This window comes from Mytilus californianus, unplaced genomic scaffold (genome assembly GCF_021869535.1).
Source record: "Mytilus californianus isolate M0D057914Y unplaced genomic scaffold, xbMytCali1.0.p SCAF_11, whole genome shotgun sequence".
Classification (NCBI taxonomy): Eukaryota; Metazoa; Mollusca; class Bivalvia; order Mytilida; family Mytilidae; genus Mytilus; species Mytilus californianus.
The window spans coordinates 58,645,699-58,717,787 of record NW_026262593.1 but is presented as its reverse complement, the minus strand read 5'-3'; the positions used below and the strand labels follow the sequence as shown (position 1 = coordinate 58,717,787).

The following is a 72,089-nucleotide window of genomic DNA, read 5'->3' as shown; positions in this document are numbered from 1 at the left end:
CTTCACCGGGTCGTCTCCAGACTAAAACACGATAAGCCATTCCATTCCAATTTCCACTTTGCATTCATAATTATAGATGACTCTTCTCCAATAATCTTTCATAATTTTGTGCCTGTTCAATTTCCATCATGCCAGCCTTTTTTACATTTGCAGCACGAGTTCTAATGATTTTGTTTATAACCCTTTTTATACAACTTTCTATGAACAGTACGCTTAGACAAGGGTTTTTTCCTCAGCTCATTAAAACAGCAGTTATTTCATGAAGTGAAAGTTTTCTATTTGATTTGACAGTGGTGTTAGCAGATTTGCCTTCCCGTTCTCTCCTAGTTATCCAAACTCCCTCGACCTTTAAAACGATGTAAAACTCCATAAATAGTTAGAAGTGGATGTCCTGTTTGCCGTGCAATATCAGGTCCTTTCATACCAGCTTTATGCACTTCTGCAATGGAATTTTTCGCCGACAGGTACAATTCCTTACGTTATGGGACCATTCTCAAAACTATACAAAATACAAACATAGCAGACGATTCCAAACTTCCAGTAACAAATCTGGATAATGACCGACCTCATAATATTCATTTTGTGCAATAAGAGAGATAACTCCAACTTATTTGCCGAGAAAACCGCTTTCGAAATTGTCACTTTTAACCTGCAATAGACATGACGTCGTGAAATTGAAAACGGTCTTTCTCCTTCGATATATGATTGATTTATTTATTTATTTATTTATTTATTATTGATTGATTGATTGATTGAGTGTTTGTTTAGTTTGTTGACTGACTGATTAAACAGATCGGAGCGGGTCTCTAGGAACAAGCGAAATAGCGGATCCTCTATTAAAGACATGGGACTGAAACATGAATGATTGATTAATTGACTGATTGATTGATTGGATGGTTGGTTGGTTGTTGACTAACTGATTAAACACATGAGACCGGTACTCAAGAAACACGCGAAAAGTGGACCCCCTATAAAACACGTTGGACCGAAAAATGATTGATTGATAAATTGATCGATTGATTGATTGGTTGATTGGTTGGCTGGTTGATTAATTGGTTGGTTGACTGATTTAACACATTGGATCAGATATCTAGGAGAAAGCGAAATAAGAAAGAGCTCCTGGATCCCTATTAAACTCATGGAACTGAAACATGCATGCATGGTTGTTTGATTGATTGATTGACTAATTTTGAATGGTATTCTCTTGGCGTGGCATCGGATTTAATGTCGTCATTCTGACTGAACATGGTTGTGTATTTATAAAGAAGACTTTTTTGTTCAATAAACTGAATGTGACTTTTTTCCTTTGTAATACTGCTTATTTCAAGCATTCCTGTCAAGTTTTGTCATAATCAGTTCAATAGTTTGAAAAAAATCTAGTATAATGTAAGACAACTTCTACAGCGATTCGAGCAAAATTTCTTCGAAAAATCCAAACCAAGTCGCATCATGATAGAATATAGTGTGGACCAATAAATGGTCAAATATTTATCTCATTTGCCTACAAACAGTTGAATATGATACAAAAGATGACTTTAGGATGACAAATGCTACTAATAGACCTCTTTGTCTTCCTTATAAGGTCTCTTTTGGTCCATTTATACCTCTCATTTCCTCAAAATTTCTACTTTTTAGGCCAATAAATAAAAATTTTGGGGTAACTTTCACTCATTTATGATAGAAATGTTATAATAAATGATTAATTGAAGTATTCAAGCTGAATGAACTATCCGTATAAAAGTTTACTGTCTCCAAGGAGGTTTCAATAAGTCCTTACGTAAAACTTAAATTTACGCCGCGTTCCAGAGAGGGACATAAAAAGCTTCTCTTTTGGTGAATAATTTGTTGTTACTGCTTTAAAAATAATTTCATTTACTTAAAACTATATATTTATTAAAGTATTTCTTAGGAAATTTTTTTTAGTATAGCAGAATATAAGAAATAAGGTGAAAAAGCTCCCCAAAACTCTAAGTAGGGCTTGTTCTGTCAACTAATATTCATGGTAAAGTCCTATTTCAAGGAAATTTTCTCATAAAATGTGTTTTGGAGACTCAATCAACTCAGAATATTTCATTATTTGTAATATTTCACTTAAATAGCAAGAAATTTTAACACATGAGAGTACTCACAAGGTCAAAGGTGCATGTACAGCTTCCCATATTAGGTGTAATACCACCATTGATTTTCCCCTATTAGTCTTTGTTAAATTTGCACTTTTCAAAAAATTGTGCAGAATTTATCTTTATTTCAAATAAAGAAATACTTGGCATGAGTAAAGTTTTATCCTGTCCAGTACTATAGAAAAAAATTCACATAACATTTCATTGCATATAAGAAAATAACCATCACTGAAAGTTAACCAATCAAATTTTCCCCCTTTTTTAACCTGTGTACAAGCTTTAGTAACCATGTAACCTCAAGTTTCCAAAATATTTTATAGAAACCCCAAATAAAAAAATAATGGTGCTTTGAAATACCCAAGATATATGTTTATGACCCAGAAATGTTTTACTGCAATGACATTTAGGATCAATTACCTACAACTGTCAAATTCAAGGGAATATTTTTTTTCGACCTATTTTCGTATGCAACCGGATGTGACGTACTATGATTTGGTGGTATTACACCTTATACATGCCGCACAGGCAAACGGACGTCCTTGATGCCCTAATGAAAATAATCCTTACATCTTCCCTTTATAAATTAAATTTTCTCTATTTTCTACAGAACCTCGGACTTCAAGTTTTATTTATTAGTTGTGTGTGCATTTTTTTTTCTGTTTTGTAAGGAAATCGGACATTGATCTTTACTTTTTGTTTAATTTAGGTGTTAATTTCTACTTCTATTCCTGGCACGCACTGAAGATGATGTGATTGTGACGTCACCAAGTACATATAGTCTAATTTAATTCTTTGCAGATGGAGATATCGTCAAGACAGGTCACGCGTATAAACATAGTGCTAACGGATTTAATTTTCTTTAATTTAAAGAAGAGCTGATGTTTGATCTTTAATCAAGAGTGTTCGTGCGATCCAAAGTTTACAGTATGGAATTTGACAATACATTTATCGATCATTTTCAGAAAATGTACATTGTTACAGGAGCACAGATTTGTATTTTAATGCATGTTTAGAACCTTTGATTTTATTTTCTCAGTCTAGGCCAGGACGTCAAGCTGACCGCACATGTATTTAACGGAATGTAATTTCTTTTTTCAACAGGCAAACTGACCACGAGTTTTCATTCATTGCATGCCCCGAAAACATGCTGTTGGTATAGTAATTTAACAAAACGTTTATCGATTATTTTCTGAAAATACATGAATTGGAGCAGATATTTGCAGGATTTCTATTTTAGAAGTTTGTACATAAAACGGATTGCATTTTTCCAGTAGAATTTACGGGCCTGAAGGCGATTTTGATTTCAATAGAATTGTGATCCTCGAAAAAAAAATCAGTGAAATGGGGGAAGGGGCGATGACGGTGGTGGAAAGCCCTTGTTTGATTGATTGAGAAAAGATACATGCACATCATAATAGCTGCAAAGTTTGAAGTTATAATTTGTTATTTTTTTTTATTTTACCATAAAATGACGCATATAATTTTGACAAAGTTATCCAGCGACTAATATTTTGGTTAAATTTATTTGTCGATATCTATAATTCTTTCGGAGTAGAATCGGTATGAAGTTAATGTCAAAATTAAGAACATGACTTTGACCTTAGACTTTGACCTCATTTTCTTTTGGGTGGACCCAGGACCTCAAATCAAATGACCCTTGTCTCTATCAGCTAAGGTTTACAAGTTACAAATACATATCAATTTCATCAAAAACATAAGGGGAAATAACTCTCATAAGGAGTCCCTGGATCACTTCGGTCACAATTTTTTTGGCATCCAGAGTATATAATGAGCAATTGGGAAACATAAATTTGTCGGTTTCTTTTACGGTTAGGAAGGAGTAAAGATCACAAGTAAACCCGTGTTTATGGAATAACTCATACAAAGACAAGTGTTCGGTTAAACGGTGTCAGTTTCAAAAGCGTATTGACTGTTAGATATCATATACCAAATATCTTAGTTACATCTTGCGAAACAAAAAAGCCTAGTAAGAATTAAAAGTGTCGGAAGAAAAAAAAAATAATAATCAGAACAAAATCAATAGGGAAAAGTGGAAAGACTTAAAAACAAACAAAGGAAATATGTTTTTTGTGTACGCTGCTGCAGTAACCATGTATGGTTAAAAGTGTGTTCAATATCTGTAAGCAACATAGGAACATGCTTGAACACTCCAGAACAAGATCATGGACTTAAATTGAAATTACCATTCTGTTCTCACTTGTACTAGTATCTGTAAAAGATAAATATCAGAAATCATATGTACGGCCTTGTTTCTTAATTAAGTCTTAAACAGGTGGAGTCATATTATATAAAATCTTGTAAGTCTCGGGGACATTGTATTTATCCTTCTTACATGTAGGCTAGGTATTTTTGCCTTAGGTATAAATATATATTCGTTTTGATTTGATCAATATTTCAGGCAGGAATTCCAGAAAGTAATCTTAATATTTCGCTTGAACCCGAAGCAGCATCTATTTATTCTCAGTATCTTCCTACAAAGAAACTACTTGGAGCTGAACAACAAGGATTTACCATGACTGAGCCTGGAACAAAATATATGGTTGTTGATCTTGGTGGTAATGTTACTTAATGTTACTTGTTATTCAAACCCTTCAAACAAAGTTCGGGGATATATATAAAACAGCCTGTCTGTCCGTCTCTCAGTCTGTCCGGATCAACTTCTTTATCCTTTGTTTTATTCGCTTCAAACTTTGTAGACTTAAAGATTACGAAAAAGCAAACATTACCGGTGAAAGATTTTTTTACTGTTTAGTTAAACGAGAATAATGCCCCTTTCACGTTAGAAATGTTGACCCTTTTCAATACCAACCTTGTCATCGTAACTCGTTCACATAGTTTATCGGATGGGCTTGAAATGTTGTACAAAGTTAGATCCTCAAATGTAGATGTTCATGTGGGTTGAATTTTTCGGTCCATTGAGTTTCTGTAAGTTATGCTCCTTTCAACTTAAAAATGTTGACAGAACCGACCTTGTCATCGCAAATCATCCTATACGGTTCATCGTATCAATATGAGAATCACTACATTGTTAAATCATAATATACAGATGTTCATGTGGATAGGATGTGTCTATCCAGTGATTTTTTTAGTTATGCTCCTTCTTACTTCGAAATGTTGGAAGAACCGAATGTGTCATCGAAACTCCTCCTACATGAATTATCTTATCTAAAAGAAACTTAGAACATTTTCAGATCCTAATATACATATGTGCATGTATGCATGATGTTCTGGGCCGTTGAGGATTTTTTAGCTATTGATTCTGAATAGTTTATCCAGAATTATGCCCCTGTCACCTAAGAAATGTTGACCCTCTTCATAACCAACCTTGTCATTACAAGTCCTCGAACACGAAAGCTATATTTTAAAATCCTATTTCACAGATGTGCATGTTGGTAGAATGCTCCAATCCATTTCAAGAGATATGCCTATATGAGCTTAGAAAGTTTTTGGCCCTGTCCATCCTATACCTTGTCTTCGCAACTTCTTAAAAGTTTTTAGTAAAAATGGTTCATTATATCTATTTGAAACTTACTACATCGTTAGATCCGAATATGCAAATACGAATGTTTGTAGGATGTACTTGCATTTTAGAAAAAAATCAAATAAAACACCCAAAAAAGTCCAAATTTATATTATCAACTTCTTTGAATATCCGCATTTCAGTCACTAACATACTCAGTCAATCCAGGATTCGTGGTATTAGTCCAGCTTCGTGGATAGTGTATATTGTTATTGTTTTTGAATAATATTTATATATTTTACAGTAATCTAATTCAGAATTGGGAATTAATTGTAAAATGTCGGAATAGATCTTGCCATACCTCACATCAAATGAAACTTCAATGAATTTTAAAAAAATTTGATAAGCATCATTATTTTTCATAAGTTTAAAACTTTTTTTCACAGATTTATTACTGACAAAGATTAATCAAACCATTGTCACTTCTATAGTTTATTGATACAGTTTTACTATTATTTTGTCTCATACATTTGACAGGACAAATCCTGAGACATACTCCACCCAAAGGCTCTGATTTTTATTCTAGTTTTAATGTATTTCAAAACAACCAGAAGGCAGATGGATACAATTGAATGCGGTCATAACCTGTACAGCAAGTCAACTTGATGACCAGACATTTTGACTGGTCAAACATAACTTGCAACGGGGATTTGACTGTTATGGTCAGTCCTTGATACGAAGTCAAATTAGTTGTAAAAGCATAGTTGTTCCAAGGACATCTTATATGACATAAGTGAAGGTTAATATTTGGTCCGCCTCTGAAGTTAACTGGGGAGGAATATAAAAATAAGGAGATGTTGTAAAAAGATCTTTTTTCTCCTCTTAAAACAAATTTCCTTAACATGTTTACATTTGTAAATACCGGTTCTTTAACATTAGTACAGAGCATACAATATGGTTACTTGTGTTAGTTAAAAAATTCACAATAATCCGGATATAATTTATGTCTTCACCTGAATGATTTTTTTACTAATTGTTTTGTTCACAAATAGCTTTATTTTACACAATAGGTGGCACGATTTTATTTTCTATCCATGAACTAGGTTGCTCTTTTGTGTACCCTACTTAAGTCACTGTGATTGGATAAAAATGCAGTATCTACTGAGATCACCCCCAGTTTTTGATGGGGTTCGTGTTGCTCAGTCTTTGGTTTTCTATGTTGTTTTGTGTACTGTTGTTTTTCTGTTTGCCCTTTTCTTTTTTATCCATGGTGTTGTCACTTTTTTTTCGACTTATGGGTTTGAATGTCCCTTTGATATCCTTCGCCTCTCTTATACTGAACATATTTTCCCAACCTGATGGAGGAATCAGGTGTAGAAAAATATAGAATAATTTTACATACAGATGAAAATGAATATTTCAGCAGTTTTTTTAAATTGTGTATTCACTGCATGAAAAATAACCTCAAAGCACTAGTGGCCTAATGTTTATAAAGATAGCAGAAAAAGTAAACGGTCATCATTCATATTCACATATGCATATATATTGTGTAACAATTCATTTGATTGTATTGCTCAAATTTAAGGCACCATGATTGGTTAATAAAAATATCTTATCTTATCATATCTTATCCACATTAATTTCTGAATATTATAAAGAAGGTATTTCAGTTACCTGTGTATGCAGGTTCTGGGTCAGTGTTAGAAAGTGGTAAAAATTCTAAAAAGGCTATCATTATCCCTATGGCCTAGTAAATTGAGCCGTGCCTTCTATAGTGACATGGAATATATCTAATCAAATTGATTAACCATGGAATTTTTCTAAAGTTTGTTGTGCAGGATTTCTGTTATATTTTCATTTTATTCTGAGGTCATTGTTTGATTTAAATTCATATATGTTTTACAAAATATATGATCTACATTAAAATCGGCTGCTTATTTTACCAGATCATTCAGCTGAAGGTAATATTCAATTCCTAAGTGTCATGTTAACTACCTTATATCTTGAATATCATTGTTCCATTGAATGGTTAGGTAACAACAGAAAAAAATGAAACTAGTAATATAGAACAACAAGAATAAAACTACAGTTGTAGAAAAATTCAGTCAAAGCTCTATACATAAAAAATAAATAAATAAATATATATATAATAATAATACTTTCTTTTTTTGAAAGAATTATTATTTTTTACCAAAAAGCAAGTTTATCTCTTTATGTAAATCAAATTCACACAACTTTCCTCAATTTTTTATTTCAAATTAGTTAATTAAATAGCTTACATTCCTTAATAGTTAACCAATCGTGTAACAATCCTAAAATCATTCTTGTTTCAATATGATTGCTGATTTCGTGCATGCACATTTGTTATTTTTTGTCGAACATGTAGTATACTTTATGTGTAGTGTAACTGATTAGGGTTAGAAGTAAGTTCATAATACTCCTTATTATATACTTTATATCCAAAAATTATACTCTTCATATTAATAGCATGTCTTTCAATGATTAATTGCTGGATTGTGTGTTGTACTTCTTTCCAAAAAGATTTAATATATGAGCATTTTAGAAAGAGACAGATGGGTGCAGTCCCAACCTGTACAGCAAGTTAACTTGCTACATGTATGATCATACTCCTCTTATTATTTACAGTGTAAGCATATATCTGGTTCTATTATATGCCGTTGTTTTAATAGTTTATTACAGGGAAGTATGTAATGTAACAGTTTTCATCTTAATTATTCATAGCTATTATTATCTAGAAATGTAAAGATAAATTTCAATCTATTATATGCAAAGTTAGTGTTTCGTAGTGTTAACTTTGATTTCCATGTCAAAAAGTCAATGAGTGTATGTATTCCTCTTGATTGTAGTAAAAAGATTTAAATCTTATGGTTATTTAGGGATTGTATAGGTTTTTTTATTTATGATATTGTGATTTTCATTTTTATTTATTTTAACTTGGGTACGTTTAAATTGTGAGTTTTTGAGGATATTAGTCCACTGTTTTGTAATAGCTTTCTCTCATTTTCATAGTTCAGCAATCCAGTTTTCCCTATTTTTAAGATTTACTCAGTTTGATGTGTAAAATGATCTTGTGTACATGTATAATAGATAGATAACATTTGTATTGCAGCAGAATATTAAGGATATTACAAACATTATGTACCTGCTGAAAATATTTTTAAAAAAAATATTTAAAAAAAAAAGTAATTACCATAAGTAAACTTTACAATAAAATTAGTTTTTTATGATTATCTTTAAAATATTACATTCCCTCGGGCATCAAAACTCCTCGCAAATATAACAATAACAAAAGATATGATTTCAGCTTCCCAATTGTGAACTTTCCATTTCTATGTAGCAACATTCCAGCAGCGCCTGCATACGGAGTATTAATCTCCCAATTGATACGATATTCCCGGGCTTGTATTTCCTATCATGATTTCCTTGATAGAGGATTGCAACTCACAAGGAAGCTATTAAACCAAGAGTTCCAAATGGTGAAGTTGAAATCATCCCTTCGTAAATTTTACGAACGCCATCACGAGTTGGTTGACCATGACGGAATAACCGTTTCACAGACGATATCGGATATGTTCCTTATGTCGTAACTACAATACCCTTCCCTTTTCACGAATGTGACCTACCGAATTAGACCATTTACCGGATTTGTAATAACATAAGCAACACGACGGATGCCACATGTGGAGCAGGATCTGCTTACTCTTCCGGAGCACCTGAGATCACCCCAAGTTTTTGGTGGGGTTCGTGTTGCTTAGTCATTAGTTTTCTATGTTGTGTCATCTGTACTATTATTTGTCTGTTTGTCTTTTTATTTTTGGCCATGGCGTTGTCAGTTTGTTTTCGATCTAAGAGTTTGACTGTCCCTCTGGTATCTTTCGTCCCTCTTTTATATGCATGATTGATAATATTTAAAAAAAAATAACTAAACATATTTCTTTCGTAACAGCCAACAACACAGGTCAAAAACATTACAAGAAAATTATATATTCTTTTAAATATATAATTGGTTAATAGTGATTAGCATTTATTAAATAACAGGTTTTCAAAATATTTCCATACATTGTCAAATTCATTTATTTGTTTTATTTGTTACAGCTATCATACTTTCTAATTTGTGCATATTTTTTCAGCTTTATTCTAATTGCTTACAGTGAGAGATTCTTTTTAAAGCATCTAGAATTATGCAGATATTGTTTAATATAAAGAAAAATTATGTTGTATGGGTTGTTGGGGAAACTTTATGATAAGTCTCCAAATCGAGAGTTTAATTTATTCATTGGGAGACTTATTCCACCGGAAAGAAACCAGTTATCAATGATATCCTGTAGAAAATTTTGTACAGCAATGTAATTCAAAAAGAGATGCTCTATAGACTAGTTTTTTGTTTTACAAAATGTACATAAAGGGTCATCAGTAAGTTTTATTTCAATAAGATACTGATTTGTTGCAATAATGCTAATGATTAATCCTATATTGCGACCACTGTGATTTACTATTTTTGTATCGCCTGCGACGAAAGTCGCAGAAAGCGAGACATAGGGATTGCTTTTCCGGCGACGGCGACGATGATGACGGCGTCAAAAATTGTTAAGTTTTCTGCTTAAGTTAGATTAAAATGAACTACCTGTAATAGATCAATGATATTTCGTATTAAGTTGCATTACTATCAGTTCATATCAGTTTGAAGACTATTTTGAGGCCCTGCCCCACTAGGTCATGGTCAAGTGACTTTGAATTAATTACCAATTTTCAATGTTAAGTTTTCTGCTTAAGTTAGTGTGGAAACGCCTGTACCAAGTCAGATATATGACAGTTGTTTTACATTCGTTTGATGTGTTTGAGTTTTTGATTTTGCCATTTGATTAGGGACTTTCCATTTAGAATTTTCCTTGGAGTTCGGTATTTTTGTTATTTTACTTTTTTTCAATGTTAAGTTTTCTGCTTAAGTTAGTTTGATAGAAAATACTTGTGATAGATCAATAATATTTTGTATGACGTTGCACTACTATCAGTACATGTCAGTTAACGACTATTTCAAGACCTCCCCCCACCCCCCTAGTTCATTATTAAGTGACTTTAAATTAATAAGCAATTTTCAATTTTAAGTTTTCTGCTTAAGTTAGTTTGATAGGAACTACTTATAATAGACAATTATATGTTCTATAAATTTAAATTACTGTCCGTACATCTCAGTTTGTTGACCATTTGGAGGCCCTACCCACTTGCTCATGTTCCAGAGACTGAATTAATTTGCAATGTTAATGTTCATTCGCTTGTCTTTTTCTGATTTTGTTTTGCCGACAGGCGAGACATATCTTTGTGCCAACAGTCTATAAGTAATAGAAAAGGCAGTCTGAAAATATTTTAAGTTCAAGTTCTGTTTACCTAAAATGTTAACCCACTTAAATTGTCCAGTATGAATAACATTATTTCTAGTCAGAACAGAATACATATCATTTGACCCTTTAAAGTGTTTAAAAAAATACTTGTAGATATGATGGTATAAAAGGACAAAATAATTTGTAAGATCATTTAGTGAAAGATTCTGATGCCTCTTTCACTGATGAAATGACACTGTTAAATTTCAGAAAGTCTGTGTTAATGTTATCGTTTTGCTTAAATTTGGCAAATGAAAATCTTAATGCTATTATTGCGCAACAGTGGATTTGATAAAAATTAATCATAAGTGAAGTTTTCTCTCTTTTTGAATAATTATTTCCCAGGATCTTAGTTCATCTTTCCAAAAATAGTTGTTTACTGCCATATAAAATTATCTTATATCTATATAATCAAGCCACAACTGAAACATTTTCTTTTTTTTTAACTTTTGCTTGCCTATATTTGACATGAAAATATTTTGCCATTTAGTATCTCTCTGCAAAATCCTTCTTATCCATGTTGATTTAAGTGCTGTAATAAACATATTCAAATCAAGCATTTTCAAACCTCCCTCAAAATTATCTTTAATTAAAATATCCTTCGTAACTCTATGTATAGGTGAGTTCTAAATAAATTTATAAATAAGTTCATCTATTCTCTTAACAATATCATCTGGAGGGTTTGGCTGAGAAATAATTGTCTAACCTTGAATCAGTAGAGTAGTGCATGCTCCACTCAGTTCAAGGTTAATATACTTTTTTAATAAGGGCTACGCTCGAGACTTGTCCTTTAAGCGAGTAAAATGATGCTTTTAAAAGACCAGGTGGATTTAACTGAAAAATATCATTTAAAATATTAAAAGTCAATATTTTCAATGCTTTAGGTTGCACTTCTGTAAATATATGCAAAAACAATGCAATTTCCCTTAGGAACTCCTTTTACGGCTAAAACTGTGCCACTTTTACTATGAAGTTTCGAAAAAATTATATCCTAGAATGGAAAGTTCATATGTGCTACAATTGTTTTCAAAGGTCAAAATATAGGGCTGTGCGGCATATTTTCAACATTTATATGCCCCGAACTTCTAAGAATTTAAACTTATACTAAAATTCTGTACTACCCCTGCCTTCACTTTTGGTCCTCCTCAGAACTCAATTTCGCCGCTATCCATGTGTATTTATACTGGTAACATTCCCAAGGTATGTCTCTATGAGATGAAACATAGAGATCATATCGTGGAACCAGTACAAAACAAAACAAAATATCTATGAATATTATATATCTCCCCAAAAGAGGCGTGGTTTGTGAAACAGCTGTATTTACAAAGTGCAACCTATACTAACATTTATTCTAATAGAAAAATTTTGAAAAACATTTTTCTCACAACAATACTTATTTATCAGAATCATAGCCTGAAAGAAATCACTGCATATACTCTAATTCTTCTTTTACAGTACATTTTATACCCCCACCCCTGTTTCAATTTTTAAAGAATTTGAAAACAAGACTTTAATTATTGTCAGCTTACCCTATGTGCTTGTTTTCTGACAACCTTTATAGGTTAAATTATCTGTTTCATGACCCAGGGGTCAGGGATTTTTCTCTTTTTTTTGCCACTGGGGCCTCAAATTTGCTGAATAATTCTGCTGTTTCTGTGAATATGGAATATTTAGTACATTTTTAGGATAGAAAATACTATTGTTACTTTAATTGAGGAATTTTTGTATCTCTAGCTTGTATTTTTTTATGCCGCGATCACAAGAAAGCATATTCAGGTGTTACGGCTTACTTATGGGTTTTTAACAGGACAAAAACACCTCAACAACAATATTCATCAAGGATCTATGGGTTTCAATGACTGCAAAGAGTTAACATAAGCACTTCTTAATAATTTAAATTACAAATATGCAAATAATATGAATTTACTTTGCATACAGGGTTTTATGTAAACTGTTAATTTATGCGAGTCATCATAGTTAAGGCCCAGGATTTTCTCAATCTTCATGAAATATTTATAAAACTTTATATTTGAGTTAATTTCATTAAAATTTCCGAAGATAAACCAGATTTGGTGAAATTCTACATGTTCTCTTTATTCACCCAATATAGGTTGCACTTCTGTAAATATAGACAATACAATTTCCCATAGGAACTCCTTTTACGGCTAAAACTGTGCCACTTTTACTATGAAGTTTCGTAAAAATTATATCCTAGAATGGAAAGTTCATATGTGCTACAATTTTTTTCAAAGGTCAAAATATAGGGCTGTGCGGCATATTTTCAACATTTATATTCCCCGAACTTCTAAGAGTTTAAACTTATACTAAAATTCTGTAATACCCCTGCCTTCATTTTTGGTCCTCCTCAGAATTCAATTTCGCCGCTATCCATGTGTATTTATACTGGTAACATTCCCAAGTTATGTCTCTATGAGATGAAACATAGAGATCATATCTGGGAACCAGTACGTAAACAAAACAAAATATCTATTAATATTATATATCTCCCCAAAAGAGGCGTGGTTTGTGAAACAGCTGTATTTACAAAGTGCAACCTATAATAGACAAGTACTTGTTAGTTTACAAGCCATTAATCCAATCATTGAAATGGGTATTATGTCATATTATACTAAACTCATGATTTATCTTCAAACTTTGTTCTAAAGGGACTAAATGAGTTCAACGGTCTCGTTCTCTATAAACCAAATGGCTGATATGTAATAAAGGTAATATTCAATTTCGATAGATTTTAAAATCCATTAGGTAGCAAAACAAAGGTTTTTAAAACAGTTTTCTCCCAATGACAAAACGTCAGAAATGCATTTAGAAATAGAAGTTATTTTCTGTGACGAAAATTCATTCCCACTTTATTTAAAAGGGAGACAATTATATGGTATTGAAAACTAAAGCTTATTTACTAGTATGTATATTAACAGGTGGTACCGCAGATATAACTGTACACAAGAAGCTATCAAACGGAGGACTAGAAGAATTGAAACATGCCACTGGTAATGACTGTGGAGGAACGTCCGTGGATGGTAATTTCTTTCAAATTCTTACCCAAATTGTCGGTGGTCCTTTAATTAAGATTTTTCAAGAAGAAGATCCAGAAGGTTATTTAGATCTCTTCCGAGAGTTTGAGGTGGTTAAAAGAACAATACACCCAGGCAAAACAGGGAAGATCAACTTATCAATTCCTTATGCGTCTCTTAATGAAAAGTGTAAAACTCACTTAGGTGAAGCGCTGCCCGATGTCTTATCCTTGTCTCCATTCAAAGATAAAATATCTTTTCGCGGCGATAAAATGAGGATTGATACTGAACTGATGAAGAACATTTTCAAGCCAACAATTGATAGCATTATATCGCTTATACAATCAGTTTTTGACAGAGATGCCTTGATAGAGGTATCGCAGATTCTTCTTGTTGGTGGGTTTTCCGAATGCTTACTTATTCAAGACGCCATAAAAATGAAGTTTCCAAATAAAAGGGTTATAATACCAGAAGAGGCAGGGTTATCAGTTCTTAAAGGAGCGGTGTTATTCGGACATAGACCATTTTATATCGAATCACGGAAAATGAAGTACACTTATGGTATTGAAGTGCAGCAACAATTTGATCCATCCCAACATGATAGTAAACATCTTGTTTTGATAGACGGAAAAGAATATTGTGATAAAATATTTGATAAACTAGTAAAAATAAATGAAACTGTTCCTGTAGGTTCGACAATTAACAGGTCATACAGCGCTACAGGAACAACAACCGAAACGGACGAACTTTCATTTTTTATATCAACAGATGAGGATCCGCAATATACCGATGAAGATAGTTGTTTTCATCTCGGGAAATTGACAATTCCCCTTTCCGATCCATGTGAAGGTGGAAGACCAATAACTGCTCAGTTTCATTTTGGGGGAACAGAAATAGCTCTAACTGTTACAGAGGTGAATTCTGGCAATCAATACGAAGCAAATTTCAATTTGATTTGAAACAGTTAAATGATAATGATGTTTAAAAAATATTTGTATAGATACTATAGAATACTGACTACAGAAGTCTCAGAACTGTTTTACTATTAAAATCTGTAACATTCTGAATGTGCTTTAATTTTTAATTCCAGCATTGAACTGGAGCTGCTTGTAAAATGTAGGCAACTTTGGATTTACTCAGTTTTCGACACAAATAACCCTAGGACTTTGAAAAAAAGTTACCGAAACTAAATAAAAAACTTCTGTTAAAGAAGTGAATACTTTGTTCAGGGTGTAATTCGTTTTGGCTTTTAGATAATTGTACCATCAATGTAAATTGTATCCATTTTAAACAAATGCTCTATAATCATCTTCGACTGTAATAGATAAAAATTTAATTAAAACGGTTCACGTGATATAAGCTAATTTATGTAGAGGTAATTAATTCAGTTGAAACGTATTTTATCTTGACGTGAAATTCGGTTTAAGTTATTGATAAAGTATATATCTTGTTTTATAGAGATGGGTTAATATCAAATTTTCAATTGATGTTGGTGACTTTTAGTAGTTCAGTACCTGATCTCACAACTTATATACGAATAAAAGAAGAGATGACGTAAACATGAGGGTCTAGAGGGAGTATTCATTTCGTTTTCTTTAATATTTTAGGGTATTTTTCTCTATTATTTATTTATTTTGTTCATTATTCGCTTTTCTTTATATTTTAGCACCCCATTATTCTTTATTGTTAATTTGTTTTGACTTTTTTCCTTATTCTTTATTAATTTTTGTTGGGCATATTTTTCTCTAATCTTGCCCTATTATTCTCTATTCTGTAAACCCCATTTAGACCCTCAAACGTCAATGAAATGCCAACAACAAAACTATATAAGACATCTAAAGAACAACATACGGTATTCAATGATAAACGAGCACGTTTACGTCGTAAAGACATCGTCTTGTGAATCTTATAATGATGTATTTCCAATTTGATAATAGTGGTAAAAACTGAAATTAAAGATTAAAAGCGCAATATCATAACTATTTGACTGAGACATAAAAAGTTATATATGAATCGATTTTTCGTACACGAAGAATAACTCTTTGTTCGATTGCTGTTTCAATAGACCAGGCAACTAAGATAAATAAAGCATTCCCTTTTCTAGAGATAGAGCATTTCACTACAAACAATGTTGTTTTAGAAGTTTATTCCTAAATTTCTATTGGAGATAAACCATGGATATTTTAACTGTGTAACATCTCGAATTCTGGACTGCTGGATTTGCTAAGAATTGCTCATAGATTGAGTTCAAACCCTGTAACCAACTTAAGCATAGTGTTACTAACTTTAAAGATAATTTTGATGACAATTATTTTACAGCAAAAATACCTGAAAAATAGTGGAGATACAACACTTATCTATAAAAAAAACTTACTAGACGAATAAGCTATTATAATCCAATGGGAGTATGTGATAGAACAGTGTAGTTCTGACAATAACTCGTAGAGTGTAGAAATCTCGTATTATAGTTGTGTAGGGAGATAGACGATTGAGGTTGGATCACAAATATATATCTATAAAAATAAGAAGATGTGGTATAATTGCCCACAAGAGACCAAATGACACAGAAATTAACAACTATAGGTCACCGTACGGCGTTCAACAATGAGAAAAACCTATACCGCATAGTCAGCTATAAAAGGCCCCGAAATGACAAATGTACAACAATCAAACGAGAAAACTAACGGCCTAATTTATGTACAAATAATGAACAAAAAACAAATATGATACACAGAAACAAACGACAACCACTGAATTAAAGGCTCCTACTGGGACTTGGGACAGGCATATACAGAATGTGGCGGGTTAAAGATGTTAGCAGGAGCCCAATCCTCCCCCTAACCTGGGACAGTGGTATAACATAAGAACAAACTATAAAAATCAGTTGAAAAAGGCAGTTAACTCATCAGATGGAAACAAACAGAAATACATATAACAAAAACACAGAGTGGACGTGGCAGGGTACTTATACATCCCAACAACAAAAAGACACCAAGTACAGATCTGAGAGTACTCGCAGTTAATGACAGCTAGTTCAAAGCCAATAACAACTAATAGAAAATCATGCATCTAACACTAAAATATCAATCAGTACACATCCAACATCCAATGGATTTAATGTAGAGACGTCATTAACAGTCAGAGAAAAACAAGACCTGGTGCAATGACAAGATACAGGTATCGACAGATTGTAGAGCCATGAATGTGCATATGTATATAAAAATAATGTTTAGTTTGATTTTAATTTACTGATAACAAAATCAATATTAATATTAATAAAAACAATATTCAAAGATCTATTTACAATGTTGAGTTGGTAACCTTTAAAGATAAGTTTATTGAAAGGATCGATAAGTTTACCCAGATCGTATCTAAATTTCCGGGCTCGGTTACCAACATCTCCTTAAAAATTAGGATGTGCTATCCCGTTTGAAATAAGTTTTCTACGGGTACAACCAAACTTCAAAACCAAATCTTTATATCTATGGAAGAATTTAGTAAAGGTTTTAAGTAATTTGTTGTAACGAAATCCCTGACTTAATCATTTACCAGTAATACATAGACTACGTTCATTGAAATCCAAAACGTCAAAACAGACACGGGCATAGAGAACAAGTTGTGATATATAAACACCGTAAAATGGTTCCAAAGGAACATCAACGTCCAAAAAAAAGGAAAATTAACAATAGGGAACGAAAAATCGTCCCTTTTGTCGTAAATTTTAGTGTAGAGTTTCTCGTGTAAAACAGAAATATCTAAATCAAGGAAAGGACAGTTATTACCGTGTATATTTGATTTATTTAAAGTAAGTTCCTTTGGGTAAATTTCGGCAGTATATTTAGAAAATTCTTGATTATTTAACGAAAAAATATCATCAAGATAACGGTAAGTGTTGTTGAATTTATCAATTAAATGCAATTTAGACGGGTCTTTACAGAGTTTGGTCATAAACTGTGATTCATAACAATACAAGAACAAGCCTGTTATTTTAGTGGCGCAATTAGTGCCCAAATGAATACCTACAACCTGTCGATAAACTTTATTGCCGAAACGTACATAGATATTATCAAAGAAAAAAAAACCAGCTTCAATCATCTCATCACACCTCCCGTAAGTATATTTAGCATATTTAACTTTCTCATTAGAGAAGAAGGCTTTAAATGAGTTGCAACAAATATATTTGCATTCAGATTTACCAAACGACCATTTGATTAAATAGGAAAACTTTTGTTTGATAAGATAATGTGGTAGTGTAGTGTAAATAGTTGAAAAGTCAAAACTGTCGACAGAATCAAAAGGACCATCAAAAGCACGTAATTTATCTAAAACATCCAAAGAATTTTCTTACACTAAAAAAATAGTTAATTTCACTATTTTTATATATTGTATTACAAAAGTTAATGATAAGTTTTTTGATAGTAGTTAAGGAACTTGTAAAAAGCACTGAAAGATTAGTTGTAGAACACTTACTAGAGGCCGAGATGAAACGATATTTTACTGGTTTTTTGTGTAGTTTAGGTAACCAATACATAGTAGGGACCTTCAAATGTTCAGAAGAGGCCTTAAGCTGTGATGTGGTTATGATATGATTGTTTACTATATGACTCTCTGTGGACCGCACGGACTTGAATGTAGAAGAATTTAAAATTTCATTCTTAAGAACGTCCGTGTAGTATTTACGGCATACCACCACCACATTGTTGGCTGCTTTGTCCGCAGGTACAAACTATACCGCTTTGAAAGTACTTATTCTAGAAAATTGGCGTTAACGTGAAAAATCTGATAAAAAATCTTTAGACAGTTACTTGAATGAAATTATGAATACTGTTGATATTCGTATATCTCATTTTGAAAACAATTCTGAAATTAATAATAGGGTTCATGATATACCCATTTCTAGAATAAAAAATAAACTCCCAGTACTCGCAAAAACTCCAAGTACTCGCAAAGCGGTTTGTGTTCGTACCGGCAGACAAAGCAGCCAATAATGTAGTGGTGGTGTGACGCATATACTACACGGAGGTTCTCCAAAACGAAATTATCAATACTTCTTCTTTCAGGTCCGTACGCTCCACATAGAGTCAAATTGTTAACAAGCATATCACTGCCACTACCCAGCTTAAAGCCTCTTCCGAACATTTGAAAGTCCCGACTATGTACTGGTTACCTAAATTAAACAACAACCATTTAAATTTCGTTTCATTTCCGCATCTAGTAAGTGTTCTACTACTAATCTGTCAGTGCTTCTAACTGCCTCCCTTACTACTATCAAAGAACTTGTTATTAACTTTTGAAATAAAGTTTATGAAAATAATGGTATTAATTATTTTTGGAGTGTTAAAAATTCTTTAGAGGTTTTAGATAAAAAACGTGCTTTTGATGGTCCTTTTAATTCTGTTGACAGTTATGATTTTTCTACTTTCTACACTTCACTTCCACACAATCTTATGAAGAAAAAGTGTTCATATTTAATTAAACGGTCTTTTGAAAAATCTCATTGCAAATTTATTTTCTGTAACTCGTTTAAAGCCTTTTTCTGTAACGAAAAAGGAAAGTATGCTAGATACACTTATTGGAAATGTGAAGATATGATTGAAGCTTTAAAGTTTCTCCTGGACAACATATATGTACGTTTCAGCGATAAAGTGTATCGACAGGTAGTAGGTATTTCTATGGGCACTAATTGCGCCCCTTTAATAGAAGATTTATTCCTCGATTGCTATGAATCACAATTTATAGCCAAAATCAGTAAAGACACGTCATTGTTACATTTAGTTGACACATTCATCAATACCTACCGGTATCTTGGTGATATTTTTTCATTAAATAATCCAGAATTCTCTAAATATATTACCGAAATTTACCAAAAGGAACTTACTTTAAATGAATCTAACATAAACAGCAGTAGTTATCCTTTTCTTGATTTAGACATTTCAATTTCTAAAGGGAAACTCCATACAAAAATTTACGACAAAAGAGACGATTTTTCATTCCCTATTGTTAATTTTCCTTTTTTAGACGGCGATGTTCCTTTGGCTCCATCATACGGTGTTTATATATCCCAACTCGTTCGTTATGCCCGATGTTATAGATTTTAACGAACACAATCAATGTATCACTGGCCAATTATTAAGTGGGATTTCGTTACCATAAATTACTTAAAACATTTACTAAATTCTTTCATAGATACAAAGATTTGATTAGTAAATTTGGCTGTATCTGTAGAAAACTTATTAAAAATGGTATTTCACATCCTAAAGTTTACGGTAATATTGTACTAAAAGCGCGGAAATCACTATGTGATCCGTGTAAACTTATCGAACCTTTTAACAAACTTATTAGTAAAGGTTATCTTATTAATGTAGTAATAAGATCTTTGAATATTGTTTTCATTGGCACTAACATCGATTTTGTCATCAACAAATTAAAACATAACTAAATTTGTATTCTTTTCGAATGTTTTTTTTTGGGATGTATATATACACATCCACGTTTCGTTTCTACTTAGAAATTGTTTTATCTATACATAACATCATTCATATTTATTATAAGGTTAAATTCTAACTATCCTACTGCCTATCGTTACTTTTATTGTGGCATTGCACAAGTCATGTCTTCTATGACTGTCCATGGCATTAAAACACTAAATCCCTGCCTGGGATGTGTTTTAATTGATTTTAGTCTCTGATGCATGATTTTTTATTATTAATTTGTTTTTGGCTTTTAACTAGCTTTCAGTAACTGCGAGTACTCTCAAATCGTACTTTCGTGTTAATTTGACCTGTTACCACAATTTGTAATGCATTTCTGTTATTCAATGTTTACTTATTTTGTGTTATATCTCGTCTTACTATTTTTAATATGTACCACCTTTGATAAGTATTTAGTATGACGATAAAATTTTCACTTCTGTACTCGTACTATGAATAACAAATTTATTTTGTAAAAAATGTTTTTGTACTCCTTACAACAAAATTATTATATTCAAATTTACCTGTTTAAGTTACTTTATTCAACGCCATTTTGTCCTAGGTTAAAGTTGTCTTTTTGACATTTAAACTTCTTTTTTATTTATATTGGGTCATAGATCAAACTTATTCGTTCAGTGTATATTTACTTGTTTTTGTGTATTGTCTTTTTGATCGAGTTAAGCCATTTCAATTGATATTTTATTGTGTGTCTATTTATGTTGTAATGTTATGCCACTGTTTCAGGTTAGGGTGAAGGTTGGCGCCCGTTAAAACGTTTAAACCCGCTGCATTTGTATGCACCTGTCCTAAGTCAGGAGCCTGTTGTTCAGTGGTTGTCGTTTGTGGTGTGGTTCATGTATAAGTGTTTCTCGTTTTTTATATAGATTAGACAGTTGGTTTTCCTGTTTGAATTGTTTTACACTAGTCTTTTTTTGGGCCCTTTATAGCTTGCTGTTCGGTGTGATCCAAGGCTCCGTGTTGAAGGCCGTACTTTGACCTATAATTGTTTACTTTTTACACATTGTGACTTGGATGGATAGTTGTCTCATTGGCACTAATACCACATCTTTTTATCTATATGTTTTATGTACTCTTTTATTTATTTTTGAATTATTTTCAAAATGTGTAACCGAATATCCACAACATTCATACATTTATTGAAATAAGAATCAAGAGGTTTTTTTATCAGATTTTTCCCGTTTACACCAATTTTTACAATATGATGAAATAGAGTCTTTTGTGACCTGACGACACTGTTTCCAATCTATTTTAGACGGAGGACGATATTTAAGTCCTTTTTTCAAAAAGTTTTTAACCTCTAAGTCTTGAACGATATTGGGGTCCCCCGTAATAACATGGCCATAGAGATCATATCTAAAACTCGACGATTCACAGTCTCAAGTTAGAGGAGTATTATTTTCTACAATGACGTCTGATGTTACTGACGTATAATTAAAAATTAAATTTCTGCTGGTTTTTTTGTATGTGTACGAAATAATAGGTGGTTCTGTGTTATCAAAATAGGGAGGTATAAAGTTTTGAATGGTAGAGTCATTGAATATACTCGATAAGTTGATGAAATCAATACTTCTGTTAATATATTTAATTTTCAGAAAATGCCGTTTATGATCTTCAGGTTTATCGATACGCGGGAACAGCCAATGGTGGCAAAAAGCTGTAATTATACGCGAATATTCATAGAGTGCCCACTCTGAAGAACGAGATTGTGTCACACTCCTTGAAAATATCATGTAATTTACTAATTGGTATTTGACCCAGTTTACATAATAACTGATGCCTACCATTGTTTTTAAATATAGATAGGAGATCATCAAGTGTATAATTTATACGATGTATAATTCGCTGATTTCGATTGATACGTTTGCCATGAGACCTATAATTACGTTGTCTTTTATCAACAATATTCATGATACCAATAGAAGAAGTTTTATATATGTTCCTTTGTCCCAGTATATTGTCATTTAGACCCAGGTGATATGCTGTCTGCAGTCGTTTAATCCAAGACAGTTCGATAATTTTACGGGAATCTTCAAATTGTTTATGCGATTGCCCTTGTTGTTTCTGGATCGTTTCGAGTGGTTGGAATCTTATAAATTTAATATTGTGATTGTGTTTACCTAAATGTTGGTAAATTATACTTTTGAATTTCTTAGGTTTTCGGAAGCGGTATAGATGTTCCACGAAATGGATAACACGAGAAAAAGCTGACAAAACTTTTTAGATTCTTTTTTTCAATTCAGTAATGAACATAGTTGATATTCGTATTAAACATATTTAAAGAACATTTTACTCATAACAACAACCATTATAGCCCTATTTCTCGAATTGACCAACATTACAACTGACTATATTTTCGGAAAATGACATTTGTAACAAACATAAACTTTAAGCTACCTCTTTACAAGAAGAACCGAATAACATGAAAGTTCCAACTATGTACTGGCTTCCGAAGCTGCACAAAACACCTTACAAATATTGATTTATTTCGTCTTCAAGCCATTGTGTCACTACTAAACTGTCCATTCTACTTACTACTACACTTGGTACAATAAAAAATCTGGTAATAAATTGTTCAAATAAGGCATTTGAAGATAGTGGAATTAATTACTTTTGAAGTGTCAACAGTTCGTCGGAAGTACTTGATAAATTGCATGCTCATATTGATATTTCAAATCTGTTCAAAGTTTTGATGGTTATACCCTATATACCACTTTGCTTCATAATCTCATTAAGAAAAAATCCCTTAACATGAAAAAAGGTTTGTTCTATGTTTTCATCTCGTTGAATTGAATGAAAACTAGCGGCTCATAAGAGCCTATGTCGATCACCTAGGTCTAATTGCATATTCAAAAAAGGACACTCTACAACATTGTAGAACAGGATATAACTCATGACAAAAATCTCTTTTTTGTTGATCTTGTATTGCTGATAATGTTTTATGTTTTATGTTTACAGTTAATCTCTTTCTTCTTTAGTTTTTGCCAAAAACACAAAAAAGGGTAAAGAAAATCGTCCTTTAAGGGCAATACCTTCGACAAAAAGTACTTGCGATTTCAACACAAAATTTTGAATTGACTTATTCGTCCATCTGATCTTGTTGATCATTTTTGCTTATTGAAGTGTCTTTCTATCTTTCTTAATTTTCAAGATAATAAGCAAAAACGCAAAAAAATGATAAAACTTGTCAATAAAGAGAAAGAATTCCAATAAGGAGTCTACTGACGATTTTGGCCATGTTGACTTAATAGTATATCTTATAATAATTTGCTGATCATATTTTATAGTAAAAGTGTCTATCTATTTATTCTGGTTTTCAAGGTAATAGGAAAAAAACACTTAAAATGGGTAAAAATCGTTATTAAAGAGCAATATTCCATGAGGGAGTCGACTGACAATTTCGGCCATTATACGTTCTAGAAGATCTTGTATTGCTTCATCCTTTTTACTTATGTAAGTTTTTATCTATATATTTTGTTTATAAGATATTAGACAAAAACGCAAAAAAATGGTGAAAATCGTCATAAAAGAGGGGCGAAAGATACCAAAGGGACTCAAACTCATAAGTCGAAAATAAACTGACAACGCCATGGCTGAAAAGAAAAAGACAAACAGACAAACCATAGTACACAAAACACAACATAGAAAAACTAAAGACTGAGCAACACGAACCCCACCAAAAACTCGGGATGATCTCAGGTCATAAAGGCGAAGATTGCGTAATTAACTACTCCACAGAATTTTTTTTAATTTTACATATGGATTCTGCTTGTAAAAATACATCAGAAAATAAAATAAAAAAGGGGGTAACCGTTTTCGTTTTTCAGATACAAGCTGTTGAAATTAACAGCATGATACGTCAAAAATACAAAGGTTATATAGGGAAAATCATAAAAATAGGCAGATATTTTTACTTTTTCAAGATTTTTTATTTCGTTGGTCCACAGATTTTTTTTTAGAAAATCGATATACGATTCAAAAATGAACGACGAATCCATTGGTGCAAAGAAAGTCCTAAGCTAGTTTTCAAGCTATATCCTGTAAAAGTTTGATTTTAAGCGGAAAAAATAAAAAATATTCGGCGACGTTATTGATGTCCACTGTAACGTCACAACAATTTCTACTCTATATAACGCTATTATACCGTCCAGTGTCGTAACAAAATCGTGAGTGTGTATAACCCATTTTCCTAATTATTGCAAATGCTGAAGCGTAATCAATTGATAAGGAAATAAACTGACTAATTTTTTTAGGATATTTCTACGGCCAAAAAAAATGCAAATTGGCAAATAAATATACTGCAAGTGAAAGAAAGTTACTGTATAGACTTTAACTCCATCTTTTCTAAATTAAACAGGGTTACACATCTTTTTTGAAATGCTTGTATTGTTCTAACTTTCATGAATCAAATATCGAGTTTGAAATTGTCCCGGTTAACACAGCGTTGACAGAATGATTCTATACATATTTAAATAATCGGATATAATATTGGGATCGCGTATAACGTCTTTTTTTAAATCTTATTTCTGCGTGTTTGTATTTAGAAAAAGTTAATATAATTATCTGCATCTTGTCATCCTCACCATTTCCGGTGCTATTCGAGGTATTGCACAAAAAAACCATTCTATTTGTCAGGTTCACACCCGTGCACGTGACACAACTCTGCAATTTTATTTTAAAATGTCCTGTCTCAATCGCTTTCCCTTTTCTTTAATTACACGACAAAGCATGATATAATGTTTGCTGGAGTTATAGTAAAAGAGGAAATAATTTCTTGTACCATTATTTGTTAAATCCACATCCGAAAAATAGGAAAACTGCATCTGCATATTATCTTGAGAATTTGTATGGCTGTAATAAGGTCAAAAGAAGAACCCGCATATGAATTTAAGCAAAATAAAACAGATCGGAGTTTTTGTATATAACTTCTCGTAGCACCGATCATTCCCAGCGTTATGCCTTACCTAGTGTAATTTTATTAGAATATACCTAGTGTAATGCAAGGAGACTGTTCATAATGTAATGCTCAACGAGTTTACCTAGTGTAGTGCCATACGAATTGTGCCTGTATATAATGCAAATGAATTGCTTTTTTGTTGATATATATAAAAATAAGGAGATGTGGTATGATTGCAAATGAGACAACTATCTGCCACAGTTTGAGGTAAATCGGGTGTCTTTTCTGAGCGTCCGTTCTGGTCATGTTGCAAAAATATTTTTTTAGTTTAAAAAATATTTCACCAAGTATCATTCAATATACAACAAAATACTTAAAACTTGAAATTTAAAGATTAAACTATCAAAAAAATTAAGTGTCGTAAAGTCAATCTAAATATTTTAGGGATTTTTTTCAAGAAAATAAGGCCCATGACCCCCTATTTTTATTTTATATTTCAGAAGTATTAATGAAAAGCAATTCTCTCATCGAATTTTAGCCAATTGTATCGTTTAATGTTTCCTCGATAAGGAAAAATAAAGTTTCCCCTATATAAACAATATAAAATAACCCAAATTTCGTTAATTTGAATGTATTATTACGAAAAAACAAGGTCCGTGATACCCAGTTTTTATATTGAAATTTGAAATTACATTGACCCAGAATTTCTTTTACAGAAGTTTAAGAAAATCTATCGTCGAACATTTCGACACCCCAGCTACCTTAAATGAAGTGGATGTAAGCAATTATTATAGGCAACCATACGGCCTTCAACAATGAGAAAAATCCATACCGTATAGTCGGCTATAAAAGGCCCCGATATTGTATACATTATTTTCTTCACCCCCTCCCCTTCTTCCCCAACCCTATACTCTTATACGTTATTCTATCATAATCTTCAATTGAGACTTGAGAAGAAAAATTTTACTTCAAAATTGTATTCACTACTTCTGAATGACACAAAAGCACAACAAAAGATAACACATTTCGTTATCCCTTCGAAATTGAAATTTGATAAAGAAAAAAAATAACATGTTCTATTTTTATCATACATGTGTAGTTTCAGTTTCAATATAAATAAGAAGAATGAGGTGGTATGAGTGCCAATGAGACAAGTCTCTATCCAAGTCACAATGTATAAAAAGTTAACAATTATAGGTCATGGTTCTAAATTTAGATTTTACTTTCCCCCAATATTGCGGACGGAATAGAAGACACCTGGTTTTTTTTCTGCACCTTGAAAACTGAGATTTGGATGATATAGATTTTACTTATTCTGAGATAGATGTTATAGTGCTCAATTCTTAGTTTCTGTGTAATGTTTTGTGGCCCTATGGGCCAGGTGGGCTAAAAATGTGTACAGAAAACGTAAAACATAAATCTACTCAAAAAATCAATCCATATTACAGAAGTTAAAACACTGTTTCAAGACAAATAAAATAATAATGAATATTACAGTAACAAAGTATGATTGACGTGCAGTTACTGCAAAGTAACTCAGTGTACTACTTTTATGATATCGAATCAAGCTTGGTTAAACTTGTTTATTTATGATCTACCAATGAAGTGGTAAGAAGCTAGAAGATGAATATGTAAGCTCATTTTCAGTATCTTCAATAATGGTCTTTATATATATATATATATATATATATATATATATATATATATATGATTACTTATTAAAATCAGAGACAAATAATCAGAGACTAATACAGTGCCGATCGGAGAGGATTTGCAGGCATGATATATAATAAATTATTCGTATTGCCAATTAGGGTTGATAATATTATATTCTAAGCTGAACACACACATACAGTGCTATAACTATCTGATTGTCATGACCAGCTAAGATACGTGAACATGCACAGCTAAAAGCACACGATATCACACCAGTGTTAAAGTGGCGTCTTGTATCTAAGTCTTTATTTTCCAGTGTTTTAGACTAGTGTTTACCTTATTGTCTTTTTCCGTTAGTCTTGGCTTTTTATGTCCTTCGACTTATAATTTTAATTGCTACATTGGTGTCTTCTTGTTCCTCAAACAAGATATAATAATGTGAATAAACTCATCATAGATACCAGGAATGAAATTGTGTACGCCCGATACGCGTTTCGCCTACAAAAGACTCATCAGTGACGCTTGAAACAAAAAAAGGTCAAACAGGCCGAATAAAGTACGATGTTGAAGAGCATTGAGGACCCAAAATTCCGAAATTTTTGCCAAATACAGCTAAGGTCATCTATCACTGGGGTAGAAAATCCTTAGAATTTCGAAAAAAATGATTAAATTCTTGGTATATTCAAAATAAATTTAGTAATGCAAGAGATGTTTTGAAATTCAAAGACCGAAAATTGTCACGTACAACGGGTAAATTATTGACTCAGGGATTTCGTTACCATACAAATACATAAAAAAAACTTTTACTAATTTTTTTTATAGATACATGTAAAAATATTTAGTATGGCAGCTTGGATGTACGTGTTCACATATTATAACAAATAGATTATCACATTATTATGTTAACGGTGATGTTGTTTATATAGCTCGTTAATTAAGATACGATCCGTATAAGCTCAGTTTTCCTTTGAATAAACATTTCCTTAAAGGTTAATCATCTTAAAGTGTAGTAATATCTTTGAATATTGTCTTTATAGGCACAAATATTGATAGTATATTAAATTTTAATTATTAAATACATAACTAAAAACATGTATCGCTTTCAAGATATTAACTAGTATGACTGTTTCAGGAGATAATATACCATGCGTTGTTGATTACAAAACCTACGCACTGCATTGGCCGGACAAATAACCTCTTCATTTAAAATTTAAGATGTAGTTTAAGAAATTTTCTTTTATTGAAAACTCTATGTGTACTTTTTAAGAGTCTTTTTGGTTTGATTATGTTCTTGGTGTGCTGGCTAATTGCCGTTTACCTATATCTTTGTATTCATATGTAACGATAACTTTCTCCTAAAATTATCTACAGAATAATCTCAACGTAACCTTCAATAGAATAATTCAAAATACTTGTTGCTTACATTGAGGTTGTGAGTTGGAGCCTCACACGTGGCAGGTGCTTATTTTCTTACTTAGTTCTCTTCTTGCTTACTTCCACATGAGGCCCTCACAAAAAGCCAGGTGCGTTCGACTTCAATCTTCATTGACTAGAATTATCAGTTTTCCTGCCGAAGGCCGGTGATTTTCTCAGGATGCTCTATTTCAATTCAATTCAATTCAAATTTTTATTAAAAGTCGATATTCAATAAACTACATAAACACAAGCTCTAGTGGGCTTTTCAAATCGACTGAATAACAAAACATATACAAAGTCATGAAAACAACACAATGTTAAACTGTAAGATAAATTGATGACATATAAAAGTTAAAAGCAGTTTCAGTCATATTTTTGAAATATGCATGCAAAATAAAGTATATCTTCAAACATAGCATAAGTTAGAATTTTAAGTACAGCAGATAATAGCAACAAAAAAGCTATACAAATCAAGCAGTCAAACAAAATTAAAAAATAGAAAATAAAAAAGCACAAGCATTAAAGCACTGTATGCACGTACTGCACTGACATGAGCTGTTATTTGGATCCCATGTTTGTAGCAATTTTTTGAATTGGTCAAAAGATGTTTCCATGCGACAATGGTTAGGCAGCTCATTCCAGGTTTGTGCAGCATTATAGCAGTTATTGTAGTTCTGACTCTCTTGAGTATACTGCTGTTTCCTGTGATCCAAAATTATTATAGTTCTGAATTTTAAGATCAATTAAATCATGTAGATAACTTGGACTTTTTTTTTATAAATTATCTTAAATGTTTCTGTTGCAATTGTTTTTTCTTTCTTTCTTATTTTTAAAGAAGGCAATCTTGATTTTTCTAGCAGTTTTTCGTATGAAGTATCATAATCCTCATAGTTGAAACTAAGAATTCTTTCTTGAATTTTTTCCATTTTAAAAGATTTTTTTTTCGCTACAGCAGTGCCAAATTACTGTAAAATAACTAAATTTGAGATAATTAATAAATGGTATGGTGTTAACCTGTCAAGTCTGTTTAAATATTTGCCCATTCGTTTTTGAATATTTAATTGTCTTGATGTCCGTGTACATATTTCAGATATATGACTGCTAAAGTTTAAGTCCGAATCTATAGTTACTCCAAGAGGTTTAACACTTTCTTCGCAAGAAATTTTGTTTCCATTTAAGATACTCCTACTTCCTCCTACAGTACCATTAAAACATATCGCCATGAAATAGCCAATAGTGCTGAAAGTGGCGTTATACAACAACAATCAATTAATCAGTGTTGCTTAATAACCCGTAGTAAGGTAAGATGTTCTATACCTTGATATGATAAAATGTTTTACCCTGACATGATTTTTAACATACCTTTCTAAAACTATCCGTTTATAAATTTATAAATTATAAGAAATTCAGGCTCCAACTCTCTTAGGAATACTTAGATAGATTTGGCTATTATTTTTAAATCTCTTTCGGTCATGTAGCTCCTCATGTATGCAAGTACTTATACATACTCGGCATTCAATTTTGTTAGTTTGGGAGTTCCAGATGAAAGAGGGTTTGGATGGGGTGTCATTCATTTCTGTATTCTTTTATTTTATAGGTCATTTTTCTGTATTCATTAAATTTTTTGCCCTTTATTCTCTATTCTTTATATTTAAGCACCCCCTTATTCTCTATTCTTTTTTTTTTGCCTTATTTTTCTCTATTCTTTATACTTTTAGCCATTTATTATGTACATTTTGCCCATTATTCTCTATTCTGTAAACCCCATTCAGACACTTATGAAGATAATTCTAGAAAAGCGCCGCAGAAAAACTTAATTATAAATCATTAATTTTCCCTTCAAAAAACATTATGAAACCTTAGGTATTGTACCTGGATATTTTTAGTAGTGTAACGCGGGAAAGAAGGAAGGACAGTTTGGTGAAGTTGCCTCCCCCTTTCCCGCTTAGAGAAGCGATGTCATCTGTGTTTTCACATTCTTTCTATTCGAATCTCTAACTATCAACAGTTGGGGAACTGTATACGTTCTTCCGAGGCTTCCTGGCGAATATAACAAATACGTCAGTATTATCTTAATTTTGAGTCAAAACAATAGAAGTGATATATAAATCATACAAATATGATATAAAAGAGTTTGATTCTGAAATAAAATCTTAACTTCATATTTATGAAATAACGTTTATTCTATAATTCATCTTAATAGGTTATCATCATATTTACCTTAAATTTGAACTTAGAATATTACTTCTAGTAAGTATTCTCATACATAAATTGAGAATGGAAATGGGGAATATATCAAAGAGACAACAACCCGACCAAAGAGCAGACAACAGCCGAAGGCCACCAATGGGTCTTCAACGCAACGAGAAAATCCTGCACCCGGAGGTGGTCCTCAGCTGGCCCCTAAATAAAATGTTGTATTTGTTCAGTGAAAATGGACGTCACACTAAACTCCAAAACATATAAATGAACTAAAATTAAAAAAACATACAAGACTAACAAAGGCTAGAGGCTCCTGAATTGGGACAGGCGCAAAAATGCGGCGGGGTTAAACATGTTTTGTGAAATCTCAACCCTCCCCCTATACCTCTAGCCAATGTAGAATAAAGAAACACATAGCAATACGCACAGTTAAATTCAGTTTAAAAGAAGTCCGAGTCCGATGTCAGAATAGGTAACCAAAGAAACTAAGCAAAATGACAATGATACATAAATGAACAAAGGACTACTAGCAGTTACTGACATGCCAGCTCCAGACATCAATTAAACTGTTTGAAAGATTATGTCTTCATCATATGAAAATCAAGTACAATCCCTCCCGTTAGGGGTTTAGTATCATACCATCATAAAATATATGAGAAGAACATAACCCGTATCATGCCAACTACTGGTTTTAGAATAAATGTGTTTATTTCCGATGCAAAGACCCTATGAGTGAATCAATATTAATACCAAAATATGCAATCTTTAATGACCTGACAACAGTATCGTAACTATATCCCTTCTCAATAAGTCTGTTTAAAGGTTTTGTTAGCTTTTGAGGTGAATGCCGACATTTTTGTGCTTTGTAAAGAATATTACCATAAAATATTGGAAGTGAAATACCTGAACGTATAAGACGTCTGCATGTTGATTTATATTGACGAATGATGTCCTTGTACCGATGATAAAATTTAGTAAATGTTTTGACTAGTTTGTGATATCGAAAACCCTGGTGTAATAATTTTTCAGTAATACAGAGATTTCTTTCGTTGAAATCAAATATGTTGTTACATACACGAGCGAATCGAACAAGTTGAGATATATAAACACCATAAGATGGCGACAAGGGAACGTCACCATCTAAAAATGGATAATTAAAAATAGGAAATGAAAAATCATCTCTTTTTTATCATAAATTTTCGTATTAAGCTTCCCGTTAAAGATAAAGATATCAAGATCCAGGAAAGGGCAGTGTTCATTGTTAGTATTAGCTTTATTTAAAGTCAGTTCGGCAGGATAAATCTCTTTAGTGTACATACTGAAGTCGTCATTATTGAGAGCTAATATATCATCTAAATATCTAAAAGTGTTATTAAATTTTTGAATCAGATGTTGTTTCGATGGGTCTTTACTGATTTTAGTCATAAATTGTAATATATATGTATGCCATATATATATCAAACGTGTAACAAATATTTTTATGTGGAAGGTTTCTATTGGTAATTTAGTTTACGTTTTACACATTTGGGGGCATTGTTTGAGATTACCTAATATTAATTGTGTTTAAGGAGAATTTAGTGAGAATTCAATTATTCAATTATATATTTAGTTTAAGTGGACAATAGAAAGGAACTAGCAATATTTATTCGAGGAAATGGTTATAAGAGTTTAAGATGTCAAACCCACTTAGTGTCAAACTGTATCAAATGTGAAATATTTTACTTCAAAGACTTCTATATCCATAGTGACATACTCTTATGGGCTGTGTGAGTATCTTATCATTTTTATAAATTACTCGTTCCTCTTAAGATGGCGACGTTTGCAATTTACATGAATGATTTGAGAAATTTATAAGTTTAATACGATATATGGAAATTTATTTATTCAGATATTTTGCAATAAATTACCATCATTACAGTAGTATCATGGCAATTAATTATTGTTGTGGAATCTTACAAATCAAACAATACATGTACATGACAAAGTACATGTATGACCACCAATGTAGCTTGAAATCAATATAACCGATATATGATCAATTTTACGGCTTTACGGCTTTACTTGTATTTTGAATAAAAAGACAAATTGAAGTATTGAAATATGGTCACGTCCGGTTAGAATGTGGAAAAAATACGATCCCCTAGTGCAGAGATTGTCAGATTGTCAGGCTGTCTTAACATTTCCATCAACTTTCTGAGGGGTCCGTAAGTGTCCTGTTGCTAAACAACATTTCTGAAAATAAGGTATAAAATTTGCAATTTTATGTAATATTGTATTCAACAGCAATTCATGGCCCAGATGAACATTTATGTTTTATGTACATATAAAAACTGTTGCATAATCTTAAAATATATTATTCTGACACTCTGAAATCACTTTCAAATTTTGATCCCTTAGATAACGAAAACTCAAGAGAAATTGCCATACCGCTGTGAATGTATATATATTTTAACTCTCTTTTAGAGAATAAAATGTATTTTTCACAGACTTTGCATATTAATTTAAATGCCTTTATAAAAATATAAGAAGATGTGGTATGATTGTCAATGCAATTTTAGAGGTATTTTCCCTTCACATATACCACTTTCTTTATTGAAAAGGCATATCTTTCTTATCTTTTTTTCATTCAGGGTTGGTTTAAGGTACATACGCTGACGACACTCCTGCCTACTGATACACAGTTTTCAATAAATCTGCATTACTTTGTACACAAAACCGCCTCGGCGGTCTCGTGGTAGCGTGTTCGCCTCGAGTGCGGGAAGTCGCGGGTCAAACCAAAGACTTAAAAATTGGTATTTGCTGCTTTTCCGCTTAGCACGCGGCATTAAGGAGTAAGAGAAAAGACTGGTCGGCTCGGAGTCAGAATACTGTGTCCGGGTAAAGTGACATGTCTTCCTGCGGACTGTTACCTTGAGAACTAGCACGTTAAAAATCCGACTCAGTGTGTCGGTCTCGTACAAAGCAGGGTTGATATATTCATATTACATAAACATGTTCTCGTCCTGAATATGCATATTAATTTCCCGCTGGACGTTAAGCAACCATTCATCATCATCATCATCATCACTTTCTAGTATACACTTGTGTAACTATGGGATATAACCTCGTTTTAAATGACTCCATCTTAGCTCGATTTACTCCCTCTAAAATTGCAAAATAACATACTGTAATTTATCTTGAATGATTACAGGAGATATACGTTAAGTAATTACAATCACATTTAGTAGGGTCTGATATTGTTTTGTAATTGACCCTTACTCCTACATAATTACTGAGTGATATCAACTTCAAAGCCTAAACAATTGATTTAGTTTTGTTTGGTTAACGTACAGTGGCAAATATTTCATTCATATTTCAGGACGAGAGCATATTCATAATTAAGACAATGAGAAGGTTCTGAAATGTAGATCGACCGGATAAAGGGCGAGAAATGTTAACTGCTACTGGAAGCTGTCGGTTTGTCGGTTTGATGGATAGGGGCAGATGTTTTTCGTTGCAACATACCACCTACGGGCCCCTCAGATAGTAGTAGCAAGTGTTCTTTAACGTACAAAGAGCATGGCACTCAAGAAGTAGGGTACTTAGGCATACGATACAGTTACAGAGGAGATAATGACGTTGCTAACGTAAAATGTTATTTTTCGCGACGTCAAACTGCAACATATCGGGAAAAGATGCATTTTTCGAGGGATTTTAATCATTAGCTTGAAAACTAGTACATGAACCCTTCTTTTTAAAAATGAAATTTGACTTGATACTGTATGAAAATTGTTTGTTCCAATTTTTATGAAGAAATCACCCGTCCGATGATTTTTTTTAAATAGATAAATATACGGGAAAAATTGCCTTTTTTTTCTAAAATCAAGAAAATTTAATATAAATGAATTATTTACAAAGAATTGTTACACAAACTAAGAGCTATTTTTGTAACGAAGATATTCCAAACCTTTTTACAAAAATCCTCATGTATTTATCTTTTGAAACAAAAAAAGTTAAGTATGTCTGCCCAAAGGATAGAAATGTCCAAGAAATCGAAATATGAAGTAATTGTCTAAAATGTCGACCCCATTTGTCTTTAAATTTAGCACACGAAGGTATATTTTTTATTACGTATTTGAATTTTCTAGGTAAAAATAGCTTGTGTGCAAATTTTCGTAAAAAAATCACCGTGGGATTAAAACTGTATCGTATGCCCTTACATGTAAGTAGTAGGGGTCTTTTTGAACATTATGGGTCACCACTACAAAATTTTAAACATTGGTTGAAAATTAACATGTAGAAAGTTGATACATGTAGAATTCACGATATGCATAGTTTTCATGAAGTTAAAACTTAAGGTAAAATATTTAGAAAGCTGTGAAAATTGAAAAATTTGGTTGAAAATATGGTTATTTTGAATTGGAGGTCTGACACATGTAAGCAAAGGTTCACTGTCGGAACGGGATAATTCTATAGGGATGACCATATTTCTTTACCCCAGTCAACCCTGGGGATTACCAGGTTTTTTTTATAGAGCAGCTGTATGCCAGGTTATGATATTGAAATTGTTTCATTGATCTTACAGTGCATATTAAATTTTGTTGCTATTGTATTACATTCAACCAAAAAAGTAAATAACCTGTAGTCTATCACGTCAATTATAAAATGTTCGTTTAATGATGCAGTTTACATCCTACATATTTAGGTTAATTAAAAAACTTAATTTACTAACAAATATCGGTCCCCAAGGTCAATTTAATAACAATTTTAAGAGGTATATGTTGTATTTAAATAGATAAGCAACAGTAATCTAGCCAAAATTAACATCATAAACCGACATATTTGGCAAAATATCCTTTTTAGTAAGAAGTAGAACAGTTCACGTTTTTTGTGTAAATCGGTCTAGCTTAAATTAAATTCATATTGAACTCCTCTTCAACAGGTACAGAGAACTTATTGTTTAATGACATAAATAAAATATTCTCCATTTACGTATTTTAGTTAATATAATGTTATTTAATACATCCGTTTTGTTGTTCTAATAATGGGAATGTTGTTTAAATCACTGTTTACCTTCGTATTAAATAAAATTATACCTTCAAGACAGTTACAATCAAAACATATTTTCACAATGATTGACATTTTTAAGACTATGACGTGATTTATGTTTATTTTTCGTCGTTTGACTAAAATATCGAGTATTTTGAAGTAGAAACATACCTCGATGGGTAATAATCCAGGCAAGAGTGAGCCCCGTGTTTTTGATGGGGAAAAGAACCACAACAAAGTGACTGCAACCACTGAAGCCGAGTTAGAATCGGAAAGTTTTCTCAATGATAAGGTTTGTTTTATACAATTTATTATCATGTACTAAAATATAAAGAAAACACGTCACTCTTCATATGATTTTAAATGTAGTCTTCGCTAAATACGAAAAATCGTTACACACAAAACAAAAAATCAAGCATAAACATTGACTTTACATAAAAAAAATAATTAAAAAGTAAGTAAATTTTAAAACAATACACAAATATATAAAAAAAGATATTACAAGCTGGTTTGAAATATAAACTCACGAGCATGTGCCACACTCAAATATTTGTTTTTATATTGTATTCTTGATTTGCTGTCAGTTTTCTTTTTTATTCAAATCTGCTTTCTTCTTTTCAATCCTGTAACACTGTAATCTTGTTCGTAAAATTAATAAAATGCCAATTAAAAATATTTTCGTTTTATTTTTGGGTTGCAAATTAGAAATGGAACGGGGTGTGATTAATATTCTTACATAAAGTTCAGTATACAGACACTTTGCAATTGAAAGTGGTAAGAACTGTTATAGAAAGTAGTACATTAGTTGAGTCGATGATGCCCCATAAGAACAAAGAGGCAAGACCAATTTACTATATATAGTAATTTAAAATATCTTCGACATGGACATTTACAGTTTTAATTTAAATCTTCACTAAAATACAACGTATTAGAACTGTGTACTTGGAGGTGTCGATAACGTTAAGTGATGTTTTGAACTTAAATCAATTTATTATTAACGCTTGAATAACGAATTTGGAAATAAATAAACATCACGGTTAAAAGGTATGACAACAATAACAACAAATAAAACGTACTTAATGAAATATAAGTCAGAAATTGACGCAATATGTCTTTAAAGATATTTATTGTGAGCAGAGAAATTGATAAAAACGTCAGACCAAATAAAATGAGAATGATCATAAAACTTTACTCAGTACTCGGAGTACAAAATGTGTGCTCGAAACACCAAATCCAGTATTTTGATTGGTTGATTTCTGAGTCTGAGTACAATAATCGTGCTCGAAAGTTTTATGACCGCAAGGCAAGGAGACAACGACAATTAGTCGATGGCGTCAGAAAAAACAAGTTGGATCTTACTACAGTTGATGATCTCGATATAACAAAAAAGTAGTGATATATGTATTATAAATGGAACACAACTGTATCTCCTTTGTTACTGGCCGCATGTGTTCTGCAAAAATAAAATGCCTATGTATCAGTTGCCCCTACTACAGATGTTAAAAAAAATGATAAACAGATCATTTGGGCGCTTTCTTTCCAAAGCTTTTTGTGTCATGAATTAATCACATGACACACTTGACAAAATCAAAGGTCTCTTTCACTATACCCCTTTTCAAATACGTACACCAATGCCTTCAACACAGAGCAAATCTCCCATCTCACTACTATTTTAAAATGGCCTTCGCATGTTATAAATGCATCAGTTTGAGCGGAATTTTTAACCTAATTACTAAATAACAAGATGAACGTAACTATATTGATTCTTTTGTATAGTGTCGGACTTTTAGGCTACTAAGTCTTAGAAAGCATACATGTAAATATTAGTTTCTTTTAAAACTTGCTTATACCTAAAAGGCATGCCTCTCTCGAAAAGAACGGTCACCTTTGCCATGTCTAACTCGATCAGAACGATCATCTGTATATCTTAATTTGATGCTGTTTCCGGAGTTAGGAAATACTTGAGAACTGTGCAGTGATTAACCCCATTTTTACAGGCCGCAATTCTGTACTACAGATGCGTTCAAAAATGGTACTGGTGAATAGTCTTTAAGGCGCTTTCATCTTGAAAATCTTGCAAGCAAGCTCAACAACACAAATGATAACGCCCCTGAATCAACTAATGATTGCACTTTTTTCAACAAAACTGTTTGTTCAAAGCAGTATAAATAACGTAAAAATATTATTGAGGTCGCTTACAAACAATAATTGGTATTATTATATACTTAGTAGTAAATACAGATAAATTGTATGTGTAATACAATAATTGGCAAGCGTGCTGTATCAGCCACCCGTGATGATATCGATATCAGCACGGTTGCAAAGGCTTTATCACACCTTTAATCTGTATGACGTCACGTCATCGATTGCAGTCACTGTTGCAAAGGCTTTATCAAACCCCTAATCTGTATGACGTCATGTCAAACCTATAATCTGTATGACGTCATTTCAAACCTCCTTACCTGTATGACGTCATGTCACATCAAAAATATGTATATAATAAAGTGTATATGATATGGCTTTTTCAATATCACACAACGTATCAACCCTCAACCAATATAATCCCTCGAGCAGAGCTCTTGGGATTATATTGGTGTCTCGGGTTGATACGGATGTGATATTGAAAAAGCCATATGATATTCTCTATTTATCAAATCAATGAATAGAAGGTTTCCCTCTAAAAAAGTAGTAATGGTATTAAACATGTTTTTGTGATATTTAAGATATAGTATGCTTATATGTTAAAGGTTTGTGTAAACGATGCAGAAATGCTATATGACCAAGTCCTCATGTGCATATTACACAAAAATATTTAAACATTGCACGACTTTGATTGAACACTTTAAGCGAATGTAATAGAACTAAGGGGACGACCATTTGATATTCTGGGGGGGGGGGGGGGGGAGGGGGGGGAGGGGCAGGAGGATTTGTTTTGGATCGGTTATTTATTTTTGTAAACTAAGAGGACAGATTATCTATTTTCTGCACTATTAAAGCAAGATTTTTCATTTTCATTAAAGCAAGGGACTGATTATTTATTTTCACAACTATATTTATAATATTCAAAAACATACAATTTTTAAATTATTTGTTTATTATAAATAATACATGTATAGTCAAGTCATTATGTACCATTTAATCAGAATTAATTATTATCCTCTGCAGAAAGAAATCTTCTATATTCCCCAATGCATGTACATGTATTGCATACATACACAGTATTAAAGTTTGGTTGTAACTAAGGCTCTTTTAAAAATATTGGCAAACATGTTTTGCCGAGCAGAGCGAGGCAAACTTTTTTTTGAAGGGTTTTTGAACCGCTGAAGGCCCAAGAAGCTATAGAACAAATGATGCAAAATCATGCTTTCTGGGTGTTCCCCAGACCCTTTCTTAAACTGAAAATGCAAGTTCTGTTTTAATAATTTTTTGACAATATTTTGGTCTCAAAGCAAAATCACGTTATAGATTCAGTGTAAGACTTAAGTTTCTAGGGACAACATCAAAAGACAAATATGCATGATAAAGCAAAAATGTAATTCACATAGTTAAGTCTGTGGCTGCTGTGTTTTTTTAAACTCATGATCAAGTTAATAATAAAATTTCTAAATTACAAAATGAATGCAACACTAACAGAATACAGAAGGGCAATCAGTGAACAAAAGACAAATAAAAAAAATCAGGGGCTACGTCTGAGGGAGAACAGAACTTGCTTCTTGCAAGGCACTCACGGTGAACACAATTTGATATGGAGACAAGCGTTTGGTTTTGAAATTTCCTACATGAGGCATTTGTCTCAATGTAGTTACAGCCCTGATTTAATAAAAGTGAGGTAAGTGTTCCTGAGATAATTAACCTCAAGTTAAATGAAACCAATTTTCTGACATTTCAAGTATATTTAAATATTATTTATACTTTTATTATTAAAAGATATGGGAAGTGTTTCCCGATTTTTTTTTTGGAAAAAAGATGAATTTATGAAGAATCTGGTGCCATCTCATACTTTCGATTAGACCTGCTGAGTTATTTATTTTCAATACATTGCAAGTCAAGTAATTTATTTTCAAACTACCACAGAACAAACCATTTATTTTTGTGATTATCAAGGCTGGGTTATTTATTTTCAAAATCCTCCTGCCCCCCCCCCCCCCCCCCCCCCCCCCAGAATATCAAATGGTCGTCCCCTAACAAATCCAACAAAAGTAATATTTGATAATAAAATACTATATGTTTTTTTATCGATAGGATTTTCTGTCTTGTTGTGTCTAAAATTAAGGAGATGTGGTATGATTGCACAATCAGCCACCAAAGACGAAGGGACAATGATATAAACAACTATAGGTCACTGTACATTCTTCAACAATGAACAAAGGACAAATCAAATGGTGTACTATAAAAGGCTCAGGAATAACAAAATGTAGACCAATTCAAAAGAAAAAACAAACAACCTGAATTAAAATGATGATAATAAACGATAAACATTTATGGCAGACATCGATCATCATCCTCTGGAGGGGCCTCGGTGGTCGAGTGGTCTTAGTAGTGGAACTACTGTATCACTAGCCTGTCAACACTGAGGTTGTGAGTTCGAATCTCACAGTGGCAGGTGCGCTAGACTCCAAGCTTAATTGACACTAGAATTGTCAGTTTTCCTGCCGAAGGTCGGTGATTCTCTTCGGGCATTCCGGCTTCCTCCACCAATACCACAATAGTGCTGAAAGTGGCGTTAAACACCAATCAATCAATCCACCTCTGGATTACAAGACTTTACATGCACAGAAGCCATTTGGCTGGGTCAAACATGCGTGTGAGCGCTCACTACCCCTTTCATTAGACAGTGCTGTAACAGTACACAAAAATTGCTGTAAAAAAAGTTTAAAATGGCTTGACTCTTGATATCGGTATTTGGAATTAAAAAAACAACACAAAAGCTAACAATACTTGATGCTACTGATAAAATGTTGTAGTTAATAGGAATTTATATGGCAAAGATTTAAAATATTTTTTTAGCGAAAAAAGTTTTTCAAATATTATGACATATCTTTTCTGAAAGTTTATTTGAAAAAGCCATAATCTTAATTCGAAATATGTGTTTCGCATTTGTGAATATTAACAGATTGAAAGTGAAAGTAAACTGTACAAAGATTTAAATAATGCTGATCATCTATATTAAACCTAGGTTAAAATACTTCCATCCCAGGATCATTCCTTTGAACCAAATCCTATAACAACAAATCAAATTCAACGAAAACAAGCAAAGCGAAATGTGGTTAAAAGAGTCCTGTACCGGAATGCTCTCTGCGAACAGTACGTTACTGCTGCGAACTATAATGGTTTGAACACTGATTTGATATACTTTATCGACGAGAACGCATCGAAGGTAGGCATAATGTGTTCAAATATATCATATATCATTATTTCATTTTTGTGTCATTCGGTTATTCGGTTATTAACAGTATCAGCACCGATCGTACACACCCTAGTATTGTTCACAATGTAAATCATATTAAGTATAAGAAAATTTGCAGAAATACTTTTTTTACTTTTTTTTAACGCAAGGATTTTTTATTTTGGAACGTAAATATAAAAATAAGAAGATATGGTATGACTGCCAAATGATATGACAACTATCCACCAGAGACCAAATGACGTAGATGACATCGTACGGCCTTCAACAATGAGTAAAACTCATGCCGCATAGAAATTGAAAAAAATGTAATGTAAACGAGGAAACTAACGGTCTTATTTATGTACAAAACGAATAAACGAAAACAAATATGATAGACTGTGACCAAAACAACCACTGAATTATAGGCACATGACTTGGGACACGCACATATAGAATTTAATAATGCTTTCATATGTGCAGAACGTTATTAAATCCACAACGATAATTTTGTTGACTGAAGTAATACAAGAAATTGCAATATTATCTCATATCTTGGATTGTTGGTAAGCTGGACAGGTGTACAGAAAAAAATATGTGCTCTTTTGATAAAAAGACTTGACGAAAAGCTTTAAAAAATACTGAAATCTTTTGTGTCAATTCAGGTACCACGGATAGCACTGAACAGTTTTAGGGAGCTAAGAGATTATCTAAAAGAACCAATACCAAACCATCCAGACAGTGACATTCTACTGATCAGATCCTTTATAATTTGGTTGGCAGATGCATTGGGTAATGATACAGTTGAGGATTTAGAGCCACCTCCATCTTCTCCTCTGTCATACAGATCTGCTGAAGGACAAGGAAGAACCCCGGATGTATTGGTTAGACTTTTACGGCAACATAAAACTACCAGTACCACAATATTTATCTTATTATGTTGGTATGTTTAAAGAATATGTACTACTGAATAGATTGAAACTGGTCGGGTTGGTGTAAAATATAACGATTAGAACAACAGTTGTTATAAAGTTATGTTATCCAAATTGAAAGATCAGTGCTAATGAAATCGAACAAAGACATACAAACAACACAGTACAAAATTCTTAATACCTTGTCTGACAATATCGGACCCGAAAGAACCACATTAAGGATCTAATCCTTTTGGGTCTTTTTCTGCGTCTGTGTGTGAATCCACGAGAGCTCCTCGAGTGCAGCAGATTTCGTGTATTCAAATTTTACTGCCCAAATATCAAAGTCGGGTATTGAGCCGAACCAACATGAAAAGGAAATATTTACGTTAATGCGTCCATATATATTTCATCTGGTAAACATTTCTTAGAGAAATTCGGAGAAACAGCATAACTTATACTTTACTGAAGTATCGAACATATCTCACATCCATATTCATATATTTGTAATGGTTAGCATTTTAGGTTTTTTAGTTGAGTTTGTTTTCCTGTTGAACCGTAGGTACCATTAACTATTCTAATGCATTTTACGACCAGTACTTATGTTGACTGTTATTTCTCATTTGGTCATTGTTCGATTTTTGTCATGGCCTTGTCAGCTTATCTTCTTCCGCTTCTCTTATAATGTATGAATTATTTCGGTTCTCCGGATATTGCTACTGATATACATTAACTATACGTACGAATTATAATTAAGCAATGTTACCCATTTTTTTTTTTTTTGGTAAAAAGAAAAAAGTCCGTTTATTTTTTACGTTTATTCTAAAATATTCTGTATACATGTCAGTGAGTGTTATTTTGTAATATGTAAGTCATTTAATGACGTCACCACGGTGTAAATGAAATTCATAATAATCAGAATGACTCATAATGTCAAACTACAAATGGAGAGAATGTAACACATTTCGTCTTCTTAGCTTACTCCATATTATTTTGCAGGGCTGCTGGTATTAAATGTGACAAGATAAGTGGTGTCTGTAGGAGTGACGATGGAAATAAGTTACTTCCTTGCGCATGGGTAGCAGTTTTTATTAAAGACACGTGGCAGATTGTTCATCCATATCGCATATGTCGAACACTATCGGGGAATATACCAAAAGACATGTTTAAAACATACAATGAAATCAATTCAGATACAAATAAGATGATAAAGAAAACATTCTTAGATCATTATGTATTGTCAAATCCAGAATATTTTATCTACGAATGCTTCCCTGATGAAGAAAAATGGCAGTTGCTCCTTGAATCAATAACACAAGAACAGTTCATAGACCATGAAATGTTCTTTCCTCCTTGGTGGAGAACGGGTCTAAAACTTACTACTCATTTAAGCCATCGGATAATCTGTGACGATGGCAGAATAACGCTGGGTTTTATGGGAACATACGAATCCGTATATGAACTGGTACTATGGTATAATTTAGAACTGGTTGAGACAGACTTAGATTTAAAAATTGAAAATGATAACTTTTTACAAAAGTTTGTTTATCTTATAAGAAACGAATCAACATGGACATGTGATATACTGTTTCCTTATACTGGTACATACAAACTTGTATTTTATGCCGGTAAATATGGCGAGCCACTACTTAAAGTACTTGATTTTGATATCGATTGCAATGTTTGTCATCCTGACCCTGTTCCGCTTCCGATTAATACTAGCGCTATTGGCCTGGGACCTGGTCCGTTCATGTACTTCTCTGGGCTATCTCATCCATCATGCAGATCTGGAATACTGCACATCGTATTGAGCAGACATTTTCAGATTAAATTCCGGATAGATAATAGAATGTCTGATTTAATTTCCATAAAAGCAAATGTGTTGTCTTCAGAAGCAACATCGAACCATTCCGAGGATTACGAAGTGACCAATGAAATAACCCAGTGTTGTTTAGTACAAAGGAGAACATACAAAGAGGTAGTGATTGACGTATTCCCACCAGAAACCCCAGGACAGTACATATTGCAGATTTGTACTGAAACGAATGGATATTTAGAATCGGAGACAAAAACGGCATGTTATTACCTGTTGATCTACGATGAACTTCCTTTGCAAGAATCGCACGAGGTATGTATACGATTAACTGATGTGGATACTTACAGGGCAAGAAATAAGGGCCTTTTGCATAAATTTTAACATAAAACATGAAAATCATTTTTTTTCAAGTAAATACGTTGCTTTGGACCCTACCCTGTATAGAACAAATTTTGTTCGTTGAGGTATGTTCTCGTTTTTTTCTTCTTTCGAAACTTGGCATCGGATATTGCTACTACTACTACTACTACTACTACTATTTTCTCTGGAAACCGTCGACCAATTAATGAAAATTAACGTTCAATTCTTGCCAAGGGTTAGAGTTGGATAAAGAAGATTAAATTGAAGTCAACTTTCAAATTAAATTAATCAAAGTAATTGGATTGTTGCGACAGACCCTTTCCAATCAAAATTGACGTTACATTTCTGAATGCATTGCATTGGTTTTTCTCCTCCTAACGTGCATCCAATGTACTAATCGAACCGAAATAAACTTATGAAACCGATTTTTGTTCAGCAGATAGTTATGAATTTTGGACTATAGACTTTCATCAGCTTAGACTTGAGATCAGAAATATATGAACATACGTATATATGTTGTTTGATGTATATAAAATCATATGTTTTTGACTTGTTATTGAATTTGCTTGAATGTTTGCTCAGAAGGATACCGAGATGTTGTATAAGTCTTTAATGAATAATTGCTGTTGTATTTGCCAGTTTTCATGTAATATGCAAAATCAACTGCAATCAGATACAATGAATTCAATAGATGCTTTGATCTGATATAAATATGTGTGGATAATATGGTTATTGTTGTTTTTTTTTTCAATTGAAGAACTGTGGTATCAGAACAGCTCGTAAGATGTTAAACACATCAATAGAAGGCAAGAACGTTAACGAAATATTATTCCGTATTCAGGACTGTGCCAGCAAGAAAATAACAGAGGTTGACCTAGATGTTCAGAGAGCTAGAGGAAAAGCTGCAATTCTCAACATTAAACAAAGTAATGGATAGTTTTGTTTTTTATATGTTTTTTGTTTTTCAAGTTAGCTATACAAAAACATTTTTTATATTGATATACGGCAGCAAATCCTATTGTTTTTAGAACAATAGTTCAGTCGATCTACTTTGGATAATTTTGTAGGTTCCTTCCTTTATATCACTTTAATTACAGTACAATGTAATTAAAATGTAAAGGTACCAAAATTAATTTGATGCCATTTGTGCACATTTAGAATTCTATTTATTTCTCGTTTGTTTTGCTTGAAACTAATCGTTGGAAATTGAATAATACCAAACGTTGAAGAACACTAAACCCTAAATTTCACGCTGACACAAAAGAAAATACGTGTCAATCCAGCGGGAAATCTCAGATTTAAACAAATATTACTCTGACTTCCTCTTCTATTTCAATTGTATGTTTATCTAGAAAAACTACACAGAGGTCGAAAAGTGGCTGTCGATCCACGGCTGCATCATTCGAACATAGTAAGACAATCGGAATATGAAGCAAGATTACATAGACTTATAAATCTTCTAGAAAGACTGCTCTACTATCTACAGCATGGTGATAGCTCAGAAACATGGACAACTGTGAGCAGACCACAATCAGTGAACAAGGAAACAGTCGAAAAGACTGAAACAGTTAATCAAACAGTGAATCTGCTGCTAACTTTATTCAGCAAGTCAGAAGAGAAGGAAAAGGTATATATGTATATGTATTACCTTTTATTTATCAACTATACAAAATCCAAAAAATCATGAATTGTTTTAATTAGTAAGTAATAGTTGAAATAATTTCTAATTATTTTTTAGTTGATTAACGATTTCATTGATTGAATATCAATATTACATGCAATCATGCTAACATTATCTGGAGTTCAGGACTACATAAGTCGTCACACGAAGTTTGTCTGAATAGCTGAAGTTTTTACAAAAATAAAGCTAATTACATCTAAAGCCATATAGGATATAATATTTGTGCGATATATCAAACTCTAAATGGCAAAGCGTCTAGATAAGTGAGGAAAGTATTTGCAAAGGTTTACAAGTATTCGCTATCAACAACTGAATCTTAAAGGGCTCCATTAAACACCACGTTGACATTAACAAAGACAGAAACTGACGATGTTCCTTACTTCAGACAGTCACATGTAATGCTGGTGGGTCGAACTAGTTTCTGGCCAATCTTTATGTCCCTTCTATTTTCATCTCAATTATTAAAAGAACGAACGGTAATAAAAGATTCAATTACAAACTAAGTCTGGAAAAGCAAATTACTATGAAAGCTGCAAAAAAACAATACCGAGTAACACCGTATCACAAAATAGTCTACATAAACTATAAACAGAGACATATGTAATTCTATTATAGTTCAAAGTATACTCATTCTGCTCACATAAAAATCATGATGTCTTACACTTTATTATGGTCTTATGTCCTTCAAACAATATGCCAAATGGCAAATCATGAACATGACAGAAAGCCAGATTTTCAAAATGCCCAAAGTAACTTGTGTACAGTTCCGGTACAAAAAACAGAAAAAAAATTATGTCTTTTTATATATGATAATATCCAGTAAATATGGCCTTGAAATATCAATTTACATTTAATTGTATCATGAGAAATCATACTTTCTGTTTCCGAGTTAACATTTAATATTTTTTTTTTATGTGTTCCATTATGAAGTTTTTCGTTATAAAAATATTTACGTTCTTTTGCATAACGAACCTTCTGAAAAATTGATACTCCGTAAGAAGTAGCCGATAGAGAGAAAAGGAAAGCTAACAATTAGATACACAGTCTAACAACGATGTACATGCGATTGATAGATGAAGAATGTTGAAGAATCAAACGTTAGCATACATACAACTGTTTTAAGGTTAAAGCAGGAAAGGACGTCAGGTGAAACAAACAGGGCTTGTAATTACAATCATCTGTATTGTTGTAATTTTTAGAATATCAAATACCGTGTTGCACATGTTTCCAAACATTTCAGGATACTGTTTATTTGATTGAAGAACTCTCGAAAGACCTGAAACAGCATGGGTTTATTCTTTTACAAGAAGACATTAGACGGACGATGGATTTAATGGAAGAGTTCACATTCAACCATAGAGTAAAGATTGCATCAGACATATTCAAATGTGTAAGTAGAAAGTAATTAAATCGGAAGTAGTTAAACTTTGTTCTGATAATTTTTTGCAATGCCTTGTAAGAAGAATGTGTATTTTAATGTACTTTTGACCAAAGTACAGGACGCAATATGATCAAAGTTTTTGTCCATCATAAATAGATGCTGGCATTATTCTTAAACGTCACGTTCCGCTATACACAGAGGATGCCATCTGACAAATGATTTAAAGTTTGGGGACTGTGTCAATCGCATTTAACCCATTGAACTAGAAATAAAGGATACCACAGATACAGTTAAGTTTGCCTCATATCTTGCTTTACATCTAGATATTGACAACAAAGGTCTGTTTGGAACTTTATTTTTCGAAAAAATTATATTTCAAAGGGACATAACAGCCTTACAAAATATTTAACTACATCGGCGCCGGTTTTCTCCGAACTTGTTGCAAATATAGCTGACAATAAACCTTGGCACAAATTTCGTTAAAACCCAAAGAAGGAAAAATGTTAGTTCAATTTTGAGTATTATTTACATTTGGAAGGAACATAACTCCCTAACAAATAAATCGATCGGCATCGATTTTTTTTACAAACTCTTCCAAGATATTGCTCTTACAAACCTTTTACATAAATTATTATTGAGATCTAATGAGAAATGTAGGCATAAGAGAGCTTACAATGGTGTTTTCCATAATTCTAACATATTCAAGGAACATCCAAAAAAACATGAATAATCGATCGGCGCCGAATCATCGAAGATATTGCTGAAATACTGAATTTTCATCAATTTCATGAAAATTGGATGATGTCTGCAGGTACAAGAACATTTAAAATGTTGAACGGACATCAGCATTTCCAGATCCCCTCTTCTCTCCACGCCGGGAGAGACAATAATTGCATTTTAGTAGAATTCATACCTAATCAAATACTAGCTGATTTCTAAAGAGAATTGAAAAGTTGATGAAAGGAATACATGCTGAATCGTCAATAAACGCTAATAAATCTATTTTCTATATATAAACCCTATAAGATGGATTATTAAATCGTTATCTATTAACAGATTTTTTTATATATAACATCCCAGCACACCATGATTACCCATACATTTTATCTTTAAAAATGTACTAATTCTACCTGTACAAAGATTTAAATGCAGAAGTCAATGCATAAGAGAGACGAAAGATGCAAAAGAGATATTCAAACTTATAAGTCGAAAACAAACTGACAATGCCACGGCAAATCACGAAAAACGATCAAAAGACAAACAACAGTATACAAACACAACATGGAAAACTAAAGACTGAGTAGCAAGAACCCCACCAAAAACCGGGTGTATTCGTTGGTGCTCCGGAAGGGTTTGCAGATCCTGTTGCACCCGTCAAGTTGCTCATGTAAGTACAAATCCGGTAAGTCTTATTCGGTATGTCAAAGTCAAGGAAAAGGGGACTGGATTGTGGCTACGACAATTGGAACATATTCGTCGTCATCTGCGAAAGAGATATTCCATAGGGGCCAACCAACTCGTGATGGCGTCCGTAAAATTTTCAATGGGATGATTCAGCTTCACCGCTTGAAGCTATTGCTTTAATTGCTTCCTTGTAAATAACAACCCTATAATATATTGTCTTTTCAAAGGACTCCACATTTTTCACATCTGAAATTTTAAGAATATGTGCAAGTTATCAGACTAACAAAAATGGTACTAATTTAAGCGCTGAAGACATTTTTTTTTTCTGGAACAACAATTCTCAGGTATGCCCGAAACCAAAAGTTTTTGAAGACTTACACAACACGATGTGTAGTACCAAAAGCAGTAGTGTCAAACAATATTGTCAACACTGACTTACGAATTCATTCACAGCATTATTTTTCTAGGACTAATTCTTCAACATTTAAAAACTTCCAAAATTTATATTTAAAGAAGTGTTGGTGTAACCATTGTAATTGTCTTCATTGAAAACGTTTTCGCTTTATTATTCAATTTGTTAAATTTTCATATCAGAGGAAGTATTGCTGATTAGTGAATGGAATGCGTTAGAAAGATAGTCATATTGAAAGAAACAACACCATGACTGAACGGCAAAGCTGTTATGTTTGTTCTGTTTTGTAGCTTACCTACATTAAACTTATTACGTATTCTAGCAATCCATTCTCGTCAAATTTTAAATGTCATATTTGTCAATATTTGCACAAAGTTAAACAGACGCCATTACAAGATGGTTAATCGTTATAATATATCTTTGTCACAGATGACCACGAAAATGTTTGAATTAGCGTAACCACAATCCCGTCCTGTATTTTTTAATTCTGACATCACCGAATTATTCTTATCAACGGATATGTACTTACCATGAACACCATGACGGGTGCCACATATGGAGCAGAACCAGCTTACGCTTCCAAGGTATCTGAAACCCCCTGGTTTTGTTTAAAAGGGGTTCGTGTTGCTCTTGCTTTAGTTATTTGGTATTGTACTTTGTGCTTTTTAATTTTTTGATGTCTTTGTTGTTTTAACTGGTCACAGTCTTGTCTATCCTTTGTCCTGAAAAAGCATGTTTCAATTTCAAAATTTCACATTTGGCCAAGTTTAATGGCTAGAAAATTTTGCATGACCGACGTTTTACGTATTTGGTGATATAGACGTTAATTACCATTGTGATAGTGCGTGATACCTAATCACTTGATATATCGTATCAACGTACTTTAAATGAGTAGGAGCTGGATCTGCTCACCCTTCCGGAGCACCTGAGTTTACCCCTCACCTTGGTGAGGTTCGTATGGCTCAGTCTTTAGTTTTCGACGTAGTGTTTTGTGGACATATTGATTTTTTCGTTGTTTTTCGTTTTTTACCATGGTGTTGTCAATTTCTCTTCGACTTATGAGTTTTGAATGTCCCTTTGTTATCTTCTACCTCTTTTTTAATACCGAGATTAAAAACGAAAAACATTTACTGTGAATTAATATTTACACACTGATATTTTGGGGCAAATTGTATGCACATTTAACGTATACTGTAAATTCAGAAATTAATGCGTTCATTTATTATTGCGATTTTTGAAAAAAGGACAAAAATGCGAGATTTATTATTGCGATTTCAGAAACATTTGCTTAAGATATGTGTATCAGATTTCAGAATGCGAGTTCTTATTATTGCGATACTAAATGAGTCGCATTATTCGCATTAATAAAAACCTCGCAATAATTTCTGAATTTACAGTAGTTATTTGTATATGAGGCTCACTACAGTTACGCAGAGGTACATTAGATGTTGTACTTGGTCTTTCTTCTACGTATGGATTGTGATTTTCACTTTGTTACCTTTTTCTTTTTTTGTAATAATGAATTTAAAATGTAGGAACTGCAAAGTAGGTTGACAACAATTTTTATTTGAAGTGCTAATAGAAAAGAGGATATTTTGGATAGTAGAAAAATTTTGCGTTGCAACAAGCCACCCACGAACCCCTCGAAGAGTTGTTGCAGCCTTGACACTCTCCCTTTACGTCAATATCGCGACTGCACATGGCTGCGTATTTATAAATCCTGCACAGTCATACGGACGCCCTAAACATTGGTCTGACTGTCCTACTATTGATAACGTCTCATCAGGTACGCTCATATCCAAAGGATTTTTTGTTGACGATTTATAAAAACATTTGAATAACATACTATTACAATTTTCTTGGAACTGACATGTCACCATCAGATACCGTATAAAGACACAATGTTGGAACATCGCAGTCAAACATACTTGGACTTCAAACATTTCTAGCATCCGAGTTGATCACCCAATTTTTGGTTGGGTTCGTGTTGCTCAATATTCATAGCTTTCTGTGTGGTGTTTTGTATTGTTAGTTTTTGTCTTTTTGTCATTTTTCTGTTTATCCATGGTGTTGTCTGTTATTGTCCCCTGCTTATCCCTTCTGATTGCCCTCTTTGTAACTTCTCCCTCTTTTTAGACTTTGTTGATCGTTGTGCATATATGTATATAAATAAGTTGTCGCATTTCATATTATAAAGTTTTCCTTAATTTGGGGAGTTGGGGGCTCATGGCAGAACTTTGTTTCTGTAAAGTTTTTTTCACAACTTTTATAAAATGGAAATGATTTTGAGCTTGTCATATTTTTTGCTCACCTGTCTATTGTTGAAGATTTTATGTTACCCTCTAGATGTCTACTGATAATTTGTGTCATTGGGTTGCTGTCTTTTTGATGTATTATAATACCCCACATCTCCTTTTATTCACATAGATTAACTTTTACGGAACATGTAGCATTTACATTTCTTTTTTTTTTCCATGGCTCAAAAATTACTTTAATAGAAAAAAAGGAAGTAAAGAACATATATTTTTCATTAACTTTTGTTAACTATAATTGAAGAAATCAAAGACCATTGATTTTGGCTGTAACATTAAGTCCATCAACTGTTTTCCAGATTACATTGTTGGAAGTATTTAAAATATTTGTTTAGGTGGAAAAATTTTCAGATGTTTTTGCAATTACACACAAATGTCAGTTTTAGAAAGTGATTATAAAAGTTAAGCAGAAAAATATAATGATAAAAGTAAACAGATTTAAAACTTTGGTTCGTGACTTATATCCTCATTTAAGGGCAATCACTCCTATAAAAAGTGACAGTCTACTAACTCCAATAAGGAGTTGTCGATTGATTTCCTGCATTTTGTCTTCATTGTTTAAGTTTCTGTCTATCTATACAAATTTTTAAGATATAAGGCAAAAACGCAAAAAATTGGTAAAAATCGTCATCAAAGGGCAATAACTCTACCATAAGACATATTTGTAGAACTTGTCTAGCTGGTCATTTTTGCGATTTAAAGTTTCTCTCTATCTATTATAGTTTTCAAGATAGTAGGCAAAAATAAAAAAAAAAAAAGTAAAATTTGTCATTTAAGGGCAATAACTCTTACAAGAAGTTTTGACGTATATAGAACATTGGTAGAACTCAACATTCTGAACATTTCTGTTCAAGTCAGATTTTCTTTATTTATAACGTTTTTCAAAATAATAGACAAAACTTGCATTTTACCCCATGTTCTATTTATAGCCATGTCGGCCATCTTGGTTGGCAGGCTGGGTCATCGGACACATTTTTTTAAACTAGATAACCAAATGATGATTGTGTTAAAGTTTCAGAGGAGAAGATTTTTGCAAAAGTTAACAGAGAACGACGGCCGACGACGACGGACGACGGACGCCAAGTGATGAGAAAAGGTCACTTGGCCCTTTGGGCCAGGGGAGCTAAAAGGAGAAAGATCATTTTTATGGTGTACATAATGATGGTAGGTTCATATGGATGTATTTAGAATAATCTTGATAATTTAGAAGAATAAATAAGTATTTTGTTACCAAATTTTGCAATGTTCGAATCGCTTTTTTTAACCTTCACCAATAGTACTTTGACCAAACAGTTTGCATTGACAGTATACATGCAGCGTAAGAAATAGCAATAATAATTGGCCTTTTTCCTCATGCAAAGACTATGTACTTTTTTTTATCGACGTGTTAGTCTTTGAGATTTGCTAATAGCATAAAGATGCATTCCATTTGGGAGCAATAAATATGCACTTGCAGTGAGATGAGATTTTTTTTGTTGGCTCCATGTTGAAGGCCTCACTGTGATTTTGAGATAAAGAACCTCAATAAAAGCGCTGTTCCTTTGCTTTTTGTGTTTTTTTGTTTTTTTGCTGTGCATGTACATGTAAAGGTTACAAATTTGTTGACTGAGAGTATAACGGATACTGGTTGGCGCCCAAACAAAGGCTGCAAGGCGGATGCTTATTCTTGGAACTTGGACTTCAAACATTTCTAGCATCCGAGTTGATCACCCAATTTTTGGTTGGGTTCGTGTTGCTCAATATTCATAGCTTTCTGTGTAGTGTTTTATTTTGTTAGTTTTTTTGTCATTTTTCTGTTTATCCATAGTGTTGTCTGTTTTTTTCTGCTTATCTCTTCTGATTGCCCTCTTTGTAACTTCTCCCTCTTTTTAGACTTTGTTGATCGTTGTGCATATATGTATATAAAGAAGTTGTCGCATTTAATTTTTTATAAAGTTTTCCTTAATCTGGGGAGTTGGGGGTTCATGGCAGAACTTTGTTTCTGTAAAGTTTTTTTTCACAACTTTTATAAAATGGAAATGGTTTTGAGCTTGTCATATTTTTTGGCCACCTGTCTATTGTTGATGATTTTTTGTTGCCCTCTAGATGTCTACTGATAATTTCTGTCATTGGGTTTCTTTTTGATGTATTACAATACCCCACATCTCCTTTTATTCACATAGATTAACTTTTACGGAACATGTAGAATTTACATTTCTTTTTTTTCCATGGCTCAAAAATTACTTTAATAGAAAAAAAAGGAAGTAAAGAACATATATTTTTCAACTTTTGTTAACTATAATTGAAGAAATCAAAGACCATTGATTTTGGCTGTAACATTAAATCCATCAACTGTTTTTCCAGATTACATTGTTGGAAGTATTTGAAATATTTGTTTAGGTGGAAAAATTTTCAGATGTTTTTGCATTTACACACAAATGTCAGTTTCAGAAAGTGATTATAAAAGTTAAGCAGAAAAATATAATGATAAAAGTAAACAGATTTAAAACTTTGGTTCCTGACTTATATCCTCATTTAAGGGCAATCACTCCTATAAAGAGTGACAGTCTACTAACTCCAATAAGGAGTTGTCGAACGATTTCCTGCATTTTGTCTTCATTGTTTAAGTTTCTGTCTATCTATTCAAATTTTTAAGATATAAGGCAAAAACGCAAAAAATTGGTAAAAATCGTCATCAAAGGGCAATAACTCTACCACTAGACATATTTGTAGAACTTGTCTAGCTGGTCATTTTTGCGATTTAAAGTTTCTCTCTATCTATTATAGTTTTCAAGATAATAGGAAAAAATGTAAGAACAAAAAATAGTAAAATTTGTCATTTAAGGGCAATAACTCTTACAAGAAGTTTTGACGTATATAGAACATTGGTAGAACTCAACATTCTGAACATTTCCGTTCGTGTCAGATTTTCTTTATTTATAAAGTTTTTCAAAAAAATAGACAAAACTTGCATTTTACCCCTATGTTCTATATATAGCAATGTCGGCCATCTTGGTTGGCAGGCGGGGTCATCGGACACATTTTTTAAACTTGATAACCAAATGATGATTGTGTTCAAGTTTCAGACGAGAAGATTTTTGTAAAAGTTAACAGAGAACGACGGCCGACGACGACGGACGACGGACGCCAAGTGATGAGAACAATTTTTTAGAGCAATAGTTTAGTCGATCTACTGTGGATAATTTTGTAGGTTCCTTCCCTTATATCACTTTAATTACAGTACAATGTAATTAAAATGTAAAGGTACCAAAATTAATTTGATGCCATTTGTGCACATTTAGAATTCTATTTATTTCTCGTTTGTGGTGCTTGAAACTTACTGTTGGAAATTGAATAATACCAAACGTTGAAGAACACTAAACCCTAAATTTCACGCTGACACAAAAGAAAATACGTGTCAATCCAGCGGGAAATCTCAGATTTAAACAAATATTACTCTGACTTCCTCTTCTATTTCGATTGTATGTTTATCTAGAAAAACTACACAGAGGTCGAAAAGTGGCTGTCGATCCACGGCTGCATCATTCGAACATAGTAAGACAATCGGAATATGAAGCAAGATAAAATAGACTTATAAATCTTCTAGAAAGACTGCTCTACTATCTACAGCATGGTGATAGCTCAGAAACATGGACAACTGTGAGCAGACCACAATCAGTGAACAAGGAAACAGTCGAAAAGACTGAAACAGTTAATCAAACAGTGAATCTGCTGCTAACTTTATTCAGCAAGTCAGAAGAGAAGGAAAAGGTATATATGTATATGTATTACCTTTTATTTATCAACTATACAAAATCCAAAAAATCATGAATTGTTTTAATTAGTAAGTAATAGTTGAAATAATTTCTAATTATTTTTTAGTTGATTAACGATTTCATTGATTGAATATCAATATTACATGCAATCATGCTAACATTATCTGGAGTTCAGGACTACATAAGTCGTCACACGAAGTTTGTCTGAATAGCTGAAGTTTTTACAAAAATAAAGCTAATTACATCTAAAGCCATATAGGATAGAATATTTGTGCGATATATCAAACTCTAAATGGCAAAGCGTCTAGATAAGTGAGGAAAGTATTTGCAAAGGTTTACAAGTATTCGCTATCAACAACTGAATCGTTAAAGGGCTCCATTAAACACCACGTTGACATTAACAAAGACAGAAACTGACGATGTTCCTTACTTCAGACTGTCACATGTAATGCTGGTGGGTCGAACTAGTTTCTGGCCAATCTTTATGTCCCTTCTATTTTCATCTCAATTATTAAAAGAACGAACGGTAATAAAAGATTCAATTACAAACTAAGTCTGGAAAAGCAAATTACTATGAAAGCTGCAAAAAAACAATACCGAGTAACACCGTATCACAAAATAGTCTACATAAACTATAAACAGAGACATATGTAATTCTATTATAGTTCAAAGTATACTCATTCTGCTCACATAAAAATCATGATGTCTTACACTTTATTATGGTCTTATGTCCTTCAAACAATATGCCAAATGGCAAATCATGAACATGACAGAAAGCCAGATTTTCAAAATGCCCAAAGTAACTTGTGTACAGTTCCGGTACAAAAAAAAGAAAAAAAATTATGTCTTTTTATATATGATAATATCCAGTAAAGCTGGCCTTGAAATATCAATTTACATTTAATTGTATCATGAGAAATCATACGTTCTGTTTCCGAGTTAACATTTAATTTTTTTTTTTTATGTGTTCCATTATGAAGTTTTTCGTTATAAAAATATTTACGTTCTTTTGCATAACGAACCTTCTGAAAAATTGATACTCCGTAAGAAGTAGCCGATAGAGAGAAAAGGAAAGCTAACAATTAGATACACAGTCTAACAACGATGTACATGCGATTGATAGATGAAGAATGTTGAAGAATCAACGTTAGCATACATACAACTGCTTTAAGGTTAAAGCAGGAAAGGACGTCAGGTGAAACAAACAGGGCTTGTAATTACAATCATCTGTATTGTTGTAATTTTTAGAATATCAAATACCGTGTTGCACATGTTTCCAAACATTTCAGGATACTGTTTATTTGATTGAAGAACTCTCGAAAGACCTGAAACAGCATGGGTTTATTCTTTTACCAGAAGACATTAGACGGACGATGGATTTAATGGAAGAGTTCACATTCAACCATAGAGTAAAGATTGCATCAGACATATTCAAATGTGTAAGTAGAAAGTAATTAAATCGGAAGTAGTTAAACTTTGTTCTGATAATTTTTTGCGATGCCTTGTAAGAAGAATGTGTATTTTAATGTACTTTTGACCAAAGTACAGGACGCAATATGATCAAAGTTTTTGTCCATCATAAATAGATGCTGGCATTATTCTTAAACGTCACGTTCCGCTATACACAGAGGATGCCATCTCACAAAATGATTTAAAGTTTGGGGACTGTGTCAATCGCATTTAACCCATTGAACTAGAAATAAAGGATACCACAGATACAGTTAAGTTTGCCTCATATCTTGACTTACATCTAGATATTGACAACAAAGGTCTGTTTGGAACTTTATTTTTCGAAAAAATTATATTTCAAAGGGACATAACAGCCTTACAAAATATTTAACTACATCGGCGCCGGTTTTCTCCGAACTTGTTGCAAATATAGCTGACAATAAACCTTGGCACAAATTTCGTTAAAACCCAAAGAAGGAAAAATGTTAGTTCAATTTTGAGTATTATTTACATTTGGAAGGAACATAACTCCCTAACAAATAAATCGATCGGCATCGATTTTTTTTACAAACTCTTCCAAGATATTGCTCTTACAAACCTTTTACATAAATTATTATTGAGATCTAATGAGAAATGTAGGCATAAGAGAGCTTACAATGGTGTTTTCCATAATTCTAACATATTCAAGGAACATCCAAAAAAACATGAATAATCGATCGGCGCCGAATCATCGAAGATATTGCTGAAATACTGAATTTTCATCAATTTCATGAAAATTGGATGATGTCTGCAGGTACAAGAACATTTAAAATGTTGAACGGACATCAGCATTTCCAGATCCCCTCTTCTCTCCACGCCGGGAGAGACAATAATCGCATTTTAGTAGAATTCATACCTAATCAAATACTAGCTGATTTCTAAAGAGAATTGAAAAGTTGATGAAAGGAATACATGCTGAATCGTCAATAAACGCTAATATATCTATTTTCTATATATAAACCCTATAAGATGGATTATTTACTCGTTATCTATTAACAGATTTTTTTATATATAACATCCCAGCAAACCATGATTACCCATACATTTTATCTTTAAAAATGTACTTATTCTACCTGTACAAAGATTTAAATTCAGAGGTCAATGCATAAGAGAGACGAAAGATGCAAAAGAGATATTCAAACTTATAAGTCGAAAACAAACTGACATTGCCACGGCAAATCACGAAAAACGATCAAAAGACAAACAACAGTATACAAACACAACATGGAAAACTAAAGACTGTTGCACCCGTCAAGTTGCTCATGTAAGTACAAATCCGGGGATAAGTCTTATTCGGTATGTCAAAGTCAAGGAAAAGGGGACTGGATTGTGGCTACGACAATTGGAACATATTCGTCGTCATCTGCGAAAGAGATATTCCATAGGGGCCAACCAACTCGTGATGGCGTCCGTAAAATTTTCAATGGGATGATTCAGCTTCACCGCTTGAAGCTATTGCTTTAATTGCTTCCTTGTAAATAACAACCCTCTAATATACTGTCTTTTCAAAGGACTCCACATTTTTCACATCTGAAATTTTAAGAATATGTGCAAGTTATCAGACTAACAAAAATGGTACTAATTTAAGCGCTGAAGACATTTTTTTTTTCTGGAACAACAATTCTCAGGTATGCCCGAAACCAAAAGTTTTTGAAGACTTACACAACACGATGTGTAGAACCAAAAGCAGTAGTGTCAAACAATATTGTCAACACTAACTTACGAATTCATTCTCAGCATTATTTTTCTAGGACTAATTCTTCAACATTTAAAAACTTCCAAAATTTATATTTAAAGAAGTGTTGGTGTAACCATTGTAATTGTCTTCATTGAAAACGTTTTTGCTTTATTATTCAATTTGTTAAATTTTCATATCAGAGGATGTGTCAAAACATGTTTTATTTATTACAGGTTAACGAGATAGTAACATTGCTGACTAGTGAATGGAATGCGTTAGAAAGATAGTCATATTGAAAGAAACAACACCATGACTGAACGGCAAAGCTGTTATGTTTGTTCTGTTTTGTAGCTTACCTACATTAAACTTATTACGTATTCTAGCAATCCATTCTCGTCAAATTTTAAATGTCATATTTGTCAATATTTGCACAAAGTTAAACAGACGCCATTACAAGATGGTTAATCGTTATAATACATCTTTGTCACAGATGACCACGAAAATGTTTGAATTAGCGTAACCACAATCCCGTCCTGTATTTCTTAATTCTGACATCACCGAATGATTCTTATCAACGGATATGTACTTACCATGAGCACCATGACGGGTGTCACATGTGGAGCAGAACCTGCTTACACTTCCGATGTAATTGAAACCCCCTGGTTTTGTTTAAAAGGGGTCGTGTTGCTCTTGCTTTAGTTATTTGGTATTGTACTTTGTGCTTTTTAATTTTTCGATGTCTTTGTTGTTTTAACTGGTCACAGTCTTGTCTATCCTTTGTCCTGAAAAAGCATGTTTCAATTTCAAAATTTCACATTTGGCCAAGTTTAATGGTTAGAAAATTTTGCATGACCGACGTTTTACGTATTTGGTGATATAGACGTTAATTACCATTGTGATAGTGCGTGATACCTAATCACTTGATATATCGTATCAACGTACTTTAAATGAGTAGGAGCTGGATCTGCTCACCCTTCCGGAGCACCTGAGTTTACCCCTCACCTTGGTGAGGTTCGTATGGCTCAGTCTTTAGTTTTCGACGTAGTGTTTTGTGGACATATTGATTTTTTCGTTGTTTTTCGTTTTTTACCATGGTGTTGTCAATTTCTCTTCGACTTATGAGTTTTGAATGTCCCTTTGTTATCTTCTACCTCTTTTTTAATACCGAGATTAAAAACGAAAAACATTTACTGTGAATTAATATTTACACACTGATATTTTGGGGCAAATTGTATGCCTATTTAACGTATAGTTATTTGTATCTGAGGCTCACTACAGTTACGCAGAGGTAAATTAGATGTTGTACTTGGTCTTTCTTCTACGTATGGATTGTGATTTTCACTTTGTTACCTTCTTCTTTTTTTGTAATAATGAATTTAAAATGTAGGAACTGCAAAGTACAACTACAACAATTTTTATTTGAAGTGCTAATAGAAAAGAGGATATTTTGGATAGTAGAAGAATTTTTCGTTGCAACAAGCCACCCACGAACCCCTCGAAGAGTTGTTGCAGCCTTGACACTCTCCCTTTACGTCAATATCGCGACTGCACATGGCTGCGTATTTATAAATCCTGCACAGTCATACGGACGCCCTAAACATTGGTCTGACTGTCCTACTATTGATAACGTCTCATCAGGTACGCTCATATCCAAAGGATTTTTTGTTGACGATTTATAAAAACATTTGAATAACATACTATTACAATTTTCTTGGAACTGACATGTCACCATCAGATACCGTATAAAGACACAATGTTGGAACATCGCAGTCAAACATACTTGGACTTCAAACATTTCTAGCATCCGAGTTGATCACCCAATTTTTGGTTGGGTTCGTGTTGCTCAATATTCATAGCTTTCTGTGTGGTGTTTTGTATTGTTAGTTTTTGTCTTTTTGTCATTTTTCTGTTTATCCATGGTGTTGTCTGTTATTGTCCCCTGCTCATCTCTTCTGATTGCCCTCTTTGTAACTTCTCCCTCTTTTTAGACTTTGTTGATCGTTGTGCATATATGTATATAAATAAGTTGTCGCATTTCATATTATAAAGTTTTCCTTAATTTGGGGAGTTGGGGGCTCATGGCAGAACTTTGTTTCTGTAAAGTTTTTTTCACAACTTTTATATAATGGAAATGATTTTGAGTTTGTCATATTTTTTGGCCACCTGTCTATTGTTGAAGATTTTATGTTGCCCTCTAGATGTCTACTGATAATTTGTGTCATTGGGTTGCTGTCTTTTTGATGTATTATAATACCCCACATCTCCTTTTATTCACATAAATTAACTTTTACGGAACATGTAGCATTTACATTTCTTTTTTTTTCCATGGCTCAAAAATTACTTTAATAGAAAAAAAGGAAGTAAAGAACATATATTTTTCATTAACTTTTGTTAACTATAATTGAAGAAATCAAAGACCATTGATTTTGGCTGTAACATTAAATCCATCAACTGTTTTTCCAGATTACATTGTTGGAAGTATTTTAAATATTTGTTTAGGTGGACAAATTTTCAGATGTTTTTGCAATTACACACAAATGTCAGTTTTAGAAAGTGATTATAAAAGTTAAGCAGAAAAATATAATGATAAAAGTAAACAGATTTAAAACTTTGGTTCGTGACTTATATCCTCATTTAAGGGCAATCACTCCTATAAAAAGTGACAGTCTACTAACTCCAATAAGGAGTTGTCGAACGATTTCTTGCATTTTGTCTTCATTGTTTAAGTTTCTGTCTATCTATACAAATTTTTAAGATATAAGGCAAAAACGCAAAAAATTGGTAAAATCGTCATCAAAGGGCAATAACTCTACCATAAGACATATTTGTAGGACTTGTCTAGCTGGTCATTTTTGCGATTTAAAGTTTCTCTCTATCTATTATAGTTTTCAAGATAGTAGGCAAAAATAAAAAAAAAGAGTAAAATTTGTCATTTAAGGGCAATCACTCTTACAAGAAGTTTTGACGTATATAGAACATTGGTAGAACTCAACATTCTGAACATTTCTGTTCATGTCAGATTTTCTTTATTTATAACGTTTTTCAAAATAATAGACAAAACTTGCATTTTACCCCTATGTTCTATTTATAGCCATGTCGGCCATCTTGGTTGGCAGGCGGGGTCATCGGACACATTTTTTTAAACTAGATAACCAAATGATGATTGTGTTCAAGTTTCAGAAGAGAAGATTTTTGTAAAAGTTAACAGAGAACGACGGCCGACGACGACGGACGACGGACGCCAAGTGATGAGAAAAGGTCACTTGGCCCTTTGGACCAGGGGAGCTAAAAGAAGAAAGATCATTTTTATGGTGTACATAATGATGGTAGGTTCAGATGGATGTATTTAGAATAATCTTGATAATTTAGAAGAATAAATAAGTATTTTGTTACCAAATTTTGCAATGTTCGAATCGCTTTTTTTAACTTTCACCAATAGTACTTTGACCAAACAGTTGGCATTGACAGTATACATACAGCGTAAGAAATAGCAATAATCATTGGCCTTTTTCCTCATGCAAAGACTATGTACTTTTTTTTATCGACGTGTTAGTCTTTGAGATTTGCTAATAGCATAAAGATGCATTCCATTTGGGAGCAATAAATATGCACTTGCAGTGAGATGAGATTTTTTTTTGTTGGCTCCATGTTGAAGGCCTCACTGTGATTTTGAGATGAAGAACCTCAATAAAAGCGCTGTTCCTTTGCTTTTTGTGTTTTTTTGTTTTTTTGCTGTGCATGTACATGTAAAGGTTACAAATTTGTTGACTGAGAGTATAACGGATACTGGTTGGCGCCCAAACAAAGCCTGCAAGGCGGATGCTTATTCTTGGAACTTGGACTTCAAACATTTCTAGCATCCGAGTTGATCACCCAATTTTTGGTTGGGTTCGTGTTGCTCAATATTCATAGCTTTCTGTGTAGTGTTTTATTTTGTTAGTTTTTTTGTCTTTTTGCCATTTTTCTGTTTATCCATAGTATTGTCAGTTTTTTTCTGCTTATCTCTTCTGATTGCCCTCTTTGTAACTTCTCCCTCTTTTTAGACTTTGTTGATCGTTGTGCATATATGTATATAAAGAAGTTGTCGCATTTCATATTATAAAGTTTTCCTTAATTTGGGGAGTTGGGGGCTCATGGCACAACTTTGTTTCTGTAAAGTTTTTTTTCACAACTTTTATAAAATGGAAATGGTTTTGAGCTTGTCATATTTTTTGGCCACCTGTCTATTGTTGATGATTTTATGTTGCCCTCTAGATGTCTACTGATAATTTCTGTCATCGGGTTTCTTTTTGATGTATTACAATACCCCACATCTCCTTTTATTCACATAGATTAACTTTTACGGAACATGTAGAATTTCCATTTTTTTTCCATGGCTCAAAAATTACTTTAATAGAAAAAAAAGGAAGTAAGGAACATATATTTTTCAACTTTTGTTAACTATAATTGAAGAAATCAAAGACCATTGATTTTGGCTGTAACATTAAATCCATCAACTGTTTTTCCAGATTACATTGTTGGAAGTATTTGAAATATTTGTTTAGATGGAAGAATTTTCGGATGTTTTTGCATTTACACACAAATGTCAGTTTCAGAAAGTGATTATAAAAGTTAAGCAGAAAAATATAATGATAAAAGTAAACAGATTTAAAACTTTGGTTCGTGACTTATATCCTCATTTAAGGGCAATCACTCCTATAAAGAGTGACAGTCTACTAACTCCAATAAGGAGTTGTCGAACGATTTCCTGCATTTTGTCTTCATTGTTTAAGTTTCTGTCTATCTATTCAAATTTTTAAGATATAAGGCAAAAACGCAAAAAATTGGTAAAAATCGTCATCAAAGGGCAATAACTCTACCACTAGACATATTTGTAGAACTTGTCTAGCTGGTCATTTTTGCGATTTAAAGTTTCTCTCTATCTATTATAGTTTTCAAGATAATAGGCAAAAATGAAAGAACAAAAAATTTGAAAATTTGTCATTTAAGGGCAATAACTCTTACAAGAAGTTTTGACGTATATAGAACATTGGTAGAACTCAACATTCTGAACATTTCTGTTCATGTCAGATTTTCTTTATTTATAAAGTTTTTCAAAATAATAGACAAAACTTGCATTTTACCCCTATGTTCTATATATAGCCATGTCGGCCATCTTGGTTGGCAGGCGGGGTCATCGGACACATTTTTAAACTTGATAACCAAATGATGATTGTGTTCAAGTTTCAGACAAGAAGATTTTTGTAAAAGTTAACAGAGAACGACGGCCGACGACGACGGACGACGGACGCCAAGTGATGAGAAAAGGTCACTTGGCCCTTTGGGCCAGGGGAGCTAAAAGGAGAAAGATCATTTTTTATGGTGTACATAATGATGGTAGGTTCAGATGGATGTATTTAGAATAATCTTGATAATTTAGAAGAATAAATAAGTATTTTGTTACCAAATTTTGCAATGTTCGAATCGTTTTTTTTAACCTTTACCAATAGTACTTTGACCAAACAGATGGCATTGACAGTATACATACAGCGTAAGAAATAGCAATAATCATTGGCCTTTTTCCTCATGCAAAGACTATGTACTTTTTTTTTATCGACGTGTTAGTCTTTGAGATTTGCTAATAGCATAAAGATGCATTCCATTTGGGAGCAATAAATATGCACTTGCAGTGAGGTGAGTTTTTTTTGTTGGCTCCATGTTGAAGGCCTCACTGTGATTTTGAGATGAAGAACCTCAATAAAAGCGCTGTTCCTTTGCTTTTTGTGTTTTTTTTTTTTTTTTTTTGCTGTGCATGTACTGATTTTGTGTCATGCGAGGATACCCCAAGTCTTTTGTTTTTCTATTATTCTCAGATTCCATCTTCCAAAAAATAAGAATTGAATTGCAAATTTTAAAGGATTCAGCATGGTTCCAAACTTCAAGTTATCAGAGGGAAACAAACAATTTCATGTTCGGACAGGAAAATCAATTTGTTGAAAGTTTGAATACTTAAAATTGACTTTTTAAACAAATACTCATCAAGATACTAGGCCTATAATTTGCTTTGCTAGATTGATTGATTGTTGGTTGTTTAACGTCCTGTTGCAAATATTTAATGCATGCCCAGGACGAGAACAAATTAACAATAAATACAATAGGTAGGTCCTGTATAAAGGTCGGGGATAATTTGGACTGCCACTGGAAAATGAGAGTATATTGGATAGGGACAGAAATTTTGCCTTGAAACAGACCACCTACGGACCCCTCAAAGAGTTGTTGAAGGGGTTCTTAACGTGTAAAGAGCGTGGCACTCTTTGTACACAAGGCATTGAATTTAACTTCCCCATTCTTACCGGACGTGGCTGCGTACTTGTACATCCCGCACAGCCAAACGGGCGACCCATTTTGGCAATAGTTTTACTACCGGTCGGAAGAATACCTAATTGACCATATTTCTATTCTCTAGTCACGTCTACATAAGTGCTATCAGTTGCATTCGAACCAAAACAGTTGATAGGCCAAAACAAATACAAAGTTGAAAAACATTGAACCAAAAATGCGGAACAGTTATGCCAAAATATGGCTAAGGCCATCTAATCCTAGGGGTAGACATGTCTTAGTGTTTTGAATAATTAAGGAAACAGTAAAATTACAGAATTTGGCCGTATCATTCAACTTGATATTTCTTGTCAAACAAAAGTGCTAACTACTGGTCTTGTGATACCCTCAGAGACAAAATGTCCATCAGCAGCGGCATTGAGTCAGTGGTTGTAAATACTCATCAAGGACACCATGCTTATAATTTGTAACGCCAGACGCGCGTTTCATCTACTTAAGACTCATCAGCGGCGCTCAAGTCAAAACAGTTGAAAGGTCAGGCCACATACAAAGCTACTGGTTTTCTTGTATGAATTGTTTTACACTAGTCATTTTGGGGCCCTTTATAGCTTGCTGTTCAGTGTGAGCCCAGGCTCCTTGTTGAAGGCCGTACTTTGACCTATACTTGTTAACTGTTTATACATTGTGACTTGGATGGAGAGTTGTTTCATTTGCACTCATACCACATCTTCTTATTTATACTGAAGAGCATTGAAAACCAGATGCATCCAAAATTAATGGTTTTCCAAAGTTATTGGAATCTGCATACAAATGTAATTGCCCAAAATTTCGTAGTTCTACTTATGTATCACAATTGTTACAAACAAAATAATTCGTGACTTTGTATGGAAAACTGTAAAAATAAACAATACCATGTACTTTGGTACTTTGGTAACTATTCCAACACTGTGGTTGTATTGCATATGTTAACAGACTTAAACAGAAGGAACTGGTTTGGTCTGGTATATGTAACAATAATTTTTGACAAAAATTCAACATTTAACAATGTGGGACCAAAAGTTATCTGTTTTAAATCTGTTTTTGTTATGTACTTTTAACGTTTAATTGGAAATCACAATTACATAACTGAAACAATTGAGAGATAAAATGATAACCCTGATATGCACACCGAATAGTATCCATTTAAATGGGTGTATCATTGAGTTTTTATCATTAGCATCGATTGCTGTTTTGTTAACTGATTGAATCTTTTTATATTTAGACTCCATATATGTTTATTTAAACGCCTTGTAAATCATTATTTCATCATAAAGAATATATACATTTAACGATTTGCATCGTTAAAGACTTTAATTTAAATATAGTTGTTCTAGTTTTAAACAACTGGCATATTTTATCGAAAACGTAAATAATTAGAAAATACAGCAAGGAATTGTAATCAAAATATTACAGAAATATTTAACTTTATCAGTTTCATAAAGGAATTATTGTTACTGGATAAAAAGCACATTTTCGGATAGCCATGTTATACGTAGAAATCGGACTAACGCACACAGAAATTATACCAAAGAAAAAACTCGTCGAACCTCCAAGAAATTTACCAGATTATTCGAAAATGAGTGCGAGATATGCCGGATTTGAAACTGTGTCCCAATTTGAAATAAAAGAACTGTGTGAAAGACTTTCTAAACCAAAAAGAAAAAATACTGACGCTGACCATAAGTTGGCGAACCACAGTGCGTTAGAAAATGTCAAAACACACCATAATAAAACCAAAACAATTCGTTTCACAGGAAAGAAGAAAATGTCTTCTCAGGACATGCAATCTCTTGTGGATAGACTATCTAATACAAAATCAGCACGTGTTCCTGATTCACAACGAATTCACTCAAAAGAGGATAAATATGTGAGAGGTGTTGTAGCCAGTCATGCATGGAATGGACATATAAAACATTATTCCAATTGTTCACACGAGCATTTTGAAAAGTATGTTCATAAAGTACGAAATGCTTTTTAGTCACTCAGAAAAGTTTTAACTTATTCCTTTTAAGCTAATTAGAAACTGGGAGTCCTTAAATTTTTTCGTCCGAATATAAAAAAGTTGATATTGTCAGACATTGATTTTATAATAATTTAAAGTAAACATACAAAGATAAAATTAAATTAAGAAATGAATGCTTCTTTTTGTAATTGTATTGGGGTGTAAAAGTGTTAACCGAAGCACATTTTGTATGAAGCGCGGAAGCAGGATCAACACTTTTACACCCCAATAAAATTACAAAAAGAAGCATCCATTTCTTCTAATTACATTTTTATGATAATAAGACCATGAAAAAAAATGTTTAATCAAGTTTTTCTTTTATTTACCTGTGTACTTTTTTGTGGAAGCACGTGTCATCACGAATGCAACGTTTTATTTTTTGATATGAATGTTAATTTTTGAATGACGCGCGATTGTTGATAGCCAATCAAACTAACGGATTCTCGTAAAACCTACATGTAATGTAATTATTTGTTAATAAAAAAGACAACCCCCCCCCCCACCCCCCCCCCCCCCCATTATGAGCCCACGGTTATAAACAGAGGGATTCACATGAAATTAACATTTAAAAAAATACTCCAATGTATCTTTATTTGGTAAATAAATACAACAGGAAATGTTTATGCTGACTGACTGTAGTATACATAATTATACTTACAATTTACATTATTTACATATCTAATATGATTATTTTAACATTTATTTTAATTCTTAATTAATTTGAGAAATGTAATATTTATTTGTAGTCTTTGATACTGTATAAACGTACTAATATTGTCTAATTTGGGACTTGTAGGTCCAATGGGGAGGGTGCAACATGGACTAAACAAACTTTGTAATTTTGTAATATTTATTTGTAGTCTGTGATACTGTATAAACGCATTGGTGACTTATAGGTCCAATAGGGAGGGTGCAACATAGACTATACAAACTTTGTAATTGTGTTATATATATTGAAACATGTTCAAAAGTCACTATAATAAACTAATTAACAAATTACTTACTTACTTACTTACTTACATTATACAATATATGTATAGTGCAGGAAATGGAAAACTTATTCGTGAGAGCTATAGTAAGAGGAAGAAGGGAATAATTCCCTTTTCTATATATATTTTTGTACACAGATGACTTAAAACTTTAAAATGGATTTGTGTTTTTCAAATTACACGTATTTTAATTTGCAATTTCAAGTTATAGGTAATTAAGGCTAAACATTGTTAGACTTAATGAGAAAAAATAAAAGTATAATTCTTATATGATTTATAGAATTTTTTCCCTTGGTTTTCATTCCGATAAATCCAACTTCCAAGCAAGGATCGCGGCTCATAAACTCGGCAATAAATGAGGTAGGTGCAAATTTAATTTTAGATTCTTTTGCGTTCACTGAACATTTAGAAAGTCATTATGACGACTAACTCCTTAGTTACGACATGTCAATTGTGGCATTTGATGGTACATAGTAGTCAATAAACCAAAAATTGTTAATTAAGAATTGCAAATATTTGGCTTAAGAATTATATGGACTAAACAATTTTTTTCTAGATGATATTGCTGTGTAAACTGGGTCGCTTACTCACAAACTGAATCAAAATCCGAAACTTTTATGTAAAAGGACTTTTATTCAGTTGGTGAGTTAATCGCCCCATTTTTTGTAAAGTTTGTGAGTAAGCTACCCAGTTTACACATCAATAACCTCTAGACAAAAATTATAAAAAAAACTTGCAAATTTCCTTTTGCTTCATTTCAAAAATTGTTTACAGATGTTGACGTAGCTATACAATTTGCTATAACGCTTTCCTTTTGTACTAAACAGGTTGATGGTTGAAATTGTTAAAGCAAGGAGCTCATATAAGGATTAGATAGTAGACTTAAGATGTAAATTTCAAACATCTGTTTATTTCAACTTTAAAAAGATTTACGAAAATAAAAAAAGAAATATCACTAATTACAACAAATATACATTTGATATTTTAAGATATGTATTCCATTAATAAGATTAAATATGGTGTATACAGATTTAGCCATAACAAAAACACACCAGGATATGCTTTTCAAAGAATCTATATCAAGGATTCGATCTAGGTTTGGACGTCATCGATCAATTGAATTGTAAATAATCAATTACTATATATATACCCATGCACTTGATAAACGGATTTAAGAATGTTTATTCCTAGAAATGCAAACATGAAAAACCGTAGGATTTCCTAGACACTATTTAATATTTAAATACTGAGAATGTCATCTTTGTAATTGTGTTATATATATTGAAACATGTTCAAAAGTCACTATAATAAACTAATTAACAAATTACTTACTTACTTACTTACTTACTTACATTATACAATATATGTATAGTGCAGGAAATGGAAAACTTATTCGTGAGAGCTATAGTAAGAGGAAGAAGGGAATAATTCCCTTTTCTATATATATTTTTGTACACAGATGACTTAAAACTTTAAAATGGATTTGTGTTTTTCAAATTACACGTATTTTAATTTGCAATTTCAAGTTATAGGTAATTAAGGCTAAACATTGTTAGACTTAATGAGAAAAAATAAAAGTATAATTCTTATATGATTTATAGAATTTTTTCCCTTGGTTTTCATTCCGATAAATCCAACTTCCAAGCAAGGATCGCGGCTCATAAACTCGGCAATAAATGAGGTAGGTGCAAATTTAATTTTAGATTCTTTTGCGTTCACTGAACATTTAGAAAGTCATTATGACGACTAACTCCTTAGTTACGACATGTCAATTGTGGCATTTGATGGTACATAGTAGTCAATAAACCAAAAATTGTTAATTAAGAATTGCAAATATTTGGCTTAAGAATTATATGGACTAAACAATTTTTTTCTAGATGATATTGCTGTGTAAACTGGGTCGCTTACTCACAAACTGAATCAAAATCCGAAACTTTTATGTAAAAGGACTTTTATTCAGTTGGTGAGTTAATCGCCCCATTTTTTGTAAAGTTTGTGAGTAAGCTACCCAGTTTACACATCAATAACCTCTAGACAAAATCTGTTTAATCCTATAATATAACATAGATTGGCCGAATGGCGTTTGATGGTGAAGACTGTGCAAGAAATGTTGTCTTAAATGTGTCAACAGAGTTCGAATTCCGCAAAAAAATGATACACATTTTGCAAGTGCTTATAAGGAGATCTGACATTGTATACAAATAAATTGAATATTCATGAAAACAAAACCATATAGTCTTTTGCGTTTCTCTTATGTCTTTCGTTGTTATACGTAAGACGAACAATAATCACATAAGAAGTTTTTGTACCCGAATGAAGTTAAACTCATTAAGAATCCTTGTACATGTACCACATACATTTTTAGTCATAATTATGTTATATGATATATTCATGAGCTGATATTATAGAGATCAAATTACAGTATGGTTTTTGTGTGTGATTTTGTAAATGAGAAGAGGCACAAATAAAAATAATTTTTAATTATAAAAAAAACTTGCAAATTTCCTTTTGCTTCATTTCAAAAATTGTTTACAGATGTTGACGTAGCTATACAATTTGCTATAACGCTTTCCTTTTGTACTAAACAGGTTGATGGTTGAAATTGTTAAAGCAAGGAGCTCATATAAGGATTAGATAGTAGACTTAAGATGTAAATTTCAAACATCTGTTTATTTCAACTTTAAAAAGATTTACGAAAATAAAAAAAGAAATATCACTAATTACAACAAATATACATTTGATATTTTAAGATATGTATTCCATTAATAAGATTAAATATGGTGTATACAGATTTAGCCATAACAAAAACACACCAGGATATGCTTTTCAAAGAATCTATATCAAGGATTCGATCTAGGTTTGGACGTCATCGATCAATTGAATTGTAAATAATCAATTACTATATATATACCCATGCACTTGATAAACGGATTTAAGAATGTTTATTCCTAGAAATGCAAACATGAAAAACCGTAGGATTTCCTAGACACTATTTAATATTTAAATACTGAGAATGTCATCTTTTTGTAAAAAAAATGTATCTAAATTACATGTATTGACTAATACTTCTGGGAATATAGATAAATTTGAATTTTTAATATAACTATTACATAAATCGACAAGCATTTAAAGCAAATAATTTTTCACAATCAGCGTACTGTCATAATGATGATTCTGAGATATAATATACTTTAAGAACGTACATTCATATATTGGAGGCTCATATTTAAGTCACATATACTAGTTCAAAAATGTAAATCAAATCATTCACGACGATCGTTAAAGTTTAACAACATTGCTAATCAAAATCAACCAGTATATACAATGCAAATCTAAAGACAACAGCTCGGACGAAAGAAAAAAATACGAAGCGCAACCACGTCCAGTCGAAAATGGAACGTTACTTGCAATGTCTGGGGTACTGTGAGTGCCATCTGCACGTGAAAAAATGGTTGTAAAAAGTTTTGAATTTGTTTGTACTTGATTTGTTGTGAGGCACAAATTATGTCCATGTCTATTGGATTTATTGTTAATATATTTTCTTCCTTAATATTTGCCGCTGGACTGGAATTCAATAAACTGCAACAACAACGATCACGACGACATGGGGTGTTCGATTGGTAATTTAAGACATTGATCATTTATTATTGCACTATTAATGAACTCTATAGAAATTCTATCTGCAGTATTTGTGAGCATGGAAATTAAACAACTTGATTGTATTTTGTTTCGTTCTGTACTGGTTTGATATTTTGTAATAATGTGGAAACCACACAATGTATCAATTAAGAAAAACCACAACACAGAGAATAAAAAGATATGTACGGTGTATGTCAATGAGACAGCAACTAAACGAAACATAACATCAACACATTGAATTGGTACGTGAATTCATGGACGGACGGACTATCGAAGGCAGGGCATAACAACTACTTTTTTCTTCAAACATGGGACTATCTTTCAACCAGCTACCTTTAGTTACCAGGGGTCAGTAATAAGAACCTTCTCTTAAAGTTCTCGTAAGTCACAGTTTACGATAGCACAAAGATTGCACGAAGAATCTTTTAAGAGTGTAACCAGAACCATTCTTTCCTCGCCCTTTTCCTTCTCCTAACATCGTTTAAGAATACCCTTAAGGCGGCTCATTCTTACCACACTTACTAACTTTCAGTTCTGTCTGTCAAAGTTTTCTTTCTTTGATTTAGTCATTGCCAAATAAAAATTTCTCGTGCATTTTGAAGTAACGGGATTTTTTAGCTTACATAGTCTGCTTATTGATCCTGAGAAAGTTAACAGCGAGGGGAAATTTAACAGAAAAAAATAAATTGGCTCAGTGCAAAAGACCACGAAAAGTAAATTTTAAACAAAAGGAATTGGAAATTCGGCTATATTATCATTTTTCCCCACACGGGGAAGTTTGATGTGACCAGTTTATTTCCGA

The 72,089-nt window shown here is 32.5% G+C and overlaps 2 protein-coding genes and 1 long non-coding RNA gene across 7 annotated transcripts in view; all 3 read left to right on the top strand.

The window, feature by feature from the left end:
* Positions 1-15,099, top strand: part of LOC127720414 (heat shock 70 kDa protein 12A-like) — a 20,739-nt gene extending 5,640 nt beyond the window's left edge. For all 3 annotated transcript variants that reach the window (XM_052226994.1, XM_052226995.1, XM_052226993.1), the window contains 2 exons: positions 4,540-4,696; positions 13,937-15,099. In XM_052226994.1, the coding sequence (XP_052082954.1) occupies positions 4,540-4,696; positions 13,937-14,991 (1,212 nt within the window). In that variant the 3' untranslated portion in view covers positions 14,992-15,099. The remainder of the gene's footprint in view (positions 1-4,539; positions 4,697-13,936) is intronic.
* A 25,812-nt stretch (positions 15,100-40,911) lies between these two features.
* LOC127721007 (uncharacterized) lies at positions 40,912-43,420 on the top strand. The gene is made up of 3 exons (XR_007991029.1): positions 40,912-41,096; positions 41,768-42,045; positions 43,013-43,420. It is a non-coding gene; the product is annotated as an uncharacterized LOC127721007 (long non-coding RNA).
* A 58-nt stretch (positions 43,421-43,478) lies between these two features.
* LOC127721006 (uncharacterized) lies at positions 43,479-58,667 on the top strand. 3 transcript variants are annotated; one of them, XM_052227718.1, is made up of 5 exons: positions 43,479-44,141; positions 44,947-45,115; positions 45,542-45,816; positions 47,111-47,260; positions 58,534-58,667. In XM_052227718.1, the coding sequence occupies exons 1-5, from the start codon at positions 43,764-43,766 to the stop codon at positions 58,585-58,587; spliced, it is 1,026 nt and encodes a 341-aa protein (XP_052083678.1). In that variant the 5' UTR covers positions 43,479-43,763; the 3' UTR covers positions 58,588-58,667. The 3 variants fall into 3 exon arrangements, 2 of the variants coding, with proteins under 2 accessions (XP_052083678.1, XP_052083677.1); XR_007991028.1 differs by lacking the exons at positions 45,542-45,816; positions 47,111-47,260 and adding exons at positions 54,855-55,129; positions 56,424-56,573 and having other exon boundaries at positions 43,481-44,141; XM_052227717.1 differs by lacking the exon at positions 47,111-47,260 and adding an exon at positions 56,424-56,573 and having other exon boundaries at positions 43,481-44,141.
* The last annotated feature ends 13,422 nt before the right edge of the window (positions 58,668-72,089 follow it).

What these genes read in the sequence shown, in the direction of transcription:
- LOC127721006 (XM_052227718.1), top strand. Translation starts at nt 43,764, where the DNA reads ATGTACTTCTCTGGGCTATCTCATCCATCATGCAGATCTGGAATACTG. An exon ending in AATTCTCAACATTAAACAAA is followed by an intron (nt 45,116 to 45,541) that starts GTAATGGATAGT and finishes ATGTTTATCTAG; the next exon opens with AAAAACTACACAGAGGTCGA. An exon ending in AGTCAGAAGAGAAGGAAAAG is followed by an intron (nt 45,817 to 47,110) that starts GTATATATGTAT and finishes CAAACATTTCAG; the next exon opens with GATACTGTTTATTTGATTGA.